The sequence below is a fragment of the Abramis brama genome (assembly GCF_963993115.1).
Source record: "Abramis brama genome assembly, chromosome: 25".
NCBI lineage: Eukaryota > Metazoa > Chordata > Actinopteri > Cypriniformes > Leuciscidae > Abramis > Abramis brama.
In genome coordinates this window covers 10,058,562-10,122,261 of record NC_139987.1, presented here as the reverse complement: position 1 = coordinate 10,122,261, position 63,700 = coordinate 10,058,562, and the positions used below count along the sequence as shown (strand labels likewise).

The 63,700-nt window shown below is 37.3% G+C and overlaps 2 protein-coding genes across 2 annotated transcripts; both read left to right on the top strand.

The window, feature by feature from the left end:
• Positions 1-6,149: 6,149 nt before the first annotated feature.
• On the top strand, positions 6,150-20,857 carry dok2l (docking protein 2-like). The gene is made up of 5 exons (XM_084104140.1): positions 6,150-6,407; positions 8,507-8,803; positions 8,928-9,030; positions 16,540-16,712; positions 18,842-20,857. Exons 1-5 carry the CDS (start codon positions 6,348-6,350, stop codon positions 19,733-19,735), a joined length of 1,527 nt encoding a protein of 508 aa, XP_083960266.1. The 5' UTR covers positions 6,150-6,347; the 3' UTR covers positions 19,736-20,857.
• A 25,694-nt stretch (positions 20,858-46,551) lies between these two features.
• Positions 46,552-50,643, top strand: LOC311075977 (uncharacterized protein). Its single transcript, XM_084103728.1, has 6 exons — positions 46,552-46,621; positions 47,390-47,701; positions 47,780-47,849; positions 48,294-48,468; positions 48,596-48,758; positions 50,509-50,643. Exons 1-5 carry the CDS (start codon positions 46,553-46,555, stop codon positions 48,756-48,758), a joined length of 789 nt encoding a protein of 262 aa, XP_083959854.1. The 5' UTR covers position 46,552; the 3' UTR covers positions 50,509-50,643.
• The last annotated feature ends 13,057 nt before the right edge of the window (positions 50,644-63,700 follow it).

Here is a 63,700-nt window from a genome sequence, read left to right as displayed (position 1 = left end):
AGGAGTCATGGGAGAAAGTCATGTGGTCAGATGAGACCAAAATAGAACTTTTTGGTCATAATTCCACTAAACGTGTTTGGAGGAAGAAGAATGATGAGTACCATCCCAAGAACACCATCATACTGTGAAGCATGGGGGTGGTAGCATCATGCTTTGGGGGTGTTTTTCTGCACATGGGACAGGGCGACTGCACTGTATTAAGGAGAGGATGACCGGGGCCATGTATTGCGAGATTTTGGGGAACAACCTCCTTCCCTCAGTTAGAGCATTGAAGATGGGTCGAGGCTGGGTCTTCCAACATGACAATGACCCGAAGCACACAGCCAGGATAACCAAGGAGTGGCTCTGTAAGAAGCATATCAAGGTTCTGGCGTGGCCTAGCCAGTCTCCAGACCTAAACCCAATAGAGAATCTTTGGAGGGAGCTCAAACTCCGTGTTTCTCAGCGACAGCCCAGAAACCTGACTGATCTAGAGAAGATCTGTGTGGAGGAGTGGGCCAAAATCCCTCCTGCAGTGTGTGCAAACCTGGTGAAAAACTACAGGAAACGTTTGACCTCTGTAATTGCAAACAAAGGCTACTGTACCAAATATTAACATTGATTTTCTCAGGTGTTCAAATACTTATTTGCAGCTGTATCATACAAATAAATAGTTAAAAAATCATACATTGTGATTTCTGGATTTTTTTTTTTTAGATTATGTCTCTCACAGTGGACATGCACCTACGATGACAATTTCAGACCCCTCCATGATTTCCAAGTGGGAGAACTTGCAAAATAGCAGGGTGTTCAAATACTTATTTTCCTCACTGTATATTGCAGATATTCATACAACAAAATTTCCTGGGGGCAATGAAATTAAAAGGTTAAAACGGTGTTAAAACAAACTATTAAAAACCTTTTGTTGTAACTGAAATAAAGCTAAAATAAAATGAAATATAAATAAAAACTTAAATGAAAAAATCTTAAAATGAAAATGAGACATTCTGCCTTGGCAACTTGCTGAAACAAATACATTTAAGTTGAAGTACTAAAATTACTATGACTAAAATTGAAATGTCAATAAAGGTACACAAATATTTTTAAAAAGACTAAAATGACAAAAGCACAGGAAATTAAAATTAAAAGCTAAAAAATATCAAAATAAAGGCTAATTAAAATTATTATTAAACTATAAATTGTATATAAATAATAACACTGGTTTAAAATCATCTTAGAGTTTAGTGTCACACCAGTGTTAGTTTAGTATCACTGAAATACTATTTTAGTTTTTATGTTTTTCATTTTTCATATTGTAGTTAAAGTTTTAGTCAATTTATTGCGCTTATGTTATTTTTATTAGTTAATTTTTTTTATTTATAAATATGTCTTTTTTTTAATCAATTTTTATTTCAGTTTAGTTCTACTTGGTACTCCAATTTAGTACTTCAAGTGATGAGAATCAAGAAACGTTGCCTTGCCAACCGAATTTACACACACACACACACACACACACACACACACACACACACACACACACACACACAGAGAGAGTTTTAGTCAACTATAATAACCCTGTCACACCTCATGAAATGTTTCTCATAAGTATTTTATATGGAACGCCGTTGGGGACAATACTTATTATATGCAACGCGTGAAATTTGGACGCATTAACACGCACAGTTTGTACGCGTAAATACGAAGTATATGTTCGGGTGTCGCGTCAGACCGCACAACAGCCAATAGCGTTGCTCTATTTAGGATTTCATTTGCATTTGTGATGCGATGGCACGTTGCTGTATACATATATAAACATCAGACGACATTTCTTTCCCTGAGGGATGATGTGCTGTTAGGTAAGCAAATACCTATGCAAACGTCACACGTAACATTTGTTCGTGAATGAGATCGTAATTTTACGTTGGCATGTACATAGGCAAGCGTAAAACTTTAGAGTCAATGATGCATTTATACGTTGGCTGTGATGTCAGTGCTGTGTCATGTACTCATGTACTCATGCAGGTTTTTTGTCTCCGGTAACGTGGAAAAGTGGATTGCTCTCTACGATGGCTCTTAGAAATTTTTTATTAAACTGTCAAAGAACTTTTACAGACTGCATTCAGTTTGCATCCTCTTATAACAGGCTATATACACATGTACAGTGCTTAATTTGTAAAGTGGGAGGTCCCGGAGCGCAGATCCGGCGACTCAAAACGGGGGTTGGAGGTAACGGAACAAAAAAAAAAATAAAAAAATAAATAAATAAAAATTACACTGCCTACGTAGCTTCTCTGCAGGGACAGCGCCAGAGAATTTTTAACGCATGTGCTGAGTGGGTGCTAGATTTGACGGAGAGCCGCGCAAAACTTGGCCACTAAATATTTAATATTCAGTTATGTTAATGATCACAATTAAAGTTTTATTTTTATTAAATTGAACAAGGGCAACTTTCAGTATTCAATCAAATAGGCCTATTCTAAAAGATGTAGGCTATTATTAATAATAATGTTATTTCAACACAATATCTCGTTATTTCGAAATAATATGTGTGCGTGCATCTGTAAATCCGGTGATGCGTGTATTGATTTTTATTAATAAACAAGTGTTTTCTCTAAAAGTGTCGACTCGGCTGCAAAGATGAAGTTGACGATCGCCATCTCCGTTAACGCGCTTATAGAGAGAAATGCACATAAATAAGACTAATGGATTACATAATCAGAGAGTAGCCTTTTTCTTTTTTCGTTTTGAATTATTTCGTTTAAAGACATTTCAAGCTTTGTGTATTTGATGTATTTGTCATGTCTGTGTGAGGCATACACTGAGTTTCGTTAAGTTAGGGTGTGCTCTAGTTCACGTGCAATGGAAGTGAGCGCGCGGGCGCCTCCGTTATATTTGTTTCGTAGGCCTATACAGGCAATTGGTTGATGAAAAATTGATTAAAATTAAGATACAATTTATACAAAACGAAATTCACTTTAAAGAAAGGCTTTCTACAAAACAACTTCAACTTCAGCGGTCAAAATCATGTCTGACTCGCTCCATGTCTCATATTGCGCATCCTATCTTACTCGGTCGTGCTGTTCACTTTTCATAAATCAACATAAATGGAAAAAAAAATAACATTATAATATTTTAACAAATATGAAACTAAATGCGCTTTTTTAATGGCTAAAACAGTATAGTAGGCCTACATACTTTCTATTTGTACAAATTTCTGCACATTAATTTAATTCTGAATTTTGCACACACAAGTTGAAAGGCATTTGTTCAAATCAAGTTCACGGATAATTGTGCGTGCATTTATTAATCATTATGATACTAAAATCCTAACAAATAGGCTATGCTATGTAGGCCTACAAAAATCAGAAAAGCCCAAATCAGAAAAACAAATCAAATGAGCCCAGAATATGAACGCAATTACACGTTAAGCATTTTCTTCCCATAGAAACCCATTATAAGAACGCTTAATGTGGCTTAATGCAGATTAGAATGTCCCCTTATTATGTCGAAATAACGAGATATTATGTCGATACTAGGCTACTGTGACCACCGTGGTCTCCTTTTTGATCAGCGGAAACGATTTTTGCTTGTTTGGGATCTGACTGTCCAGCGTATTTGAAAAAGTTAAGCAAACTTTCCTGTCTTTTTGACATTTTTCCCCTGCGTGAAACGATCGAGGCTAACAGCAATCTCAACTCGTACAACAAGCGCGCAAGTCATGTGTCACAAACATTGAACACTACACAAACAGTATTTATTTATTTATTTTTCATTTAGGCAATTAATTTTAGTGACACAGTAGGTGCCGGATCCAATAAAAAAGGTGCCGGATCCAATGTCGGAGGTGACGGAACATGTTCCGGCGTGTTCAGGCTCAAATTAAGCCCTGTGTATAACATATGTTAACATATGTAGCCTATACAACATACAACACTGGATACGGCCATAGCCAGGGTTTAATAATTAGTGAGGTCCAAGGTGGGGTGTCAATAATTATACACAATAGTGCCAATAAATGCCATAAATCATTCAACTTTAATAAATACAATGAATAATAAAGTTAGCAAAGGCTAAATACTAAATACTGTGGCTATTGTTTTTTCAAAATGACTGGAGTAATCTCCGAGTGGGCCAGCATCAATCTGGTATGAGAGACTCTGGAATGCTCCTTGAAGTCGGGATGTCAGTTTGACTGGAAATAATTAATACACATATACTGTATGTATACTGTATATGTCAGATAAAAATAATCTAATAACAACAATATATTGTAACAATCACAAATTTAACAATTATATTATAACAATAAGGCAAATACAAAAGCAGAAAACAAAGCACCAGTAGCCTATGACAATTTACAAATCTTTATTCAACATTTAAACACAGACACAATCATACGACACATAAACATTACAGAATCACTACAGCAGGCGGACCACGTAAACTGTGGGGCAGCCAGTCCAGGAGACAGTTAGATGCTATTTACTTATAAATAGTGACAGATAACGTTACTATTTGCTCATCAGTATTGTTGTGCATTAAACATCCTGCAATTTAACTGACAGTAGATTATTAGATTTATAAAACAATATTAAAATCATGGCAACTTATTGAGATATTAAAGACTAGAGCTACCCCTAACCTTACCCTAAATGTAACTTTTATGAATTAAAATGAATTTTAAGTCAAATCATTTTTATTGAAAACAATTTTGCGTTTAATAACTGTAAAGTTATAAAAAAAAAAAGCGCTGTCAGTGGGAATAGAACCCCGGTCTCCCTTTACACGTTACGCCACAGAAACCGCTGACTAAAGAGGTGACTTTTTCCACATATAGGGTAGACTGGCCTAGTGTAATTAGTTCTGCCAACAAGTAGGCTATTTGCAGTGGTCCAAATAGACACCTCGAATGCATTAACCAGAGGGGAAATAGGCTATGGTCGTTGGATCACAGAGACCACTCACTTTTCCTACAGGACAAATTCCTTTAACGTTACAAAAGAATATAATGTTAATTCATGCAGTCATTGAATGTATTTAATCATTGACTCTAAATTATCACCAGTTTAACTAAAACAGAAAAATTTGTATGTCGCACATCAAATAAGACTCAGAAATATTACACGTTCAAAAATGTCATGTTTACACGACGAAAACGTTCGTATAGAAACACGTAACAAAAAATACACGGCCAAAAATGTTGCGTTAAGGCGATACAAACGATCGTGTCTTTAAATAACATGACAAAAAACTTCGCGTTTAGACGTACAAAACGTTCGCGTTTACACGGACCAAAAAGACACGTACAAACTGTGCGTGTTAATGCGTCCAAATTTCACGCGTTGCATATAATAGGTATTGTCCCCAACGGCGTTCCATAATTTTATGTCAACTACCCAACCTCTCAAAAGGTATGACTATGCAAAGCTGCTGCTGATTGGCCAGATGACACACAGCACGATGTCACATGGCCAAATATGGCGTTTGCACAGCTTGGTGTTTTCAGCTGGAAACATGACCTTTTGACCGACCCTTTTCAAAACGCACTGTAGTTCTGATACTAAACAAATGTACATTTCTTAGTGGTTATTGAAAGACTAAGAAACTAGTTAGAGTTTCTAAACAGTAGCGTTTAAGCAGCAGCAGCAGCAGCTCTTCAGTGTTTGTGATGTAATGTTTGTGAATGTGCTGTAATAGCTCATATTGGTCACAGAGGGGCGCTCTAGATACACGATCAGACTGTAGGCCTAAAGTCTTGTGTTCATTTGACATCCCCTGGTTAGTTTCCTGAATGTTATTTTCACATGACTTGAGGTGACAAAAGTACATATGCACAATTTGATTTGCATACATTTATTTTTAAATTCCTAGAAAATTATATTTAAAAAATCTTGCAGATCATGTTGATCTATTTGGACTGACATTGTTGGAATTGTAATGAAGAACTTTGCATTACATTTACTGTTAGAGCACCAGTGAAAGATTTGAGGAAAAGCGAACCTTTCCAGGGATCCTGTGATTGATTCTGATGTGGCAGCTGTAGGATGTTGTTGAACTTGTTCACACTTTTCACAGTAGATACACAGTCTCCTGCCCTAAATAGTGTCAAACAGGAAGAATCATATGAGTAGGAAACCAACCCTACCACAGACATACAGACACACGCCCACTCATCTGACTTCTCCAAGTGACTGATTTAGACATCTTAGACAGGAAGTAAGTCTGACAATGTACCTAAGGTCAGTCCGACATTCACAGCAATGCATCTCATAGTCTTTCAAACAGTTTAAAAGCAAAGGGGAATCAAGGGAACCTAAAGAAAGTGAGAGGGAGGAGAGAAAAACAAGATAAAGGCCAGCTGAAGAACCATGGAGGAGGACATCAGGAGAAAAGGGACGCTTTACTTACATCAGCAACGCTTCGGCAAGGTTAGACTCAATGTCCTTTTCAGAGCTGTAAAATATTGTGATTATTTTCACCAGTTTTTTTCACAAGGTAAACTAAAGACAAAATCATATTCACACTCTTGAATGGCTGTGGATTCAGCGTGCATCGGCAGACTAAAGAGTGCGAAGAACTGTGGCCATACTGGCATAGAGTCCAAGTGCGCAAAACTGATCCCATTAACCAATATATAAATATAATAAAGATTACAATAAAACATAAATGCGGTTTCCACAAAAATATTAAGCAGCACATTGTTTTCAACATTGATAATAATAAGAAATATTTCTTTAGTAAATTAGAATGATTTCTCAATGATCATGTGACTGAAGACTGGAGTAATGTTGCTGAAAATTAAGGTTTATCATCACAGGAATAAATTACATTTTAATAGACATTAAAATAGAAAACAGTTATTTTAAATTGTAATAATATTCACAATATTAGACCTACTGTTTTAATGTATTTTTGACCAAATAAATGCAGCCTTGGTCACCGTAAGAAACATTACGGTTTACTGAACGTAAATTTATGTTTTATTGTTCAAATATTTTATCCACTCTAGTTCATCCTAATAGCTAATCATCGCTAAAGTCAAAGACTTTTTGTCTTCATTTTGATGAGTACATCTTTCTCAACCTTTATCCACACACGGTCTCCTATCTGTAGGTTCAGTATCACCTTCCCTTTTAGAAATGTTTTGCTTGAAAGAGATTGCATGCATTATTTCTTTAAAATAAATACTTCTTGGTTTGATATTTGTAATGCAGTAACATAAATTATGACTTTAGTGCTGTGTTTCTCAACTGGGGTCTTTATAAAAATTTAAAAAAGTTTTCCTATGCGAGACTTTTATTTTGAAAGACGAGACGTGAGTGAAACTCTTCTGTCAGACGAAGTTTAAGTAAATAGTGCGTAAGAAAAACGTTTAAAAAACGAAAAAAATATTGTCAGTCTATATGTTAGTGTCATTAGTCTAACATTATTTTCGTAACTAGGCTAAATAACTAAATTACAGAATAAAAAGTATCTCACTCACTAACCATGAATGCAAATGCAATTTCTAACCTTTACCCAAAATACCAGTATATTTTCACTTTGTGCTACTTTCTATGGCTCAAACCAGCAACTAATGTAGCTAATAAAAAAAAACTAGTTTGGAACTGCTAATACCTTATGTTGTTTATTCATCAGTGTTAGTGATATTCTTACAATGTATGTGTATGATAAGTAAAGTGTGTGTGTGTGTTAACCATTTTTGAGAAATACATTTGCTTGGGTTATGCTTAAAGGACAAATCCAGTGAAAAATGAACCTAGGGGTAATTAACACATGGTTACCGAGTCGATCGTTCCCTGCGATGCGTTTTCATGAAAATCGAATGTATAGAGTTTTATCTTCTTATTAAACTGTCTGTACACTTACAAAGTTCTCAATGCTTCGGTTTGCACGTAGGGACCCTTATTATGCTACTGTGTTAGTGTGAGGCTATTTTGAGCCTTGTTAGTGGTATTAACTAGCGATTTACTTTTACTTACTCTGTGCCCCATATACTAGTGTTATGAGCTAATCTGTTTTTCTGTTTCTGTTTCATATATTTATTGATTTGCACACAAAAAACAAAGTAAAGGCACTTGGATAACAATAACAAACATATTTGTATACAACTTTTTTCAAATTGTCTTTTTTTTTTTTTTTTTAATAAAAATAAAATAAAAAATAATAAAAAATATATATTTATACATTTATTACAATAAAAAAATAAAAATAATAATAATAAAAAAAATAAAAATAAAAAAAAATTAAAGGGGGAGTGCGTGTTATGAGCTAATCTGTTTTTAAAGATAAAACTCTATACATTCGATTTTCATGAAAACGCATCGCAGGGAACGATCGACTCGGTAACCATGTGTTAATTACCCCTAGGTTCATTTTTCACTGGATTTGTCCTTTAATGACTTGTGGGTCCAATGGCCAAACCATTTGAAAAACACAGCTTGAGTGTATATAGGCTACATATATTGTTTTCAAATGGCACCAACCGAGTGGCTAACAGACTATAATGTGCGTGTGTCCTCTTCAGCGATGGAGGAAGGTGTGGTGTGTGGTGGTGGCGGAGGGCAGGCGCAACGTCGCACGACTAGAGCTGTACGAGCACAAACACTCCTCCATCAAACAGGGCCACACCAAACGCAAACCCGACTACAAACAGGTGATCCGGCTGCGAGAATGCATCCGCATATCAGAGAGCGAGATGGCGGACCGCCCCAAAGACTGCGCCGCCTTTCTTCTCGAGACCTCAGATAAACTTTACGTCTTCGCTTCCCACCTTTCAGAGGTGAAGGACTGGATCAGGAGTCTGTGCGAGCAGGCGTTCCCTGTAGGTTGAATGGCATCAAATCACAGCACATAATGATGATGAGCGTTTTGCTAATTGCTTGTAACACATAATGGACACATTCAGCTACAGATGTCACACTTTAAAACCACTTAATGCTTTTCAGAACATCGAGGCTGAACAAAGATTACAGAGAGAGAGTTGCATCTATGATCCTGTTACTGCCAGAGAAATGCAGGAAAACTCTCTCTATGACACGGCAGAGAGCGGTAAGCCAGTTCATGTCACGCTAACAACCGTCATATACGTTATAAATGATTATAAAATCACCCTTTCTTTACAATTCATCTACCTTTAACATTGTAAATAAGGTTGCACAAGCATGTGATGACCTTAAGATACTGCAAACCCAAGGGTAAACTTTCTCAGCTTAACCCTTTCATGCAAGTTTTCAACATATTACAAAAATTAAACAATACAAATATAAAAAAATGTGACATTGAAAATTGTATAAATCACTGTCCAACAGCTACACCAGCAGGTAAAGTTACAGTAGAGTCCACGTCTCTGGTGCCTCCCCTGAGCCCTTTGACTTTTAACAGACCCCCTAAAGCGTGCGCTGGGTTTAGTGGGGGGTAATGGAGAATGAATGGGGGAAAATCACTTGAGAGGAGGCAATGCTTCCATCGCGCTATGATTGGTTATGATTGGATATGATTGGTTCTTGCGATAAATACCGCCTCATTTTCGTGCGTGTTTTGCATTCGCAAATCGCTCTGAATGAACTACATTATGGCATCAATGGGAATATATATAAACTGTAGGGCTTTGCCTCCTCATTTCAGAAAACCACTGCACGCCACTGGTTTCAATGCATACAAGTTCAAAAACACTTTAATTTTCTCATAATATGCACTGCAGCATTACCTCTTTTCTCACAGTGTCTGAAACAGTTCGATCAAGGATTCTCTCTAAACCCCCCCTTTCTTGAGAGTTTACTCTGCTCTGATTGGTCAGATGGCCCAGTCTGTTGTGATTGGTCTACTCTTCTCTGATTGGACAGATGGCCCAGTCTGTTGTGATTGGTCTACTCTGCTCTGATTGGTCAGATGGCCCAGTCTGTTGTGATTGGTCTACTCTGCTCTGATTGGTCAGATGGCCCAGTCTGTTGTGATTGGTCTACTCTTCTCTGATTGGACAGATGGCCCAGTCTGTTGTGATTGGTCTACTCTGCTCTGATTGGTCAGATGGCCCAGTCTGTTGTGATTGGTCTACTCTGCTCTGATTGGACAGATGGCCCAGTCTGTTGTGATTGGTCTACTCTGCTCTGATTGGTCAGATGGCCCAGTCTGTTGTGATTGGTCTACTCCTTACAGTGCGTGTCAGAACCAAAGGTGCATTCACTCCATGTCGTAATTACCAGATTCCAATTTGTAGGAAGTGAGACTGGGGATTACTGATGACTCGTTTCAGGCAGTTCAGAATCAGTTCTTTCTTTCGGGAGACAATAACTTAATTACTTTACAATAACTTACTTTAACCTGCACTTTGATCTTTGAAACTTTGCAGACCTTTTACATTCACAAAGACACTATATGAAAACTAACATCTGACAAAACATAATAGGGCAGTAAGGGCACTTTAAAATCTTTTTATTTATTTTTTCAGGTTTTACATATTTAAAGAGAATTGTGTTCTCTAAAAACAATGTTAATAACAATATTAATATCTTAGTCTATTAGCTATTTTTCATATATCTGGATACTGCTTTAATGCAGCTCACCCTAACATAATATTAGTGATTTTGGAGGGACAGAGAAGAGAGAGAGAAGCTATTTTAGTTTGTCCTGTTGCAAGGACAAACAGCCTCTTTTTCAAGCGAAACCTCAGGCCTGAGTCAAATTGCCCATTTGGGCCACAGGTGGCCAACCTTGATTCCATTAAAGGACAGGAAAGAGGGGACACTGTTTTCAGGTGTATGTATAGAGAGAGCTCATTCAGGGGAGACGACAAATGAAATGAAGCAGAGGGATGCAAGCTGTCCTCAAATTCACCCAAGGCGACTTCTTATTGACTTCCTGCTTCTTCCTTTTCATCTAGTTCAAGATTTCTATTGGTCCTTGAGTATCATTGACAACAGGGCACTTCTTTTGTGGCGCTTGCTAAGGCAAGCATCACTAGCACTAATACTAAGTTTTTGGTGCGTAACTTATCCCAGACATAACTGAAAAGCAATGAAAAAGAGTTGTGATTTTCCCCTGGTGGACAGTAAAACAGCCCAAACATCCAATAGAGTTACCTTGAATGAGGGTCCTGGGCCATATCTGAATCTGAATCGGTAAACAATTAGCTAGCGAAACACAAGCGGCAACATTCTAATCTAAAAAATGAAGCCTACCCGGAAGTGCGAAAAACTGCAATACATCGAAAATCCGTTAGAGGGAGGTCCCAAAAGGGAGCAAATGTCCATAGACCCCACGTTAAAATGTCCGTTTTCACAGCATAAATTCATGTTTTTACAGGTTGGTCCCATGGACTTTTATTGTATTTTTCGATAGGTTCCGAGTGCCTGACAACTGTGAGGGGGGGGGGAATTTTTTTCTAACTCGTTAGTTTAGATCGTATTTAGATATAAAATGTATGACAAATAAGGGCGTGGTTAACTTTGATTGACAGCTTGATTGACAGCTGATAACGAGCATAGGCTGCGCCAATCAGAATGACAACATAAGAAGCGCCATTTTTTAACACAGTTGAAATATAATACTACTGTTTCTGTATCATGAAATGTAGTTTTAAGGAGTTTTTCAGGCGAGAATGTAGTTGTTTAAAGCTCAAATCTGTGGTTTATTTATAAAGATTTATGAAAATTTTATCCAGGTTGTGAGATCCAGCGATGACCGGGCGCTCTGTGTTCATGTACCCCGCCTGGAACAGCCTTTCGGCTAGTCGGTCTGACGTTTGCCGCTGACTCTGGCGTCTCTGAGATATAATTCGTCTTGTGTATATCTAACGGGTGATTTTTGGTCTCTTGAATCTATAATTTGTTCCCTGGCCAATCGTTTTGGCTGAGGGGAAGTTTCATAACTTTATAAGCTATTTAACTTTACCGTTGTATGGTTAGACTAGAGCGCTGACTTTATGTTTGACTGAATTGTTTGCTTTATTTGTATAGCTTCTTGTACCTTTTACTTATACTTTTATAATGGCTAATATTGATAAAACTGAAATTTAACAAAAAGAGACTGGGCTGAGTTTTGTCATTTTAAATTTTAATACAACGAAGATGATCTGTAATGTTGTTTACTGCAACATCTGTTATTTAGTACAAACGCACATATTGCCTGGACCATATTAAAATGTTTCATATTTTTATATTATATTTAAAACGAAAAGAGGCAGGTTTGTGTTTTATATTTCGTTTTGCTATAAATAGGCAAACATTATATGCAGTGAATATAATCAATACGCGTTGCCTGAACCACATTTGTGTGGCTATAATGTTTAAGATTTCTTTAAATGAAAACGAAAAGAGTTAGTATGGTGTTTTATAACATATTTCGTTGCCTAAAATATACAGAGATAACCGGAGTAGCAGAGCGAGCTGAGTGACGCGCGCTGTGTCCTTTACCCATATATGGATTGGCCAGACGGTGGGCGGGGTTAGGATTTCCCAAGATTTTCCAAGATGGCGCCGCCCATACCCCCCATAAACGGCTTCAAAACCGTTTTTCAGAAAGTCTATGGATGACGTCACAGACGCTTTGTCCATATTTTTTAGTCTATGGCGAAACATCAACAGCAACTTACGATTTAGCTAGCAAAACATCAACATTAACTGTAACCACTAGCATTGTGCTAGCATTGTTGCTGTGACTTTTGCATGGGCAATTTGTGTGTGTGTGTGTGTGTGTGTGTTAAAATTAAAACCATTAGCTTTAAATTATGTTGTTTAAGTGTCACCTTGGGCCAGAAGAGCAGCCGGCAAATATAGTTCTATCTTCTTTTTTTCACTTGAGGTAAAAAATCTTCCTGCAAGTTTTTAGCAGCACATACAGACAGAATTACATGCAGAGGAGAGAGAGAGAGAGAGAGAGAGAGAGAGAGAGAGAGAGAGAGAGAGAAAATGGGGAAGGGAGGTGGATGAAACTTGTTTGACAGTAAATCAGCCCTTCATGAACTTCAAAATGTTTCTATTTTTGTCTGAGGAGGGGTGACGCATCACATCCTCATCTTTTTTTCCGTACGCCATGCCATCACATATATATTGACTTCTCCCTTGACAAATAAGTACATGATTTAAAATTAAAATATATTTTTTAAATATATATATATTTATTACATGGCTTGGTTGAATTCTAATGTAGAATGCGGCCTGTTATTTCTTGATAACAGACCGCTCCTAAGTATAACACACACCGTTGCCATGAAAAACAGAGCGTTGCTATGGACGCAGGATTCATCTATCTATCTATCTATCTATCTATCTATCTGTCTGTCCCTCCGTCACCGGTCAAAAGCATGATTTAAAAAAAAAAACTTTTATTCAGCAATGATGCATTAACTTTCTCAAAAGTAACAGTAAAAGCATGTATTATGTCACTATATATATTATATACTACACATTATATAACATTACAGTATATAACTATAACATTATATACTATATTAATAACAAATATTTGCATAGATATTTCCTAAATGAAAACTTACTATGAGAGACAGTATATAAATAACATACTGTATATTATATTAAATTATATAAACAGTATAAAATCATTTTTTTTAACATTTTGACAAAAATTCTGAAGCTTCCACTTCATTTGACACCCTGAAAAATGTCAGATGCATTGCGTTGTGGGATACAGTCTTCCATGTTATGTGCTCTGTCAAATACTACATATTTAAGAAAGTAAGAGTTCCATACATACAAAATGAAATGTCAGATGAAAATAGATTTCTAAAGACAAACAGAGTGTTTTGGGACAGCAAAGCTAGAATTGCAGTTCCTGTTGTATATTTTTAGTCGATAGATGCAACACCCATGGGCCAGATAAGAAGGAAGTGGTATTTTTTTTCTCTGATCTATACTTTGAGAGTCAAGTATCAGCAGCTCGCAGCTGGAATCGTATTTTCGTGCCTTTCCTTCCCGAGAAGCCCCCGACTCATCTACTGAATCCGCTGCACATGCAGTCTCTGAATCTTATTTATGCAGGTGTTACAGTTTAACATTGAGGTGAACTTCACAATGGCCTTGTGGTGGTCTCTAATAATACCCCGGTGCTGCTGTGGTTTGACTGTGCCTTTGATACCGCTGTGGGTTTAAAAATGTTTTTGATCACGCATTGTTTGCGATGTTTGAAATTGGCACTTAAGAAGACTGAAAGAAGACACTTAAGACATGTAAAAATAACTATACACATATGCACAATTAAATTGATGGCTAATTAATGTATAGTTTCTTCTGATTTGCGTAATATGCTGATGAACTGGTTCTGTTAAGACTCTTTTTAATCAGTGACCCAACAATCAGAGGCTGATTATCACTTGGCAGATCTCATCAGACACCCTTGAAATCAAGATGGGCACCGGGAGTCAGTTTAACATAAATGAACACATTAAAGTAATTGTCAAGTCCTGCTTTGCACCAAAGCACGACTCAGGAAAACATGATAAAAACAGAATGTTTGCACGATTTTTTCACCCCTCCAAATTGACAACTTAGTCACCTAAACAAAACTCCTTGTCAACAGCTCTATTAAAAATCAAGGGAATGATGCGTTCAAGTGAATGATGGTGGCGTACAATTAAAAGACAATAGCTCTATTTCAAGACCTAGTGTGCTCCGTTGCTGCCTACATAGACACTTAAATGTAATGGAACCTCATTAGTGACAGATTCTAAACGCCCTACATATGTGCATTGTACAAATTGTGCTTATCGCCCAAGCAAAATAGTTATTTTCTATCAGACTTAACTATTTTATATCCAAATGGGTCTTGAATAAATTATATTGATAATCAACATTTATCTCAGTTTGTCACCATTTTGGATGTAAAAACTGGCATTATGGGATTGCCTTCTCTATGCAATGCTGAATTTGGCCAAAATGAGGTATTTTATATTTTGGAACATTGTGTGTGTGTGTGCGTGTCAGAAACACAGCTTAAATGTATTTAAATGCTGTCTATGTAGTCAGCTCACTAGGTTTTTAAACAGAGCCAATGAATTTCATTTTCTACTATTGGTGCATTCAATTCTTCCTGAAAAGTAATGAGTTGGGAAGTTGTAATTTTAACATCAGGTGACATAATTTACCCACCCTCAAGCCATCCTTGGTGTATATGACTTTCAGCCAAACACCATTGGAGTTATATTAAAAATTACCTGGCTCTTCCAAGCTTTATAATGGGAGTGAATAGTAACTGAGATTTTGAAGCCCAAAAAAGTTCATCCATCCATCATAAAAGTAATCCATACTGCCCCAGTGGGTTAATAAAGGCCTTCTGAAGCGAATCAATGTGTTTTTGTCAGAAAAAGATCCATATTTAAAACTTTATAAACTAGAATTGCAAAATGTACTTAATTGAGGTTTGGCAATAAGTTCTTGCTTATTTTTTTTTCTAAATTTATGCTTTAAGTAACTCGAATATCAATAACATTACAAAAGGAGTAAAAACAAATGTATGTGTGCATACACTAGAATGATTGTTAATCCAGTGGAAGAACATTGTTTGCACAGATAAGAATAATTGCGCACGATTACTGGTGAATAACACCTGCTAATGCATCTAATCTTTCACTACTGTGTTAGTGTTAAAACATCAAAATAAAGGACAAAATAAAATGATTCTTGTTCATCATCCAGTTAAATCTGAAGCTTAAAATCTGACACTAACTACAGCATGTGTCCAGTCAGTCATTAAGGAGTCGTGCTTGACACATGTGCCACCTGTATCTCCAGATATGAGAACTGTGTACTGCTGGCTGCATGTAACATTCTCCCTTAGCGGCACTGCGAACGAGAGCGAACAGAGAAAACAAGTACATTTGACATTCACAGTCACGGGTGAGGCCTCACAGGGCAACAAGCCAACAGTCTGAGAGCTTGTTTCATCCTGGAAGATGTAGAGCGAGGAGGAAGAGGCTCAGAAAATGACAGCTGTGAACATCAACCGAAGGAACAAAGGCTGAAGTTAGACGTGTCTGCCTTCTCTGGCTTCTGCCTGCTCCTGTGGACATCCAATTTTGAATTTCAAAGCTTTCTCCAGAGGAAAAGCAATGGGTTGTGTTCCCTGCTGACTTCGGGTGCAATACCTTTCAGTGACTTGTGATTCAGCTATATTGTACTTGCACCCATGAAAGTTCATAAGTTGAAATTGTGGGAGTGGATGGAAATGTTTATTAAAGGAACAGCTCATCCTAAATGGTGCTTTAAACTCCTATGACTTTCTTTCTTCTGTTGAATACAAAATAATTTTTTTTTACATGTAATAAAGTAGTTGGTGATTTTATACTGAAAGCTTCAAATAGAGCAGTTAGCCACATGACACGCAAACACCAAAGGCTTTTTGGCTGTTTGGCATAAATTACATCAAACTGCAATTAAGTGTAAAAAAAAAAAAGGAAAAAAAGGGTGAACAAATATTTTGTACAGTTCCTTATTTTATTGTGTTTTAGGGGCTGTTCAAACTGCACACGACAAGATATTCACATGTTGTTTTTTTCTTCTTGATTTCATTTTGTGCGAACACTCACAAGTTTCTTTTGTCTTGCAGTTCGAGATTTTCTGGTTATAGCAGTGGGCACAGAGGCTGCCATTCGCTGCAATCTGTATGGGGACTATATCCTTACTCCCCTGCATGACTGCTTAATCCTGAAGGACGTCAAAACTAAGGAAGTGCTTTTCAAATGGCCGTACTGTTACGTAAGGAAGTTTGGACAAGACACGGTAAGCTGGTGTCACTTTAAATTTGTTAATGACATGCATGGTGCTATTTTTTCATATCTTCTATTTTATATATATATAGGGTGTAATATTCACAATGATGACGATACCTTGTACCTCCTCACAGTCACGGTTCTGAATGTTTTTGGTATAGAAGGGGGAAAAACAATTAATTAAAACGTTTTTTTTTAATAAACAGTGGCTTAATGAACAAACTGTCTGTAATTACATTTTAAATAGTCTGTCAATATTGGCAGCAACACACTGCAGTTTATAGTGTTTATAGTATAAGTGTTTACTCTTTTGGAAGTGAAAAATGTTAGCAAAATATTTTAAAATAAGGTTAGAATTATTGCGCTCCCATTCTTAAACGCTCTATCTGACGTGCACACACACGCTGGCACTCGTTCATTGAAAGTACGTTTAAGTCTAAGTTGAAAATATACTTGCTGTCAGGATAATCCTGTATGTGAAAATGGAAATTGCAGGAATTTGTAACATTTACAGTTAAGTATACAACAAGAATATTTTCACAGAAATATTAGGCAGCACAACTGTTTAACATTAATAATAAAAACATTTCTTGAGCATGAAGTCCACATATTAGAATGATTTTTGAAGAATCATGTGACACTGAAGTAATGGCTACTGAAAATTCAACTTTGTCACAGGTATAAATTAGTATAAAGTAGAAAACAGTTATTTTAAATTACAATAATATTTCACAATATTACCATTTTTACTATATGTATTACAGTAAATTTAAAATGAACAACTTTCACATGTGGTGCAAGCAACATGCAGAAAAAAAAATCCTTAACAGGAAATGCCACCATTGTCACGGTGTGGTGCAGAAGACAAAGACGAGTCAGAAGTTCTTGCAATATAAATCATAAAGGTACATCGAAGGCGGGCAGAACAGAAGGTTCACACACTTAATACGACGTAGATCAGACAATGAACAAGGCAACACACAGGACTTAAATACATAGGGAAACAGATCAGGGATACGAGACACCGCTGACAAGACTAACGAGGAAACAGATGTGACAGATGAACTAATGAAGGTTACTGAGGAAACAAATGAGTGGCGGGAAAACAGAACAAAGGAAGACATATGACTAATGAAAACAAGACCGAGGCCCTGTTTACACGAGAGCGCTCGCGGGTGAAAACGTAAAAATATTTTATCAGATGTGCCTTTCGTTTAGACGGCGACGACGTTTTTGGGGCTTAAAAATGCAAAAAAGTGAAACTTGGAAATCTTAAAAGCGCTTCACTGTCGCGTTCCCGTCTAAAGGGTAAAAACCTATTTTTAGCGCAATTTTCCAACGGACAAAATTGCGATTGTTAACTCACGATTTCTGTCTCCTCCTCAACCAGACCACCTAGAGACTTCGGGTTTTCGGCATTATGTTAAGGAAGGTCTAATCTCGGGAACGCACAAAAAAAAAAAAAAAAAAAAAAAAAAAAAAAAACATAAAAAGATTTACTATCTCTTAGTGTTGTGATCCCATGACGTCAGAAAATTGCGCTAAAACACTCACTGAGTTTTTATTACTTGTTTTACAGTCTATGGTAAAAACGCAAAAGACAGTGCTAGACAGTGAAGGCACCGATCTGCTCACGATCTGCTTCACATTGCCACCTAGCCGTCTTGAGTGCATACTACATCGAATTTCACACACTTTTGCGTCACCATATGCAATATTTTGTGCATACATGTATAAAGATGAAAGGAAAATGTTTTTACTTGGTTAGGCCTACACATTTTTTAAATGAATGTTTCTTGAAAATGGTATAAAAAGTTTTTTTTAAACTGAAACCAACATGAATACAAATATTCCATTGTAATGTTTCCTTTCCTTTATCTTGTCATTGATCCATTGATGTAAATGTGTCATTTTTCTTCACTCTTTAATTTCAAAAGAGCGTTAGTGTTGTCAATGTGCAGGTGTGAGATTTTTTTTTTTGAAAACAATTTCTTCATTTAAACATATTGAATTTAATTTGCATGCCTTTTCTCATGGGAAACAAACAGCCTTTCTTTATTAACGCCCGAGTGATTGTGGACAAACATCTCTGGTCTGAAATAGATTTCATAACTTTCCCTTCTCTTTTCTTTCCCTCAGCTGTCTTTTTCCTTTGAGGCTGGTCGCAGATGTGAGTCCGGCGAGGGGAATTTCGAGTTTGCAACCCATCAGGGTGAAAGACTGTTCAATGTTGTCAGTGCATCCATCCAGAATCTGCCAAGACCCTCCACAGCCAAGCCGAACAGCCTTGACCGTGCAGAACAAAGTAGAGTTCAAGAAACCGTGGCCACGGATGAAACGTACAACTACCCCATAGAAACTCAAAACTCAGACTTTTTACCTGAGGGCAAGATGCAGAGAGCGGTTCAGCGTCCATCAAAAATGCTCAACCCTGCTTGGAGGAGCTTTTCTTTGAATGCAATAGAGCTACAAAGCGAAAGTCAAGTGATTGACACCGACCTCGAGAATAAGGAAGCTGTCTACGCCACGGTGTCAAAAGCTCAGCCAAAAGCCACTTCCCCTACAGACCCTAAAATGCACTGGCAAAACCTGAGAAAAGCTCTCCAGCAGTCTGCTTCTTTCCAAGACACTTTCAAGACCAACGCTGACATTTCGCAGTCGCCTGATTTCGAGATCTCCCGGGAAGAGGGTGCACGTGAAGAGACGAGGGCCACGGAAGATTTGACTGACTTGTTGGGTGATTCCATCCAGCAATTAGCAATTAATAGCGCATTACAGGACATCAGTGTGGAGCCAATTTATGCAGATCCACAGGATTTCCAAGCCAGAGCTGAGTGGGTTGTCAGTGCTGTGTGTGAATCAGAGGAGGTCATCGAGGCTAATCGAAGAGCTCATGATGGGGCAGACCACCTAGCTGAGCATGACTTCTTCTACAGCCCACAGGCCATGGCTGCCCCCTCCAACCACATGCAAAGTCCAGATGATACGTATTCAACTTATGACAATTTGATGTTGACGGGGAGGCGCATATAATGGCATTTCTCATTCAAAATCAAGGGAGGTAATTAATAAGAATTGTACCTGTTTGAATGTACACTATATGGACAACATGATTGGAACAGGTTAATTATTGAATTCAGGTGTTTCAATCAGACCCATTGCCAATGTATAAAATCAAGCTCCTATCCATGCAGTCTGCATTTACAAAAAAACATCAGTACCTGAACCTCACAAATGCTCAAAAAAATTCCCACATTCTCATGTGTCCCAATACTTCTGTCCATAAAGTGTATATAAAGGGTGTAATGGTACACATATTCGTACAGATCTTTTGTGTACCAAATGAATACAGCGTTGTTTTAACCACTGCATGTGCAGAACTTGTGTGTGTGTGGAATGTAGTTTCAAACTCTTGAGTTTGCCCCCTACTAGGATGGGATAGTATAGTTTATGTCGATATACTTTGATGAATCTAAAACATATCTGAATTGTCTTAAACAGAGACATTCTTTGTTAAGTGCTTCAAACTCATTCATAAGCGTACATTGCTTTTCCTATACTGTCAGATACGTGTGTTGTTTTCCCTTCATTACCATTTCTAACTATTAACTAATTTAATAACTTTTAAACTAGTGATTGAACAATGCAGCAATAGTTTTACTTTACATTATTAACATTATTTACTGAGAAAATATGCTTTCTTTTTATATGCCGTGTCTTCGGCTAAGAGTCTGGATGGGGGTCATTGTTGGGTTTGCGCTTGGTGAAAAACAACAAAACCTCTCCTGTCACTTCATGTATCATGTTTTTCCACTTAATACCCTCTTCCAGGAAATCTTTGATTGCTAGCTGGAGAAATGTTCATGAAATCCGCTCGACTGTAATGGAACAGTAACAGTTGGTGGGACATGCATTGGCTGCGGTCTGTCTCTTGCAGACTGATTTAATTAACTGTGCGAAGGGACCTGCGGCTCCAAGCTGATTGGGATCCCGACCCGCCTGAGTATGAAGATGTCACAGCGCTTCATTCATCTCGTGCTGTCTGTCACATCTCTCCACTGAGATGACGCCTGCTGGATCAGACTGATGTGGAGTGTGCAGAATGATGCCGTTTGGAGGGCTTTAATTTAATAAATTTCATACTCTACTGAAAAAGTGTGTGTTCATTTAATCATCGGATGGTTAATAAAAGCAATTGTAAAAAATAAAAGTAATCATCTATTATTAAATAACGTACACACCAGGATTTGTAGACACATTTTTATTTTGCTATGACTGATAATTATAAAAATGAAAAAAACATTTTTTTCTTTTTAATATATGCTTTTTGCAGTTATTATGAAGATGTGAAAATACATTTGGAGATGTTTTCTTTTTAGCTCTATCAGGGGTGCAACGATACCCTCATTCGATACATATCACGATACTGAACTCATGATACAATATTATTGCGATACTCCAAAACATATGATAAAAGGTTAACAAAATTTTTTACTGTTGATTCAAATGCTAAATTTGATATTACATTGGGGGTGTAAATGAATAGGCTTGGACTTGGTACTGGTAACCCAATGCACAGGACAATGGTGACACCAGAATAAAAATATTCATGATTCTGAAGCTGAAAATACAGAATTATTTGAGACTAATATGCTTGCACTCTGTCACTGACTGGACTAGATATTTAAAATAATGTAGGCCACTTTTTACTGCTAACATACTGTAAGACATTTGGCGTTATCAGGACCCACAAATATATATTCCTCCCCCATTGCATTATTTATTATACATAATATTCAGTGTTTAATGTAGCACTGAAACACAGTCTCTCACAGTAATCTATCTATCTCAGACAGATAGATGGATAAATAGTCAGTCAGATAGTCATCATGAACATGTATCGTACATACAGATATTCATGTTCACATTATATATTTTGACAAGACAAGGAAAAACAGCATTTTTAGCACCAATATTTAATTCCCTAATCTGCAACACAAATATTATAGATGTGCTTCGTATTTCTGAATTTTAATATTGGAATTCAAATGAAGAACAAGTTTTACCCACCTTTTAATGTCCACTTTGATGGACTGGCACTAGGGGGCAGTCTCTCTCTCCCAACACATAATGACTGATATTTTGCAGAATACTATTTTGCAGATGTAAAATATGAAATGATCAATTTGATATGAGTCTCCAGAGAAACCAATGAGATATGTTGCTCTGATGTGATTTTGCATTCGGAGACATTGCAATGAAAACTAGTCTTTCTTGAAGTTTGATATTCTATTTTCCCCTGACAGGGTTCGGTCAGGCGAAAATACAGCTGCATAACTGCAAAAAGAATCTGTGAGGTTAGTCTGCACCTGTGAAATCCTATGAAATGAACAAACCATATTAACCATATGAACATTCCTTCCCAAATGAAAAGCCAAAATGCTTTTGTATCATGTATACTTCGACCAAAACTAGTGAATTCCAGTGCCTTAATTAGACAAATGGCAATACCACAAGTGTAAATGAGAGCAGACTGTGGAAGAACAGCCCAAAGGCAAACGCAACACATTATCTTCAGAGGAGCGCTTTCACGGGCCAGAGGATGTTCAGTGACACCGTTTGCTTCAGCGGCTGACCTTCGAGCTCAGGCCATCAAATGCCTCCTGTTAAGAAACACAGCAAACCCTCATCAGACTTGCTGTAAACATGATACCAACTTAAGGTAACTCATTTCACTTCGTCATCCTGCACGAAAAATATTAGACCTGGTTATATTATATCCTGTAGACATCATTAATCTTCAGAGAGTTATTTCTATGGGTGACCTTGGTAATCTACAACAGGTCTGAGAACTCTTGCTTATGATGTTGTTGGAATAAATCATGATACAAATGATATATATAACATTTTTGTTTTATTGTAATCAAATAAATGTAGCTTTGGTGAACATAAGGGACTTCTTACTATTTTTAAAAATATATATTTTGTTAAGAGGATTGATTACAATATTTTAGCATATAATATCACCTTTTAAAAGTCTTATTGTTTTCAGTGCCATTTTTTCAATGCGCATGAATATACATCATATAAATCCTTCTTTCAACACAAGGTGATGTAATACGTTGTAATTATGAGATTACCTGATAATGAGCTCCATTCTGGGAATCTAGTATCTTCTTTTAAACTTGGCATATTCTGGAGCGTGCGCTTTGTGTTTTTTGCACTCTCTGCATACTCTCTCTCCATCTAGGGACAAATGTGGCATGTCCTACGTACCTCGGGGTCTGTCAGTACAATTCACCATGTGCTCTCACACTGAACATTCATCTCTACTTTAAAGTAACAGTTCACCCAAAAAATGACATTTCTGTCATTTACTCACCCCCACATCATTTCAAACCCATATTAATCTGTTTTTAAGGTAGGACCCAAGAATATCCTTAGAAAAATGTCCTAAAAAATCGCTCTTGAACTGAAGATTTAACTCAAAAGAATGATTAGTGCATCATATGCTGCTACTTTTCTCATTAATGCACCAGGATGAGAATATCATCTTAAAATGCATTATATTTGTTACAAAACTATCACATGACTTCAAAAGACTTCGAATATAGTGTATGAATCATATAAACCACTAACTGTATTCTGATTATGAGTATTTCAAATAAAACATTTTAAGAAATATACTCTAAGTAGAAGTATTTCATTTTTGGAATCTGATAATGTAATCCAGATTACATAATTATAATCAGTAACTACCCAGCACTGTGTATGTATATATATATATATATATAGTGCTGTCAAATCGATTCATTATGACTAATCGCATCTAACATAAAAATGTGTAAAGTACACACACACACACACACACACACGCACACACACACACACACGCACACACGCACACGCACACGCACACACACTTTTGCTTTTTGACCTTTTGGAGCTTGGACAATTCATTTCCATTAAAAAAAAAGAGTGGTCAAAATATTGCTAGAAAATTTACATTTAATGTTCCACAGAAGAAAGAAAGTCATTCAGGTTTGCAAAGACAGGAGGATGAGAGATATTACAGAATTTTCATGTTTAGTTGAGCTATCCCTTTAAAGTCCCCCCCCCAAAAAAGTCTCCTTCCTGCTTGGAGGTGGCCGTAATTAGAAGTCAGATCTATAGGAGCTCCTCCACCCCTGTCATCCGACAGCTTCAGAAGGATCTCGCTGATAAAACCAGCTAGAAGTTTAATGAGCCTTTTCTCTTGCTTTCCCTGGATGTGAATGTCGCACTGAGACTCCACGCAGGCTTTCACAGCACTTGCTAAAAGCGTGTATAACCCCCCCTCCCTTCGCTCAAGTTTTCAGTGGGAAAGTGCTAAGGCGTCCCGGTCGCTTTCTTACACTGCTGTAGTCTGTGGGTTGGTAATCTGATTAGCCAAAGTGTTCACCCTCGCCCTATTCCTTTACACCAGGGGGAGAGGAGATGATGGATGTTTTTTATCGCTTTTGTTGGAAACATACCAGAGGAGAGTCAAGTACATAAACGTGCGCACACACTATGTATTTACTTGGCAGAGCGGATTGTAGTGGGATTACTTAAACGGATATGCAAATGAACTACAAGTTGAATTAATGACTTAATCTTAGATTTACATTATGTGCATAATGTAAAAATCACTTTGTTAATCAGTAATCCAGAAATCCACAATCTTATCCACCCACAGAAGGGCAAATTTACATTTATCATTTACAGTAGCCTATAGCAAATTTAAAGTAGTTTCGCCACTTTTATTGGTGGCGTTTTAGAGCTAAAACCTGCCTCTTATTTATTAAAGCTACACTGTGTAAGATTTTCTCTCATCTAGCGGTGAAATTGTATATGACTACCAACTGAATATTACTTTCTAGCACCTCCCATTCCGAGAGCGTTTTAACTCCTACGGTGGCCGTATTATTCCAAGATTAACATGGCTTCCAGTTCGACTTCTTCCATGAGTGTTCCTTCAAGTGATGAGGTTACTTTAGAAAACTATTAACTAAAATTTACAGTGCCCTTTGAAATAGCCTACAAATGGCGCCAGTAAAACTATTCATCGCCTGTGATCCGTCGCAGCACACAGATTTGTGTTACAAGGTAAACAATCCTTTTTCATCATTTGACGTGAGGAAAAGTATCCTGGACGTCGTTCTAGCGTTATGCACAACCATGCTATGGTTAGCCAAGCAACTATAAAACTTCGAATTTACACAAATAGGCTGAATTTCGGCGTCCCTTTTAAAATCCTTGCTTCTCCATCTTGGAAAAGCCACTCCAATATTGACTTTGGTCTTGTTGATTTGCCTGTCGCGTTGTCGTTTTAATTCTCTCTTTCGCTTCCTTGGCGACTCTGCTACATGTCCTCGAGAATAGGCGTGATCCTCCATCTTCAGCAGGCTTTCAAATCTGCAGGCAGTCACGAGTAATCTCTCCCTCGCATTCGTCACGGTGCCACTAAGTGTAAAAGCGCGAAAGGCGAAGCTTGAATTTCCAGGTATGTCCCTCTTTGGCGAATGTATTTTCAAGATGGAGGCGCAACATGGCTGCCGCCATTTGAGCGACTCGCTCGTCTGTATTCTGAATGGCAGATTCTACGCTTACGAGAATACTTGATTAGTTGGTGGAAGTAATTACACATGAATGAACACATAATTTTGAAAGAACAAAGTGTTTTTTCAAAAAATCACACAGTGTAGCTTTAACCACCCTACATTAGACAGTGGATCTCAATGTAAACATCATACTATTGCTAAACTGACAAATGACTTTGATTTTACTTGTAATTTATTTAGTTGCAATGAAATTAATAGTGACAGATCTTTTCTTCCATATAGTGACGTACAGCTGAGTGAAACAGATTATTAAAAAGGAAATAATAAGAAGGGTGGAGACTTCGTTTTATGTATGCGAGTTAGTGGTCAATTGTGAGAAAGGGGAGAAGTCCGTTGTTTCATCAGTAGACTGAGTTATGACATTTAGATTAAGAATTATGTGGTCAAAACAAAAAAAGAAACATGGAAAATATATAGGGGGAATATTAATTTCATGCTGACTTTAAAGTTTTCTTGAAATTAGACAATTTTGCTCACAAAATGTTTGATTCTGTTCAAAACCAATTGTACATTGTAAATAACTTAAATATGTTTTGAATCATTTTGTTGTTGCTGCTTTATTATCATTTACAGCTGATTGAGAGAGGAATTAAAGCTGTATATTTTTGTTTTTCTGCAACATATTCCAGGTCTGAACGGGTTAAATTAAGCCACTGCATTATTTTCAGCACAGAATGTGCTTTTGCAGTCGGAGTATTTGATAAACATATAATTTGACAGTAAACATTATTTACAGTAAACACGACTTCTTTCTATGCAAATTTTGGTTGTTATAGAATGCACATTATTTAAATAACTGCCATTAAAGGGATAGTTAACCCAAAAATGAAAATTCTGTCACCATTTACTCACCCTCATATCGTTCTGAACCCATATGACTTTATTTCTTCCATTGTACATAAGACATCATAGAAGATATTCAGAGAAATGTCTTTTTGAGAAATTGTTTACAATGGAAAACCATTGATAGTCCACTTTAGACTAACTAACTAACTAACTAACTAACTATTTTCAACACTGATAATAATAAGAACTGTTTCTTGAGTATCAAATCAGCGTATTAGAATGATTTCCGAAGGATCATGTGACACTGAAAACTGTATTAATGATGCTGAAAATCCAGCTTTTTACATAGAAAAAGAGAAAGCTATTTTAATTTGTAATAATATTTCGCAATATTACTGGTTTTACTGTATTTTTGATTAAATAAATGCAGACTTGGTGAGCATAAGAGACTCAAAAACATTGAAAAAAAAGGCTGTCAATTAGAATTGCATTATTCATATACTTTATTGTCAATAAATACCTTGAGATGGCTTGAAAAATACACATAAACCATATAGGCTATTGTCGCATTTGTGTATTTATTGTCTTCACGTTCCATCAATAAAAACGTTTCTGCTTTTTATTCAGCTGCTGCTACAGAACATAGATATCATATAATAAAGGCTAGATGTCTCATCCGCGCTGCTGGCCAATGGAGGTCGACGTCCGCACACGGCGGCCATCTTGCCACAGGGAGCTCGCTCACTCGTAACATTGTGTTTTAATGGTGCATGTACTTTTAAATAACCATAACTTGCTCAATTTTCTACCGATTTTCAAACGGTTTGGTTTGTTATAAACGTCAGAGATGTAGTTATGACACTGCATACATATGAATAATCTGCAATTTCAACATGTTCCAGCATTCAGAATTATAGCCACGTTAATAACGTTTGTAAGAAACCAAACCGTTTGTAAATCCGTCAAGATTTCAGCGAGATAAGAGGATTTGTGTTCGTGCTGATCACTCACCTTACTTCAGATACCACAGAGCTCGCCAGAAAGCTTCCCTGTGACAAGATGGCTGCCGGTGATGCCGTTCGAGACTCCGCCTTAAAGGAACACTCCACCGTTTTTTGAAATAGGGCTTATTCACATTCTTTCATACATTTAGATAGGTGGGTAAATACATTTTTGTCTCAGTGCATGCATTGTTTTAGTTTGACAGGGTCGGCGCTAGCTTAGCTTAGCACAATGAATGGAATCCTTTGTTGCCAGCTAGCATGTCCTGAGTAAAAGTGATCAAAAAAAACAAAAAAACCCCCACGTAATTACTTCCTGTGGCCTGCGTATTCACAACGAGTACAAATAGCGATGCAGATTAACACTAGGCGATTTCCTAGGCAGATATTGACTTGGGACTATATTGGGGGAAGCACAGGCGAAGCACTGCTGCTTAGGCGAAGCACTGCTACTTGGGCGCAGAGATATCACGCAACACATGAAATCCCACGACTTCTGTCAACATACCGGTGTGCATTGCAACGAGTCAAAACACAGAAGAAGAAGAACAACACGCGTGACCTGCACCGAGTGTCTTCGCTTTTGGATTGTTTATTTTGAGAAGTTACAGCTATAGTTACAGCAAACATGGTAATTACCTGCGTAGCAAAAGGTTGTGAGAACAAGCAAAGGACATACACGAATGTAATGTTTCACAGAATTCCATCGAATGTGGAACTGAGAAATAAATGGCTAGCTGCTCTGGATATCTGTACTTCAACGCCTCTCTACAAAATTAAACAGTATCGTGTTTGCGTAGAGCATTTTGCACCAGAGGACTAAGTTACTTTGAAAAAATGGAATATGGGCTCAGAAAGACGGTACTAAGTTACGTCTGAAACATACGGCTGTCCCATCCCATCTATTTTCAAAGCACAGGCAGAGCAAAGTGCACATGTAAGTTGTCTTTTATTACTCTTCCTTATGTTAATCTGTGTCTTTATTCAGTTGTAAGATAGATGCTGAGAAGCTGTATATAGACTACGGTTCAAATAACGTTAGCCTCCTCTAGTATAACCTCATGTTGAATTCAACCTGTTTAGCATGAACAACCAAACTAAAATAAAAATCGCTGTTATCGTTACCTGTAAAATGAAATGACAGAGGGCTAAGTTAGCTATTCTCTCACCGAGTTAACGTTAGCCTGGTTCTTTTGACTCAGGAGTTTTAGTACAACTACTATGAGGAGAAGGCTACAAGCAGTTTACTATACATGTGTCATGTTTAAAATAATCACTTACTCTGTGGACAGCTGTCCATTTGGTCTATTCGGCGTGGAGCGTTTTTTCCAGTTCACTTTATCACACCGGAAAAAAAATCGAGTGCTGCCGGATGGATCAGCGCCGTGAAATCCTCAGTAGCTGTTACACAACTGCGGGCACGCTCATCTTGATCTGACGCGTTGAGCCTGGTCATCGACGGCAGTAACTTGTCCCACTCGCCACAGCACAGACACTATTTCAGTCGGCATATTCCCCCACATTCACACCACCAGTTCGTGTTGGCTCTCATCCTCACGTCCTCGGGCTGTTGAGCGACCGCAACCTCCGCCTGTCGTTCTATTTCCACTCATTTTCTGTAAACTCTTGTACATATAGGTATGGTTCTGGCTCACACAAAATCAGCCATGTTCATTGCCATTCATGTACTGTAGGAAAAATAGCCAGCTACTATTCACACCGGTATGTTGACGGAAGTCGTGGGATTTCATGTGTTGCGTGATATCTCTGCACCCAAGTAGCTGTGCTTCGCCTAAGTAGCCGTGCTTCACCTGTGCTTCCCCATAATATAGTCCCAAGTCAATATCTGCCTAGGAAATCGCCTAGTGTTAATCTGCATCGCTATTTGTACTCGTTGTGAATACGCAGGCCACAAGAAGTAATTACGTGTTTAAAAAAAAAAAAATGTATCACTTTTACTCAGGCCATGCTAGCTGGCAACAAAGGATTCCATTCATTGTGCTAAGCTAAGCTAGCGCCGACCCTGTCAAACTAAAACAATGCATGCACTGAGACAAAAATGCATTTACCCACCTATCTAAATGTATGAAAGAATGTGAATAAGCCCTATTTCAAAAAACGGTGGAGTGTTCCTTTAAGACATCTAGCCTTATATGGATGTCTATGCTACAGAATAGCTGGATGCCTTTTTCCATATAAGGGATTTCCTGGAACATCATAAATTATTACTTCTACGAATCCGTTTTGGACTTTATGTGAGAGAGCGCCCTCTGGCTTCGAGAATGAATGAAACGCATTACACAAGAGTGTTAGCTCTTCATAATGTTCTGATCGCCTCATTTTGGATAAAAATAATTCGGCATGTCATGAATAGACTATCTTGTCTCTTTGAATTTAAATCTAGGTTTATTCACATTTCCCTTCATGTGAACACACTTGCCCGAAAAAAGTGTGTGGGACGAATTTACGTTTTATTAAAAGTGTAACTACACCACTGCAACTACATGTCAACTAACTCACATTAGAGTATTAGATTGATGCTTTACACTCCAATAAAGCACACCAGATCACTGTCATTTTCTACATCCTTGATCATTTATTAGTCTAAACTGAGCTGTAAGATTTGCGCGGTGCAACATGCATGTGGGCACATCTGCTTTGTTATGCTCAAATCATTGTATCTACAAACTGGATCTAGGCCTTGCTTGACATACACATACTTAACTTCCTCCTCTGTGCTGCTCAGATGTAGTCTGACTTCAATTTCCTCAGAACTAGTTTACAAATGAAGGTGTGAAATATATTTTAAGGTGTGAAAATCGAAGATAAAACCAAACAACATATTCTCTTCTGACACACTGTAGCCTACATTGATTTTCACTGCAGGATAGATATAAGATTCTGATGATTGCGTTGCATCAACACCTGGAATTCAAAATGAATGATATTGTCTGGTGAATGTATTCATGTTTTATGCATATGTCTGGGTTGTTTCATTTGCTTTCTTTAAATGCACCTAAATATTCACAGATAATATTGATCATTTCAGAGGTATTGTGTACATACAACGGCAACCACAAGGGTTTATCTAAGAGTTGTGTTAAATGACCACAATGGTGTGAAATCTCTGTAAGAGCTCTATAAAATCTGTAGTTTGAACTTGATGTTTCTGGTCTTCCACCCTCTGTCTGAAATAACTCTCCCAACTATACACCTCCAGAGGAATGCTGCCAGTTTAACCTTCAGTAAGTGAGGGAGGACACAAAACTACAGCCACGTGATTTAAAGGGAGGTCATAAGGGACAATAGATGCTGAGTTTGGCAGGTGGCCCGTGAAAAAGAAAAGACCCTTCGCCCGCACTTGCTGCTCTGTAGCATATGTTGGCATAATATGGTATAGTCAGTGACGGTACAGTGAAATTCCAGCAAAAGAAAAGAAAATATGTAAAAGTATCCTTTCATATATGCAGAATACAGACAAAACTGCATAGAATTGTTTTAAAATGTATGTTCAATTTAGAAATAGTGTTCCATAGGATGTATCTTTTGGAAAGTATGTGCAAATTAGAGAGAATTATATTGTGATGAACAATTTCAAAAGAGTTCCACTGGACCCTTTGATGTGTTTAGAATTTAGAAATAATTCTGTGATCCTTTGATGTATGTTTAATTTAAAAGCAATTGTATTCTTTGATGTACAATTTATAGGATTTGTTGATACATATAGAATTGATAATTAATTCTATAGGATCATTCGATGTATGCACAATTTAAAATCAATTGTATTCTTTGATGTATGCACAATTTAAAAGCAATTATACCTATAGGATCCTGTAGATCCCTACTGGATTCTTTGATGACATTTTTATAGGATCCTTTGATATATGTAGAATTTAGAAATAGTTCTATATGATTATTTGATGTATGTACAATTTAAAATCAATTGTATCCTCGGATGTGTTTACAATTTAGAAACAATTGCATATGATACTTTGATGTATACACAATTTAAAAACAGTAATATAGGATCTTTTGATGTATGTAGAATTGAGAATGAATAGGGTTCTTTGATGTGTGAATAATTTAAAATCACTTGTATTCTTTGATGTATGTACAATTTAGAAACAATTAGGATCCTTTGATGCATGCACAATTTTCTATAGGGTCAACTGATGCACATTTAATTTTATATTGTGTACATTCAATTTTCCAAAGGATGCTTTGATGTATATAGAATTAGCATTCCACTCCCTGCAAATATTATGCTAATATTTTCCTTTGCATGTGAAGTTAAGTTAAGGCTTTGATTGGTCGTGATCTGACCTGATCTAGAGGATGGGTGGTGAGGAGTGTGAATTGTTTAATGTGCTTTGCCGAGATGCCACTGAACGGCACGTCAGCTCTGCTCTGTGTCAACTTGTGAGGACCAGGATCCGCTGAGGCTTTATCACTTGTGGCCAGGCCAGGGGAGAGCTGACAGTGAACCAAAGTGACGACTTCATCGAGGGCCACATGACAGTGGCAGGCCCGTAACTGATGAGCCGTTGAATCGTTCCTGACAGCGACTTGTGGAGTGGGGCGCAGGGGCTAAACAGGAGCGCTTTAATAGAATTCTGTCCATCTTTAAAACAAGACATCTCAGAACACATCTAAACCTCAACACAAATGACAAATGAAGGTTTCTGAGGTTAACAAAAAGGATCATTCGCAACTACCAATCACTTGAAGCCACATTTCCACCGGCTGTTTAGCGAAGACAGAATGGTTAGACATAGAGCTGTCACTACAATGTTTGTTTTAATGCTGATTTATTATGTTGTGAACCCTTAGATTTGTACAAAACTGTTTTTAGTTCAGCAATATTTTTGAATGGATGCTGTGAATGGCCCTCTTGAGGTCTTGCCAAAGCATCTCGATCCGATTGAGGTCAAGACTCTGACTGGGGCACTCCAGAAAGCACATTTTCTTCTGCTAAAGCCATTTTGTTGTTCATTTAATTCACTGCTTTGGGTTGTTGTGTGGTTGCATCACCAAAACTTCTGCTGAACTTCAATTGGTGGACAAATGGGCAGAAAAATGTCCTGACAATCTTGAGAACCTTTTTCCCACTCTGATGCTTCATTGTTTGTGTGTGTCTGTGTATTATTGTAAGTTTTTTAATAAATACACATAGCATACTTTTTCCTATCAGCCAAATAAAAGCCACAATGTGGGGCAACATCAAAGATGTTAGTTTTGGTCTTAATTTCTATGGTAACAGGGCTCGATGCTGTATTCTTATGTGTATTTTAATGAGCATATTTTTAAAATGTAAGTCATGCACGTCGGCCCTGAATGAGCAGCACAGTGATAATCAGATTAAGAGATAGTGCAGTGAATCTGTAAACTAGAATTATCCTAATCCATTTTGCAATCTGCCTGTAACCCTGAATCAGGACAGCAAAGATATATCCATCCTTGGAATCACATCTCTCTGCCTGCATACAAGATGTGTTATTAAAATCAAGGTTCAAGCACAAGTTTGGCTGCAATTTTTATGCTTGATAATCGAATTATACCATACCTCATCTTAAGGAAAGGTTATACTATGTGTTTCAGAAAAGAGTCAATGTTTGAATTTCTAAGGAGCCAGCATGCAGAAATCTATTCATGACTTTATTTCGGTTTATGCAAAAAATAAGAAAATAAGTGCAAATTTAAAATTTTCACTAGGGATGGGTCAGGTGAATTAATCTTGAAATATCTTTACTTCTGATAAACCTCGTGACAGAGGTTGTCTTGTGATGATTGAAGTTTATAAAAAATGTAGTGTTAAATACCAACACATATTTTTCCATTCACCCTGTAATGAAATGCATATCAAAAGCTTCAATGTGAAAAAAATTTATAATCATTTTAACACTTCACTCATGCTCATCTTAACACCTCTGGATGCAAAATCAGTCATAACAGCCAAGCTAAATGTGACATTTAGGCTCTGTGTCATTTTGACATAAGCAGCTGTTCTGGAGTAGGCTGGTAAACTTGCTCCGTCTCTCACTTGGCACAGCACTTGTCCCTTCAAGCACGAGTAATGATAAAAGAGCTGAAAGACCTGTTAAAGTAAGCTAAAATGGCATTGTTACTTCAGCAAATGCTTTTTAAAATCTCACATTTGTTTTATCGGTAGCACTTTATTTTACAGTCCTGTTTTGCATGCACATACTATGTACTTTGTAGTAATGCCACCAACTGGGTAATAACTACATTAGGTACAAATCCCGCAACCGTTTCATCTTAAAATGAGCACGCTTTATGCACAACTCGCTGGATTCTCCGAAAGTGTCATGAAATGTGCAAGAAGCAACATATTTTTTAGAAATGTCGCCACAGGCACAGTTTTTCCAATAAAGCTGGGTTGGATATTATTGGGACTCTCTAATTAGCCTAAAATAAGACACAATATTTGTTTTGTTTTTTTTAAACTAAATTATCTTGAATTTATTTTTCACTGAGCTCATTCACAGCAATGCATTCTGGGTTGTTGCTGTCAGTCATGGTCTAATGGTTAGAGAGTCAGAGTGGTAACCTGCAGGTTCGATTCTCAATATCTGCAGGAAATGACTGAGGTGTCCTTGAGCGAGGCACTGAACCCCAAATTGCTTCCCAGGCGCAACAGTAAAAATGTTCAGGACTCACTACTCCTAATGTGTGTGCACTAACTTGGATGGGTTAAACACAGAGGACAAATTCTGAGTATGGGTCACCATACCTGGCCTTCACCCTTTCACTTTACCCTTTTTTATCTCACAATTTTGAACATTCTTTCTTACAGTTTGGACTTTATAACTATAAATTCAAGTTTATTTTGAGAAAAAGAGTAAGAATTACGAATTATAAACACGGAATTGCGAGAAAAAAGTCAGAATTGATAATCTATAACTTGCAATTTTGACTTTTTTTCCTCATAATTGTGAAAAGAGTAAGAATTATGAATTATAAACTTGGAATTGCAAGAAAAAAAGTCAGAATTGATAGTTTATATCTCGCAATTTTGACTTTTTTCCTCATAATTGTGAAAAGAGTAAGAATTATGAATTATAAACTTGGAATTGCAAGAAAAAAAGTCAGAATTGATAGTTTATATCTCGCAATTTTGACTTTTTTCCTCATAATTGTGAAAAGAGTCAGAATTACGAATTATAAACTTGGAATTGCAGGAAAAAAAGTCAGAATTTATAGTTTATATCTCACAATTTTGAATTTTTCTAAGAATTGTTAAATGAGTACAAATTATGGATTAAGATGGAATTGCGAAAAAAAAGTCAGAATTGATAAGTCTATAACTTGCAATTTTGACTTTTTTTCCTCATAATTGTGAAAAGAGTAAGAACTCTCTTTTTTCTTAGAATTGTATATCAGAATAGTGAAATAAAGTTGCAATAACCTTTTTTTTATCCCGTGCATGGTGAAAACAAGCTTCCATTGAAATATACATGTGATGCTGTCTTAAAACTTGTCTTTAATCAACTTTTGCAATGACAATAGACCTGTTTTTGCTCGACTTGGTTTAGCAATGCGTCGGGCGAATTCAGATGGTGTCTGACCACAAACACATTTATGCTTGCAAAAGCCTCTACAACTCATAAGATGCTTGTGTGTGTGTGTTTCCTCGGTTATCAAAGGCTTCTTTCACACAGAATCTCAGGGCTTTAGGATACAACAAAATACTCGCAAGACCAGAGCTGAATGTCAGAATAAGGCATATCGTGGTGTGCATCAGGCTCATTGACAAAGGACAGAAAACTGCCTGTGCCTGAGGCTTCACGATAACCCTGCTGCACTCCAGGGCAATGTGGAGGCTGCTAAAACTCTCCTCACCACACACAAACACACCACAGACAGCATACAAGGGTGTATTACAGCTGTGGTTTCTTCCTACTAGAATACCAAGAGAGGGATGAATGTTGTTTGTTGAGGTAGATAAATGGTTCATCCTTATAGGCTGGGAAATCCGCTGCTGACTGAGATGTTTTCATTGTTACCGTGTTTGTTTGCTGTGATGCTATTGGAATGGGAGTTATTTTTCCTCACCAAATATATGTAGGAGTTGAAAGTTATATAGTAAAATCCCTAGAACACCATTCTGCACTTTGAATATAGATGTCACAGCCATATATATATATTCGTATTCTGGCATCTGTACATGGAAACGCAAATAGCAGAACGTGTAGATGAATAAAAAGACGTATTTAAAGAAGCGAGCAGAAGAACATTATAATAGAGTTGGGAAATTCATCTCTCATAGGTGGATTTAAATATGAGAATATAAAATCCAAGTGTTATAAGCAAAAAGAGTATGCTGTAATTAAATATAAAAATATGAAATAATGTGGAATGTGGACTACTATTTTGAAGAGGAAGTCTGAACTGTTGAAGTGTCGTGTAATGACGTAATGTGTATAAATAAGAGAAGTGATGTGTAAACATGATGGATAAAGTTCGCTCCTGTCTCGTGTGTTCGCTGTTTAATAACTCCTGACAGATGCCACGCACAGATGCTGCAGAAAAAGAGCATTAATATTATATACTGGAGGCAAAAAAATAAATACCTTTATATTACTTTTTACTTAAAAACGAAGTAAAAAGTTATTTTGTTCAAATTTAAGTATTTTGCGTTATACATCTTCCCATGCATTGCAATAAAAAATAGTCATTAATATTTTAGAAGTATAGCTGCCAAATAAACATTATGTAGATTTTATATTTTCATTTATATAAATACATTTATTTTTTTGGAATATTCCATGGACATTTTAAAAGGATAGTTCACTCATTTCTTTCTTCTTAATTCAAACAAACATCTTTTGAACTGAAGATCTGGAGTACGTTTTACAAGAAAATATTTTAGATTTTTTTCTACTTAAAAATTTCATGTTTAACTGCCATTTCTGTGCAATTATCTGAAAAATATACTAGAAATGTTATTTCTAGAAATACAATTTTTGCAAGTAGCCTAAATCTACACCAAATTTATTCCAGCAAGTTGACAGAATCTTTAAATACTTAAGATCAGGATACTGTGCCACAACAGTATCTTGATTTAAAGTATTATGCCACAATTAGTAAAATTATTATTTTTTAAAATTATTAAAGTGCCTCTATTATGCTATTTTAAAGGTTCCTTATTTTGTTTTGGATGTGTCCTACAATAGTTCTACATGCATCCAAGGTAAAAAAACACTTTAATTTTCTCATAATAACTGCACCATCACCTAAAGTCTGAAAACGGTTCATTCGAAGATTCAGTCTCCTTTCCTTTAAACCCCTCCTTTCCAAACAACTACATTGTTTGAGGGCGGGTCTAAGTAGACGTTGTTCTCCGGCAGCCAACGAAGAGCATAGGTTGATATTATGCAAATTTGTTACATTGTTACGTAGGTATCAGGAAGAGAGACAGGGATTGCCGACGACAAAGGTAAAATGTGACCCTGGATCACAAATAAGTCGCACGGGTACATTTGTGGCAATAGCCAACAATACATTGTATGGGTCAAAATTATCGATTTTTCTTTTATGCCAAAAATCATTAGGATATTAAGTAAAGATCATGTTCCATGAAGATATTTTGTACATTTCCTACTGTAAATATATAAAACGTTTATTTTTGTGAGTTAATGAAGCACAATCGCGAACATAAATGAACTTTAAAGGGGATTTCCTCAATGTTTCGATTTTTTTGCACCCTCAGATTCCAGATTTTCAAATAGTTGTATCTCGACCATATATTGTCCTATCCTAACAATGGAATGGAAAAGCTTATTTATTCAGCTTACATATTATGTATAAATCTCAATATAAAAAAATGTACCCATGTGACTGGTTTTGTGGTCCAGGGTCACATATTTGAAAAAGCACAATACAAAGGCACTTTCATTTAATGTTTTATTGTACAACCTTGTAATAGTTTCATAGATAATTAAGTCACCAGATTTCCTGTGTTTATCATGATATACCGATTACAAAATAAACCATAAAATCATATGATTTTTTTTTTTTTTTGGAATGTTGTTTAATGCTTTTTAAAAAAAAAGGAGATTCCTCACATTCTTCTATGATCAGTGATATGAACACCAAAATAACAATGAAAGCTCAATCAGAGCGTCCCAGTGATCATCATTGTGTTGAGCACAAGCTGTCTGTTTCTTCCCAAAAGAGCAAATAAATCCTTGAGTCATGGTACTCTTTACCTAGCTACCGTTTTAGAGCAGATCGAAAGCCATTTCCGCTGTGCCCACCCTCCCCACATAAGACATCAGTAATAACAGAGCCAATGTGACTCAGGCCAGTCAAGTTTTACCAGCCTAAAGTTCCAGGTGACACTTTATCAGCTGCACCATTCTGGACCACATGACCCCAGTCCATTAGGGAAAGGGCTTGGAAATAGCATTACTAATGACATTCAAATCTAAATGGACAAAATGGATTTGAATGAAATATGAAACATAAAGTATAAGTAAAATGCATTAAAGGTGCACTATTAACATAGAATAGGCTTTCGTGGTGACATTTACATGAAAATAATGCAATTTACGGGTTGAGACATTTAAATATAACATGTCGGTGGGCTAGAAACATTTGCTGTTATATTTTTTATGTAAAGATTCAGCAGTCGCACTGCTGTCAGAAAGACGCTGCCACTCCGTTATGTCAATCTAAGTCTTGTTGGTCTGCTATCAATGCAAATCAATAATCAGCATTTAAATGTGTGATACAGTGTTTCTTGTGATTGTGATTCCTGTGTAAATATATTTAGGCCACTTTGATCTGTCTTTTTATGTGGAGTAAAACCGTTCTACATGGGCTCTGAAAGCCGTAACACAGCCCCCATATGTACTTTATGTTTTTCCATATGAATTACAGCCTCTACAGCCAGAGAACCATGAAACCTATGATAAAACACAATATAATTCATTTCAAAGCACAAATAATAGATAAATGGTATCTAAAAGTCAACATCTTTCTTCACAAGCTGCAAAAAATTTTGTCTGCAGAATTTACAACATCTGTGGATCTTTGCAAAATAAGGGGTGGGAGTGATAATAATAATAATGATAACAATAATGATATAATAATATTAAACATTCAAATATTAGCATAGCATTTTACAAAACCATCTCTAAAGTGCTGTGAGGCAGACTAAAATGAGTGGTGGGAAGTATAATAAGTAGCCTTGGAAAACAAGCATAAATGCAAAAAGAAAAGTGGCCAATATAATTACATTATGTGCAATCTCATTTAAAATATAACCAAGAGGAAGAAAAAATGCTCAAAAACAGTCTGTAAGATTCTTTTAAAAACTTGGAGATCATAAAAAACATGATCAGACGCAGTAAAATATCTCTAGAATGCAGAGGAGAATGTAAAGACGACATTGTGAATTGGTTAGTCTGTAAAGGGGAATGAAATTACAGCCATGAGATGTTATATAATAATTTTTTTAGAATACATTTTTGAAATATCTAGTCAATGACTTACTTATCTGCAATAATATCTTGTAATTATCGTCATTTGGGAGCTTTTCCCAACAATATTGATTATCTGCAAATAATTAATCAGCATTTCCTATAATTCACAATTAAATAAATGTAATCAATTGACAGCCCTAAATTACCACAATCTATGAATAAATTACATAAATGGTCCATTTTGGTGTAAGATGCGTATAGGATGTCTTGAAAACTTATGCCAAACCAAAGCCTTTGTTCTGAGTTTGAGCCACCAAATCTATTTACTGTCAATTTTCACTATTCACATGATAGCACAATTAAAATTTTCTAAGACATTCTCTTGCCCGTAGAGAAGAAATGATGATGATTGCTCTAGATTTGTTTATATGAGCCTGAAACAATTCACTAGGAAGCGTTCTCAATTCCCTTCACATTCCTTTATCATTGGTCATCAAAAGCATCAATATGATTGCAATCTCTTTCTGGGGAAGAAAAGTGTCTTGAGACATGGATAAACAATTCAAAAGAGCATCACACCATCTGACTACACTCACCAATCCTCTGGTAATTAGGCTCGCTCAGAGCGCTAGTCAACGTGCTTCACTCAAACACTCTGGTGAGGCATGAGGCTTCTCTCAGCTCTAGATTACCAGTTATCTTCAGATCCAGCAGAAATAACTGCTTTTGGCTTCAGCAAGTCAGTGACAGATAGACATCTTTCTACTGCAACCTTTTGAGACAATTGAGCAAGACTCCCTGTTTCGTGTGAACCACACATTCCGCTAATGGCTACAGCACAGACTCGGTTGAACTGTCAGCTTCTCTGCTCGAGTCTACAGTTGTCTGGCAATACAATAAACAGGCATGAACTGAAGCCAAGCTGCCATTTTGTGAGAGAAAGTAAAAAAACATGTCAAATTTTTAAAGTGTTTTTACCTGCAACATCTCTGTGTACTTTTTTCCCTCAGATATCAAAGGTGTAAGAAGGAAGTGGGCTAAAAGCCCATTTCAAGCCCCAAAACACACATATTTTAACATCTAATTCTTTGTTCAATTTGTTTACGTTCACTAGACATAATAGGCTAGACTGTTTACATTAATATCCCAACAGAAACAGACTCATTGGATCATGCTAGTAACATGCTTCTCAATCGGAAGGCTGTGTCCTAAGGCTGTGTATGTTGGCTGCAACATCATCAAGCACTGCCGAAGGTCATCTCAGTTTAAAGGATCCTTAAAGGCAGCATTCGTTTCCTGTCCTTTATTCAACTAATTTTGAAGGATGCATCTCCTTCAATCACCCACAATCCTTTGCACACATTCCAACTAAACGAGACAGCACTGAGCTTGTCTGAGTTCATTATGAAATGTAGGACAAAAATAATGTTTTTGGACATTAAGGCATGTTATCTTTTGTTTTGCTGTAAATTGACTCGCTTAATTTAGTCGCTTTGGACAAAAGCGTCTGTTAAATGACTAAATGTAAATGTAAATGTAAATGAATCACCAAATTAAACACTAAACTGCCAATAATGTAAGCCACTGGGAGACCACAGTCATTTACTGTCATTCACTGTTTTGCAGAAGGACTGGACTAGGAAGGACACAACCTCACTAGGATGCAGCCTTCCGTTTGAGAAGCACCTATAGACAGTCATGCACTTGGACACTTGTTTATTCACACAGTTTCATTTCTTTCATGAAAGAAATCATGTAAGGATGTGTAGGTCACCAGATACAAACACATTTAAAAAAGGTTGTGCGCCATTCAGATCGGAATGCCTTTTAAATACCAATTCAGTTGCCGAATTTGAATTGTGCTAGCAAACAAGATGCAGAATTGCAATTCTATTTTGAATGTCAGACAAGTAGAATTAAAATTACAGCTACAAATTGAATTTACTAAAAAAAACTAAAATAAAAAAAAGTTTGGATCTCTTGTATTACCAGATGTGGATTCCAGATTGCATTACCAGGGGAAAAATATTCATTTCATGCTTTAAAGAATCCTCTTACAAAAAAGACAAAACAATCACTGTATAAACATCCACTGTCATACAATTAAATACGTATGATTTTTACAACCTGATCTCATGGGAAAACGTAACTATTTTACAAGGTGGCGATTTCGTATGAATTCATATGATTTGAATTGTACAAAAACGTGTGATTTTTTAAAAAGAAACTCATTATGAAGGACCACCCCTAAACTTACCCGTCACTGGGGTTTAAGATCGTACGAAAACATACGAGTAAGATCGTATGAATTTCTACGAATTAGCCACCTTAAAATAGTTACGAATTGCTGTGAGATTGTGTTGGATTTGTAATATGGCCATCAATGAACAAATATGCTTTGTGCTACCAGATGATATTGTATCACCCCTGTGTGCTAACTGGACCATGTTAACAAGCCAAACCCTGACCCCTTGGTATTAACATGCATGCAACAAAATGCGACCTGTGCCAGATGCCTCTGAAAAAGTCACAAATGGTTGATAGTGCGACCAGAAAAGCTATCTGAGAACATGACAGTGGGTGGAGAGCTGTATTGTTTGTTTATTGGCGGAACATGACTCAATTAAACTGTACTTGGAGCCCCAAGCGTATTTGCATTTCACAGTCCTCCGCCAGAGTACTATGAGTTTCTCAAATTATTTCCTCAAGATAAGAGAGTGGAAATCAAAAGGCTTTGGTGCAACTAAAAGTGCATCTTTTCCAGTGGTCTTTCCACCCTCCTCTACAAATGTTTATCCCGAGCAAAGGTGGAGCCTGTGATTTTTACTGCTGGGGGAATTTATTTGGCAGGAGAACAGCATCTGGATCTCATAAAGTTGTTTAAAATTTCATGGGTCTTTCGCCTTGAGTTACAGCGCTCTGCAAAGTAATGAGGTCGTATGGGAGGCCTCTATTGATTCACGCCTTTACTGCCAGACACTCATCCCTGCCTTAAAGCCAACTATGCAATGAGGACACTGCACCGGCAGATGGCTGCCCTCAACTTACAAAGCTAATAAGCTCTAAATGTGAACTTCTAAATCAAATTGGAGTCACGTCTATTTGACCGGCCAACTTCTCTATCCAACCGAGGGGTCCGAACATGACAGAATCTAGTCTCCTGATTGTGGAGTCATGCAAGAAACCAAATGAGGATTTCTCATCCACCTTATCCTAGCAGCGATCATCCATGCATGATAGAGGACAGTAATGAGGTGGCAAATAAGGCAAGAGGCTAGCTGGAGGAGGACCAGTGTCAGCAACTCCTAAGCCATAATGAGCCATGACGTGGCCCAGGCTGTTCCTCTGGGTTTTCCCCCACTCCCTGTGGGACCCTGATGTGTGACAGAGAGCAAAATGTCTCCTCGTCCTTATCCGCAGGCGATGGAATGCTGAACGCAGTGTTCCGATGCTTCGGTGTGCATTCATACTGTTGGGATTCTAATCTGATTGCCAATGAGGCATTGAGCTGCTCCCTGGAAACTCGGATAAACCTTACAGCATGCAATATGAAACCACTTAAACTGAGATTGAGGGAATAGTCCCCCCAGGCCAACGAGATCTTTGTGGAAGACTAAAACGATGCTTTAACCAACCCCGAGGCAAGTGGTCTCAAAGCTTTGTCTCATAAATATATATTTCTTAAAACCAATTCATTTGTCAACCTAGTGACTGCACATGCTCCTGTAACTTCCCTGCTAGTACCTTTGGGCCTATTTGGGCCCAGTAGACCATATTTGTGGAGATGAGTGTTGTAGTAGTTCTATGAATCTGGCTAATGGGAGCTATAATACGCTATCATACCTTTATTTTTATTTTTTTTAACCATTTTGGGAGAAGTAATATTCACATATGTTGCTTTAACAACCAGATGCATTGGATTGCAATCAGTTTCAAATGAGTTCTGAGGGGCTTTACACATCGGATCAAAGAAAACACATGCTGTGTCCAAGTGCAAATAGGCCCTTTGTCAATGTTTCTACCAATTGAAGGGAAAAATAAAGAAATTGCATGAAGGAAACTTGCCAGTGTATTGTTCTCAAACCTCCGAACAACCTGCTCCCCTTCAGGCTTGGCAAAAGCGCCTTTTCCCTCCCTGTAGTTTCAGTTCTTTTTAGATGTCAGCTCTGGCAGATAACAAACTGTTATCAGCTGGGGTATGGGCCCTTTTGTAATTGCCTTTCACTCACCGGCAGGACCTGCCGGTGACGTGAGCCCCATGTTTGGCCTTCGTTTTCTCATCCCTATCGGCCCACGCCCCCGCCGCCCACCCCGCCAGCAACCGCAAACACAGCTGATGCCTGATGCCATGCCTCACGGGGGTCATGATTGGATGTGTGATTGCAGTACACCACTGCCTGGCTGGTGCCTTTCTTCTGCGGCCTGCATCAAACACACAAACAGAGTCACAAAAACACAAATTTTGAGAAGTACGACTCGCATACAGCTACAGTATGTACACAAGCTGCCCACAAATGCATCTGCATTGGAACTGATATCCATAACCACTCTCTCTCTGTCTTTCAGAGTGTCACATGTATCTGCGTATCACATTTAATCTAACTGCATGGTTGACTTGCAAACGATTACTCCTATAATTATCAATGGTAAGCGAAACCATGAGTGTTGTAATTGATTTGGACCCAGCAGGTGCATTCTTCAAACAATGATCTCACTCCCTCTCATCCAGGCACATCTTCATACAGAGGCTTCTTTATGTAAAGTGACTAAGCAGTGACTCTCAAGGTTAAAGATAACAATGTGTTACAAAGTCTGTTCCTTTGAGGTGAAGATGAACTTGCTCATTTGGACAATTAAGTTTGAATCTGGCCTGTGTGATTTCCACATGCTGTTTTTACCCATCATTTCCTCTCTCACTTTATACCTGTTGTTAAACTTCACACTCTATTTCTCATATCTACAAACACATACTTAATGCTGAATTATCAGGATAATACTGTTGTTGAGTACTGATTAATGACCAAAAAAATTTTATAAACAAAATTCGATAATACTTTTCAAACATCCACCATGAAAAATTTGACTACGTATGTCAAGAGAACCCAACTAATAAAATAAAAATAAATTCAATACACTTTCATATTCTGAGCAGTTTACTAGTACATATGTTACCGGCAAAGTGTGAAATCCCGGTATTGTATAGAATGCCTAGGCAATGTATAGAATTCCTGATGTTTTTTGCAAAAAATACATTACCTAATTCTATACATTACCTAAGCATTCTATAGAATGCCGGATAACACACTTTGCCGGTAACATATATATTAATATACTCAAACATTATACACATTCTATCCATTTCAGTCAATAGTCTATTTCGATTTGTTTCATTTTATGTTTAAAATGTCAAATTCATCCAAGCAGAAACAATATATTGGACAACAGTCACATTTCTGAAAAGTTTATGCTTTAAGGTTGATAGCTAATCTTAACAGAACATAATGTTAAAGGTGGTAAAACTAAATATCAAAAAAGAAACACAGACAAATGTATGAAATGATGGTCAGATATATATCTAGAGCTGTGATGTGTATGTGTGGTGAAGGAGTGATATTACAAAGACTCATACATCACAAAGCTTTAAAAATTGTGCCCAAAGGCACTGGCTCACAAACAGCCAGATTTATTATTCATTCTTAGAAAAAGGGTGAATTAAATGTCTGTTATTATGCACACAAAACCACTGACATCTAAATCCATATCCTGTTTCACTGGGGTGGCAAGAGCCTCTCTCTCCCTCTTTTTATTCATTTCATCATTGTCATCCTGCCACTATGAGGGGCCGCTCGTGTCCTTTTCAGAAGCTATCCATCCTACACATCCATCATCCAAACTCATTGTGCCATGCTTGTTATTTTCCAATTTTCAGCTGGTGAAAGAAATTATTTACTCATAATCGAGGCCCACACTCTAAATTAAATGGCACACATTGGAAAACAATGTCATTTTCAGTGACTATTTTGTGAGAAGCCGATCCAAATAATTCACAACGCCACTGCATGCCAGTTACGGCATGCGAAATGCCACTGTATGATAATGCGACGCAGACTCGAGTGCTCCCTACAGGAGATAAACTAAATTAACGAAGTGCACTATCTTGTCATGTTTCAAACTAGGGCAGCGTTAACAGATGCTGGAAACGTATCATCTAAATCAAAACTCTGAGAAGGAGCCATGCAGAATAAAAACACAATCCTACTGTATATCTGCAGGATTCATCAAACATCAATACTTCTGCAATGTGAGACGCAGCGTCAGGGAAGCTACTTTGAAACTGTAGCTTGTCAAACTACAAGCTCCTCATAATTTTGAAGCTACTAATTTGAAAAAAAAAAAAGTACACATTTTTATTTTGCAAAACTTACAGGGGAGAAACACTACAGTTCGTATTCATCATTTACAAACTTACTGTTTTCATATTTAATTTAAATTTTGTTGTACAAATTTTGTTATACTGGTCAGAGTTTTCAAAAACACAGTCATATATATTTTTTATTAAATCAAAACATTATTTTCACTAAATAATATAAAATATACACTTAAATCACACATTAAATTGGTCATAAGGGGCAGTAAAGATATTTATAATGTTACAAAAGATTTCTATGATAAATGCTGTTCTTTTGAGAAAAAGGATCTGTGTTTTGTGTTTCCACAAAATGTTTAAGCAGCATGACTTTTTTTTTAATCAACATTGATAATAATATTAAGAAATGTTTCTTGAACAGCAAAACAGCATATTAGAATGATTTCTGAAGGATCATGTGACACTGAAGACTGGAGTAATGATGCTGAAAATTCAGCTTTGACATCACAGGAATAAATAAAAATTTAAAGTATATTAAAATATAATTTTTTTTCACAATACTACTGTTTTTACTGTATTTTTTTTTTTTTTATCAAACACATGCAGCCTTGGTGAGCATAAGAGACTTCTTTCAAAAACATTAAAAACTCTTACCGACAAACTATTGAATGGTATGAAATACTACATAGCCTATATTTTGTCATTGTCACTGTAACGATGGACAAAACATGATAAAAACTTGCAGCTCGGGAGTGTCATCACGTCACTTGACGACATATGATGTCACTTTAGGCCAATCGGCAGCTAGCATTACACTGGTTCCCTCATCAAAAACCCAATAGGTTTTTCCCATATGCTTTTGGATTATCTCTAAAAACAAGCTCTGTGATCAACAAAAACGTTTTTTCCATCAAGATAATTTTCACAGATTAACATAACTTTAATGAGTTTTGAAGCATAAATGCAGTCGGCAGAAGTAAAAAGCTAAAGGTAGGCCATAAACGAACTACAACACGGTCCCACGGCCCTCGGCCTCGTCCTGCTCGCCACAGTCACCCTCACTAAGCTTCCGACAACTCAGTTTTTATCTAAAAACATTTTCCCAGAACGCTTGAGTTACAATAATTTATAAGAGCACAATTATAAGCATAACAAGGCTGTAAAAGTGGACTGAGTTTATCTGTTCGCCGTGATGACGTTTAATCTCCTCGACTGCCTCTGTAGTCCCATTTAGACACTTGTCAGCAACCGCCTTTTTTAAAGACACGTAACAGCTTCAAACAAATCACGAGTGGGGTAATACTGATGTATTTTATGTTGTAGAATAAAATGTGAAAGTGTCTTGAGCTTGTGTTCACCACAGATCTTGTTTCAGCCATTTAACCAAAACCCCATACAAAAAACCCATTGGCTTTGGGAAGTGCTAAAATGCTAACTCGCTTCTGCGTTTTGGCCTACAAAATGATGTCATCACTGTAAAAAAATGCTGTAAATTTACAGCAGAAATTTACAGTACTGACCCGTTTTCTAAAATTACAGTTTCTTACCATTAATTAGCACGTGATCTGTGGGGAAGGGAATGAACCGCGAACGAAGCACATTGGCAGATGGCAAGAGTGACTGACACACGTCTTTCTCGGTGGAAGCACAGCTTTCATGTTGAAACTCATTTACAGGTACCAGACCACGGGTGAATCTAAAATAATTCTGTTCACTGTTAATCTTATTAATTTCGTGCTTTAAGACAGTGGATGTAGCTACATTTATTGTTCCTCAAAGTTAAACGCGCGTGTGTGTCTGTGTGTGTGTCCGTCTCCGAGCTCGCGCGTGCTTGCAGCTTTGCATATTTGTGTTCTTTCATTGTACAAGTTACCCTAATATAGAGGGAAATGTAAAATAAGTGCGTTCGTTGGATTATTGTATTAAGTAACGTTAGGTTTTTTAATTTACCGCCTTTCGCCAGTATGTTTTTTTTACGCTGTGGGGGATGGTGGAACAGCTAACGTTAGGTTCTTAGCACACATCTGTCTCATTGGAAGTTATATGAACTTATTAAATGTCAGTGTTATTATTTTGGCTTTTTTTACAGTATATGAGCACAATAATTTTAACAGCATACTTTTGCACTCGATACATTTGCTCCAACTAACGTTAAATACATTAAGTCGTCGTCGATATAACAGAGGAAATTCACTTAAGTTTAATTTTAACTTGTTTCTCAAAGTTAAAACACACATGTGTGTTTTTATAGCTGGATTGTGCTCTTCCATAGTGTAAAATGTTTACTTGCAAACTTTGTTCACACACATGCAGTACTTTACCTGCATTTGTGAGACACATGCGCATTCATATTCATGTCGCGAATGTCAGGTTTAATTGTGCATTACCTGCTTGTAATAACAGTTTCAAAAAGTTTTCAGACTACATTCTGTCTTTTGCGACAGAAACTAAATTCCATACCAGCACCTTCAGTAGAAGACATTAGGAGCCAGTGGCCATACCTCTTCCATCAGAAGTCTATTTGTGCCCACTTCAAGTTGCTAACTGACATTGATGTGATGAAAGCCTTTGACATGTCCATGAAAGAATGCGGAAAGGCTATCGTTGAGTACTTCAAGAGCAAATCAAAGAATGAAAAGGTGAAGGATGTCCTGTCCCACTCCCAGCCTGAAAACACAGAGATGGCACACCTGCATATCAAGCTTCTAATGTCCCATTTTCAGGAACATGAAGATGGACTGGTGTTGCATGCAGATGTGAGTATTTAGTTTTCTTCTTTTTTAATTTATTAAGTGATGATATGTATTCTGATTTGTGTATTGTGTCCTCTTCAGGTTGCTGCATCTGCAGCTGATGTTGAGAAGAAACTTATTCTACCTGGAAGTCCTCGTCTTATTTTACTGGGTTAGTATGTTAAGAAGAAACATTGACAAATGGGGAAGATAAAATAAAATAAAATAAAACATTTCTATTGTATACAGTTGTTAAAGAATAGTTCACCCAAAAATGAAAATTGTCATCGTTTACTTAACCACATGTTGTTCCAAACCTGTATAAATTTATTTGCTCTTGAATACTCCACACTGTTGTATTTTTTTCCTACTATGGAAAGCAATGGTGCCTCACAACTGTTGGGTTACAAACATGCTTCCAAATATATTCGTTTGTGTTCAGCAGTAAATTAAGACAGAATAACATTTTTGGGTGAACTATCCATATCCATTTACAATGAAGTCTTCTCAAAGGCAGATATTTAAATGAGTTGCACCAATGTTTTCGTTATTGTTGTTATATATTTATGGTTGGTTTATTTATTTTGTTTGTTTGTTTTTGCTGTTTTTATTTTAGGTATGGGAGAGCAGACAAATGCTGTCCGATGGATGATAAGCCTAGAAGGCCGTGTTATTTGTGAGTGTGTCCAGTCATCATTTTTGACTGCACTTTCAACACTGTTTGCCGTGTACTACATCTTCAACCTGCAGTATCAAGAGGAGGCTTGTTGCACATTGGAGTTTCTTCAAAGGTATGACACTTAAGTCCTTATTGCTTTGTTTTTTGGTGGGGTTTTTTACCTTTCAGAATCATCTTCATAAGAATTTTGATGCATCATTCTTGCATTCAATGGTAATTTGTTATATAACTGTCTTTAGACGCTTCGTCGGAATAAACCCAGATAGAGGCTCAAAGACCTGCAGAGGCAAGGTGGTCTCCAAGAAGACGGGCAAGGTGGTGAATAAAAAGTCTTCCACAGTTAATCCAAAGGTTGCCTCCCTACTGAGAAATCTTGCGGATTTCGAGTGGGATTTCATCTAGGTAAGTAAATTTGCACATACACACTAATTTATGTACCTGCTTCCCATTAAAGTTATTACAGTATACCAGCTTTTTTGTAGAACAGTTTACAATACACTACTAAAAGCTCTTTTCATTTTAATTTCAGATGTGCTTTACAATGTATTACTAAAGTGTGTGTCTTTCCAAACCCGTAAGACTTGTTCATCTTCAGAACTCAAATGAAGATCTTTTTAATGAAATCTTTCTGTCTACACAGCCTACAAAACTACTACTTTTAGGGCCGGTTTCACAGACAGGGCTTAGATTAAGTCAGGATTAGGCCTTAGTTCAATTAGGGTATTTAAGTAGCTTTTATAAACATGCCTTAGATAAAAACATTTACTGGTGTGTAAGGGTGTCACGAATTTTCTCTCTTTTCATATTCCTCTTTAACCAGAACTTGAAACTGCAAAAAAAAGTGAACTTGTTTTTTTTTTTGTGAACTTGAATGTCATCATGTTACAATAGAGAAATTAGATGGCAGGTTATTTTGTTTAAGTTTCCAATTGACTGAAGATATATTGTTACATTATGTTGTTAATAAACGTGTTAAATTTGACAATGTAGTGTGTGGTACATTGCAAACAAAGGTCAGATATTATTATATTGCTTAAAAGTCTAAAAATGGCATAGCTTGTGCTTTAAAAAAAAATTTAAATCAAGAATCGAATCGAACCGTGACTTTAGAATCGAAAATGTAATTGAATCGAGGATTTGGAGAATCGTGACACCCTTACTGGTGTGCATCTTGAGACAAAACAATGGCTCTGACATATTTTAAGAAATTTCAGTGCAAGTTTCTTTCAGTTAAAACAGCTCAAACATGCATTTTAGTCTGGGAATAACTTAAGGCTTGTCTGTGAAACCGGGGGTTAAGGTCTTTAAAGTAATCCAGGAGACTCCAGCGGTTTAACTTCAGTTTGATGAAGAAACGCAAGTGCTTTTTGTGTGCAGGGGAAAAAAAATTAACACTTGCGCCATGATGCATGCGTGTTAAACATACTGTGTTGGCTTTTTCGCTTCAGAAAATTGAGGTTAAACCCTGGAGTCACATGGAGTATTTTAATGATGCCTTTACTACCTTTCTGATGCTTGAAAGTGCTGTGAAGGCTGTCCGTGGAGTGACAGAAAGTTCTCAGATTTCATTAAAAGATATTCATTTGTTTTCCTAAGATAAACAAAAGTGTTACGAGTTTGGAAAGTCATGAGGATGAGTAATTAATGACAGTTTCCATTATTTGGGTAAACTAGCCATTTAACCCTGGGCCTTTTCTAAACCCCAGATAAACAGCATCCTATGTTATATTGATTAATGTTTAGCATTGCTCATAATATACCCAGGGTTTATTTGCATATTTGTCATTGCCATTGATTTTTGAATGCTGCTCATGACCCAAAGGCTATGATATTGCGGATTCTTAAGTTTACCTGAGTAAAAATAGGGTTTAGAAAGAACAATAACCCAGAGTTAAGTAAAGCCCTTTTTTTGTGACGGGCATCATTGTACCATGCTGCTGCTAATAAAAAAAAGCCAGTCGCCTATTCTTCAAGCTCAAACTGTCTCCCCATTTACTCTCTCTAAGTTAATCTAAATTCTTCTTAGTCATTATTTTTGTAGTGTAGCATTATGTTGCTTTTTGACATGTTCTTCTGACACTTTATTTTCAAGCAAACAACATACAAATTTATTTGAAGTTTTTTCCCCCCATTTTTTTTTTTTATCTTTCAGACTACACCTGCATCAGTTTGAAGATTACGGCATATTCCTGGCCTCTCCCTGGCCTGTTCCTGTTTCAAATATTTGCCAGGTTTTGACTTCGATTGACTGACTGTTATTAAACTAAATTCAAGTTTAAAAATGTTCACACCATTTACTATTTCTTAAAGGCTGTTTTAGGGGAATGGGCACCCCAAGCACATTCTTGGCCTGTTCCTGTACCAAATACAGGTTTTGACTTTTATTAAACTAAAATAAATTTGCACCGTTTACTATTTCTTAAAGGCTGCTTTTAAAACACAAAAAGACTGCTTATTCTATTGGACGTGGTTCAGTTGTTATGATTTGTTTTGTTTTTTTCTTAGCATTCAGATTATTTGTCACTAAACTGTCAATAAATTGTGTGCTATAAGAAATACCCTCTTGAGCTGTTTTTTTTTTCTTGGGAAAATCTTCTAAATGAAATATTACAAGTATACAAATTACATTTGTACAAGTATAGATATTAAAGTTAATAAAGAATATGTATCTTAGAATACAGTAATGAAACTGCAGGATTACGGTACAAAGCTGCAAACCCTGCTGCCAGTATTTTACTATTAAATTATAGAAAAGCTGTAATTTAGATTACGGTAATAAAAAATGTAAAATTACGGTACACAGCTGGAAACCCTGCTGCCAGTATTTTACCGTTAATTTACATGTACAATTTTTTACAGTGTGCACCACTCTATTGAAAGCCGGCACAACGTCATTCAATTCAATTCGCGTCTTCCGATTGGTTTCTGTGGACTTGAAACGAACTGGTATTTTTGAATGGGCTGACGCTGGAATTTTGCGGATTTAAAGCGAAAGCATTTGATGAACTTATATTATGTGCAGAGAGCATTCGCTCAATATCATTATCTTATTTTTGACGGAGGTGGCGTTTAGCGGCTTTCTGAACTCTTCGTATATTAATTTTGTATTACACTGCTTCTGGTTGGAAAAAAAGTTACTTGGTACTAAAAACAGTCGAGTTAACTGTCATGCCACTGAAAATTTAGTTAAGTTAGTGGTGTTGGTATTTTTATTCAGGGACTCTGCATTTACTCCGCAACTGGAAGCAAAGGAAATTGAAGCCCTAGCATGAATGTAGCTGCCAACAGCGGGATATCTCAATAATGCTTAAAGTATATTCACTCAGCTAGCACAAACCTCAGCATATACACAAGCAGCCAACAGCGAGCCAGCAAGAGCGCACTATAGATGTGAGGAAGAAAATACACATCATCATTAGCTCTCTCAACTTCCTCTCTGCTTGACTGCGGTGCGGAGCAGCCTCTGGTTGATCTACAATATTCTGTCAGCTAGAGTCGTCCTGGAGGGGGGCGCACAGCAGAGCTGACAGACAGCATACTTCGCTTACTGATGTTAAGAAGTATACTAACTGTAAACTGGAGGGAGAAATCACAGCATGGAGAGATCCAAAAATATCCGTTAAGTTCAAGTCGGGGCTCGGTGTACTACTTCAAACACAATAAATGTGAATATTGCATAATTTGGACATAAAAAAAGTAGGTTTTGAGTCAAGACCTGAACCAAATCTCAAATGTATTTTATTTAACAAATATGCCATAAAGGTCACACCAAGGATACTATAACTAACAATGACTAAAAGGTTTTAATAATTGCTCTAATTCTTTGAGAATAGGGATATCTACGTTATAACGATAATGACACAAATGATAATGGTGGAATCATTTTCAGAATGATTTTGTTTTTTTACCAGCTGATGAGTGATCCAGAATCTTCCTTTGTGTTAAAGTGCCCCTACCATGCTTTTTCCAAAATCACCTTTTAATACAGGAAAAGTTTGGTTTGTGTTGTGTACATTTCGAGTAGACGCTGTTTTCTCCGCGGCCATCTGACCAATCAGATCTGAGGAAACTCTCGGAAAGGAGGGCTTTAGAGAGACCGAATCTTTTAGCGAACCGTTTCAGACATTGTGAGAATAGAGCTGGTGTGCAATGTATATTTTAAGAAAATTAAAGTGTTTTTTGAACTTGGATGCATGTAAAACTATTGTAGGAGACAAAATTAGGAATGTTTAGCATAATAGAGGAACTTTAACAGCTCTCTAGAGTAGTTTGATTCCTTTTTGTGACGCATTGAATCAGGGTTTTAAATTGACTCACTTATTGAGTCAATGGTTTAAGTCAATTCAAAACTCAGTGATAGATTTATTTGTGACATCCCTCAAAAATGTTCATGGAAGTCCTTGTGTGGCACTTCACGCATATTAAAATGTTTTAGTACAAATATATGCAAATATGGCTGATTATTGTTATTGGTCTAAATATTTTAAAACATGTATAAAATATTCAAAATTATAATTATTCATGATTATATATTGGAAAACTACACCTTGATTATTTTTTAACAACTGTATTTCTGTCATGATAACTCTTGGAGTGTTTGACATGGAAATGGATATGACAGTGTTGTTATGTTTGGTCTTGGCGGAATAGATCTGGGGCCTGTTTCAGAAAGGAGGTATGTCAAACCCGAGAAAGCAGTAAGTCAAGCTCGTTTCTGAAAGAGAGGTAACTTATACTCACAACTTACTCTGTGAACCTAACCTGGTCGGGAGCAGGTTTTCTTAGATAAACCCAGAGTTTTTCTTATGTAGTAAATGCATCTTGATTTAAGAATGTTTAGATATTTTGACTGGAAACAACAAGACAAAAAGGCTAAGTAAGAAAAGCATTTTTTTGCAGTGCAGTACATTCATTTATTGTGCATTTTTCTATATAACATTGGAGATGCAGAGCACATTAGGAAGGCCACTGTATCAGAGCGGGAAGGAAAGTGTGCCTCGCTCTCACGCTCTTTCTGAGAGTTTTTGTGTTGTTTCCTGGACACAAACCCGTGAGATCCATCAAAGAGGAGATTCACAGGATTGCAGGTCAGTGATGGAGAAATCGGTTTAAATGAGGCTATGATGTTCACTTGATAACATCTTGCTGTGACCTCTGAAAGTAACCGAATTATTAGAATTTCCTTTATGATTTCCAGTGTGGTTGGATGTATTGATGACACACATAATACCATCATCGCACCTTCCGAAAATGAACCAGATTACTGTATGGAATGGGAGGATGCCAGATGGAAGGGTAGAGATATATGCCTTAACCACCACAGCTGTTAAGTAATTATTCACAATTTATTTGGTCATCTTTTTTTTCCTTCAAATACAGAAGCAACAGTAATTATTTTTCCTGTTGGATTTGAATATTCTTCCAGTATTGTGTATCTCCTCTTCATCTATCAGTGGTTGTGCAGGTCCAGCCTCTGTTGGTGGAGTAGAAGTCAAATGTTAATTTCATTAGCCTAATTAAAAAATGTAACAGGTTGGATTAGAGAACATTTAATTATGTGAAAAGAGCATTATACTACATGGAAACGTGTGGCACATTGAAATAGACACTGAATTGTATTTATTTAATATGTCAAATGTTTGTAAAGTAATGTAGCCTACAGCCATGAACCTTTTATGCTTAAAGATTTAACTGATTGAATTATGGTTTTAATGTTCATTTTTAATTGCCGTCACATTCTTTATTTTTATTTTTATGTGGGATACCATGAAAATGAGTATTAGTTCAATAACTTGCCTTTCTGTCAGTTTTCACCTGATAATGTAACAGTGATTGAGAATTATACCTGTGTATTGACTCGGAAGTATGCAGACGTCTTTTTGTCGGGTGCTGTTGCCATGGTGAATCATCATTTCGGAGCTCCATTGATCACGGCTTTTCATAGTCATGGTGCACGCACTTAACTCAGAGTCAACCTACTCAGAGTAGATTAAACTAACTCAATTCAGATGTTCTGAAACCGAAAACTCAGAGTTTCCCAACTCAGGGTAAATCAACTCAGAGTTCAAGTTTTAACTCAGAGTTGGTTGAACCTCCTTATTGAAACAGGCCCCTGCTACGCTGCTGCTGTTATTGCTGCTGCTGCAGAGCAAATACAGGACTTGCTACTACCATTCACGACACGCTGCTGTTAGACATGCCGCTGCTGTACAATATAGCATAGATGAATTACCCGTAGCAGATCTATACAGGTGGAGCTGGGGAAGGTGGAGGGTTTCTGAAAGCATGCTGAAACTGCTACAGCAAATGCTGACCAAGTATTTGAAGATTGAGCAGCGAGCTCATTGGCTGCTGATACAGCAGGAACCAATCATCTGTGCCCTATAGAGAATGATGTGATTACGAGCAAAAAGAGTTTCATGACAGAACTTTGTATTTTATTTATTGCAATAAACATTTTAAACTTGGCAACAATAACGTTGGTTGAAATGAGAGTTCCCTTAATGAAAAAAAGTCCTGTAATGAAATCTTTTGATTTTATTTTGGAACAAATATGTTAATATTTAAATATATATTGAATATTATCAACAGGTAAAAAAAAAATATGTATGTACATTTCGAAGGACATGTAATATTAATGAAAAAATATATTTTTTATTTTTTTCAAGAAAAAAAAAAAATTTGTTAGAGTGATTCAAGTGTGCATGTGGTTTACTTCTCCCCTAGTGGGTTAATACCACCCAGCCACCATGCATGTTCCCGACAGCTGATAACGGCACATTGAGAGCATTCTATGTCTTATATATGGCTAGATGATCAAGTTTAATAGCAGATATAATTTGATTCAATCAATACTAATTTCTACTCAGCATTTAAGTGTTTATTGTGGTTCTGATGTGCTTATCAGAGTGGCAGTGCAATTAGTTCGGCGAGAGCAGCAGGGTCAAAGCATTCATCAGGGTCAGCCAATCATTCTTTGAGTGCAACAATCAGGCCATGAGAAAAACATTCTGTTCAATTACAGAAGGACATGATAGTAATGGCACACAGGTTATTTCCTATAATATGGATTTTATTTGTTATAATTCCAAGTATTATTTTCAATCTTGAAGGGCTAAATACACAGAATTGTAGTATTTATTTACACTCTAAAAAATGCTGGGCTGTTTCAACCCATGCTAGGGTCAAATATGGACAAACTCAGCCATTAAGAGTTTAAATCAATGGTTGGGTTTGTCCATATTCGATCCAAACATGGGTTGAAACATCCCAACATTTTTTAGAGTGTATGTATTTCAAGAAAATGAAGATATTACAAAGGTTATGTCTACCTTTTAAGTGCTGCAGGAAATGAGCTAGTCAAAAACAGCTACAGTCTATTCTACATAAAGGTTTAAGTAAGGGATAGTGTCACATTAAATGTTCTGACCGCGTTTGTGCAGGACAAAGCTCTGGGGACATCATAAGTTACAGGGACTGATGGCAGCTGTACAAAGTACACAGGCTACACCATAATTAATATTTTAATGGACAGTAAAACAAAGGCATAACACCGTACAATCTGATAGGCAGTTGGCAAAAAGTGGGTATGCGCTATATACGGCGTAGAGGGGCGCAGCACCATGGGGGCGCCAAAGCAGTGGTAAAAAAATAAAAATAAAAAATACTTTTTTTTGGTAATTTTTATATGTAGCTGCTGTTGTGCGTTTCTAAATCATTTATGCATTTCCCCAATGTTATATAACATTTTAGAGGACTAACAGGCTAGAGCAGGCGCCCTCATAAGATTCTATCATGATAATAATTTTGAAATGTAATTGATTGACAGCACTAATATATATATATATATATATATATATATATATATATATATACATATATATACACACTTGGAAATCATGGAGGGGTCTGAAATTGTCATCGTAGGTGCATGTCCACTGTGAGAGACATAATCTAAAAAATCCAGAAATCACAATATATGATTTTTTAACTATTTATTTGTATGATACAGCTGCAAATAAGTATTTGAACACCTGTCTATCAGCTAGAATTCTGACCCTCAAAGACCTGTTAGTCTGCCTTTAAAATGTCCACCTCCACTCCATTTATTATCCTAAATTAGATACACCTGTTTGAGGTCGTTAGCTGCATAAAGACACCTGTCCACCACATACAATTAGTAAGAATCCAACTACTAACATGGCCAAGACCAAAGAGCTGTCCAAAGACACTAGAGACAAAATTGTACACCTCCACAAGGCTGGAAAGGGCTACGGGGAAATTGCCAAGCAGCTTGGTGAAAAAAGGTCCACTGTTGGAGCAATCATTAGAAAATGGAAGAAGCTAAACATGACTGTCAATCTCCCTCGGACTGGGGCTCCATGCAAGATCTCACCTCGTGGGGTCTCAATGATCCTAAGAAAGGTGAGAAATCAGCCCAGAACTACACGGGAGGAGCTGGTCAATGACCTGAAAAGAGCTGGGACCACCGTTTCCAAGGTTACTGTTGGTAATACACTAAGACGTCATGGTTTGAAATCATGCATGGCACGGAAGGTTCCCCTGCTTAAACCAGCACATGTCAAGGCCCGTCTTAAGTTTGCCAATGACCATTTGGATGATCCAGAGGAATCATGGGAGAAAGTCATGTGGTCAGATGAGACCAAAATAGAACTTTTTGGTCATAATTCCACTAAACATGTTTGGAGGAAGAAGAATGATGAGTACCATCCCAAGAACACCATCCCTACTGTGAAGCATGGGGGTGGTAGCATCATGCTTTGGGGGTGTTTTTCTGCACATGGGACAGGGCGACTGCACTGTATTAAGGAGAGGATGACCGGGGCCATGTATTGCGAGATTTTGGGGAACAACCTCCTTCCCTCAGTTAGAGCATTGAAGATGGGTCGAGGCTGGGTCTTCCAACATGACAATGACCCGAAGCACACAGCCAGGATAACCAAGGAGTGGCTCTGTAAGAAGCATATCAAGGTTCTGGCGTGGCCTAGCCAGTCTCCAGACCTAAACCCAATAGAGAATCTTTGGAGGGAGCTCAAACTCCGTGTTTCTCAGCGACAGCCCAGAAACCTGACTGATCTAGAGAAGATCTGTGTGGAGGAGTGGGCCAAAATCCCTCCTGCAGTGTGTGCAAACCTGGTGAAAAACTACAGGAAACGTTTGACCTCTGTAATTGCAAACAAAGGCTACTGTACCAAATATTAACATTGATTTTCTCAGGTGTTCAAATACTTATTTGCAGCTGTATCATACAAATAAATAGTTAAAAAATCATACATTGTGATTTCTGGATTTTTTTTTTTAGATTATGTCTCTCACAGTGGACATGCACCTACGATGACAATTTCAGACCCCTCCATGATTTCTAAGTGGGAGAACTTGCAAAATAGCAGGGTGTTCAAATACTTATTTTCCTCACTGTATATATATATATATATATATATATATATATATATATATATATATATGCACACAATGTGTGTGTGTGTGTGTGTGTGTGTGTGTGTGTGTGCGTGCTTGCATCTGGATCATTTTGACAACATTGTCGTCTGTACGCGAACAATGTAATATCATGTAAACTAGTAGTCAACAAACTAAAAGTCCATGAAAGTAAACGAAAGTAAAACACAGACGATTGAGACAATACCGAGCAAACACAAAGAACAGCCCAGCATAGATGGCAACTTTGGCACAAACAGATACCACAAAACATAATTTAGTTCTAATAGTTGAAGCTATACAGGTGAGCTCTTGTTGCTTTTCATCTTAGAAGCATTAAAAAAATACGGAGAAGCCTTGCAATCCCAAATCTATAAAAAACTGAAATAAGCTTTCATGTGTGTTGTTACTATGAGCCTTCCCAGGGAAAAGCAATTTGGTATGTGTGTGTGTGTGTGTGTATCAGAAGTATAAAAGAAGAAAGCGTGTGTATGTGTGCCTGTGCGTATGTAGCTCTCTTCCTTGCCTCCATCCTTTTATGGCTTATCTCTTATCTTGACCAATACCTCAGTATCATCTCTTTGCAGCTGCACACATCAGTTGAAGCTCTTGTCATCCATAAACAGCCCCATACAGTTTCATTAACCTCAGGCGGTAACAACGCAATTAATTTTTTTTCCATCTTCTCAAGTCTCACTCAAACCTGTCCTCAGTATGTAAAGGGCAGGGGGAAAAGACTCAATCCTAGTTGAAATTACACCTAAATAAATGTGTTTCTGGAATAAAAGCGAGGAATCTTTGCGCTGTGGGTGTGGGTCACATGGAAAGGGATTTAAAGGGATGGGTCCCCAAAAATAAAATTCTGACATAATTTACTAACTCTCATGTGATTCCAAACCTGTAAGATATTTTTTCTTCTTAAGTAGATATTCCCTTTTGATATGGCTCACTGCATTGCGTTAGTTCACTAATGCTTATGGGGAAAACTCAGTTTTCTCCGAATCCTGAAGCCTGATTGGTGTGCTAGTGCACAGACAAATGGCATTTAAGCCAGCCGAAAGGGGTGGGGTTGGCTGCCTATATAAGTCATGCAGAAATGCCCAATCATCAGAATCTTTCTCCTTTAGTGCGAAGTTCATCTCGCTGCTCCGTAGAAGGCTGAAGCCTCACTCTCCTCGCCTCTTCTCACCATTGAACAAGCCTCTGCAAGAAAGCCGATTCAACGTGCTCTGCAAGCAAGTTGACTCAGTGATCTCCCCTGCGGCCATCCGACATTAACAAAAGAGCAAATTTAAGAGTAAATTTCACAGCGATGTTGATGCAAATGTCATGGCATGCCGTGGATGCAACCAGTGCAGGGCTTACCTGCCCACTCTAGATGAGCATCCCGAGTATGTCACCTGCCTGGGCCGCACACATGCCAAGGCGGCTCTTCTGGACTCCAGCTGCCCGCACTATAAGAAGCTGAACCTTGTGACGCTGTGCGCCTGGATCGCGCTCTTCAGCGAACAGGCCACTCCCTCATCTTCTTCCCTTCTCGAGCCGAGGCGAAGAAGAAGCGGAGCCGCCAGGCAATACATAGAAATGTACAAGTCCGTCGACTTGATGTGCCCCCTAGGGGTTAGCCAACTCCACTAGAAGTATGGCCTCCTCATGGGCATGGTCCAGCGAAATCTCTATCGCAGATATCTGTGTGGTCCACTTTCATCAGATTTTACAACCTGGACATCCCTGCTCTGCAAGCACGGGTGTTGTCAGACTAAATGCAGCGAGTCATGCTAGCCGCTCCTCAGTCGAAAGATTCTGCATGGCTTATACAGGCAGCCAACCCTGCCCCTTTCGGCAGGCTGAAATGCCATTTGTCTGTGCATGCCATTTGTCTGTGCACTTGAACAGATGTGAACCAATCAGGCTTCTGGATTCAGAGAAAATTCAGAGTTTTCCCTATAAGCGTGAACTAGTGCAATGCTCGTTCTCGTTATCTCAGGGAATCAGGGCTATATGAGGAACCATAAACGTTTTGAAGTACTATATTGGTCCACATAATTAAAGTCAACTGGGTCCAATGTTATGTTTTTTGGACTCCATTGACTTTCATTATGTGGACCAAAATAGTACTTTAAAAACGTTTATGGTTACTCACATAACCCTGGTTTATGTGACTTTCATTATTCATAAAAACAAACAAAAAAAAACATTGAGAAATTTGTCTAAATATCTTCTTTTGTGTTTGACAGGTTTGGAAAGACCAAGGGTGAGTAGGAAAATCCAAACAGGGGATTTTTCATTGGATTTTAGATTATTGCAGAAAGTATAAGCTCTGTGACCAACAAAAGTTTTGTTCATCATGATCATCTTCACAAATGAACATAAATTAACAGCTTTTATACATTTTATACATTTTGCAGCCTAATTATAATTGGCAGAATAAAAAGCTAAACATAGGCTATAAATGAATTACACCACGTTAGCATGACTTCAATGTCACCATCACTAAGCTTCCGATAACTCTTTCAGTCTTTATTTCGTAAAACATTTTCCCTGAGAGTTTGATCAGTTTGCAAGAGAGCTATACACAACAAGGCTGTAAACTTAGCACTTTTTTAGCAACCACCTTTTTCAAGACAAGTAAAAGCTATAAAAAAAATCACAAGTATTACTGATGTATTTTATGTCATAGAAAAAAAAAACATAAAAAAATATCTTGAACTTGTGTTCACCACATATTTCAGGCATTTAACAAAAAAACAAAAGACTCATTAAAAGAATTAATTGAACCACAACCAGAAGTACTAAAATTGAAGTACTTTTTGGCCTACAATATCCTCCCAGCAACACTGTATTTTCATTTCTGGGTGAACTATCCCTTTAAGACCACGGTGTTTCCTGCAATAAGCATCTTGTTTGAAACCTAAAAAACCTCCTGCTTTTTTTAAATATTCAACAAATCAATACTCCTCATGGCCGAGAACTCATCCGACTGGTGCATTTGTAACTAAAACATACCGGTTTTCTGAGACTTACCTTGAATTCTCCATGTTTAAGGATGCTAAATGAAGTTATATCCAAGCTGAGTGTCTGACAAGCCATAGCAGATGCAAAGGCTATAGGGTTGCTGGTCAGTCCAAACATGAATCCTCAGCTCAGGCAAAGGAAACGGGAGTGATGTGGTGCCATGAGCCGTCTGTCTGATCTATGAAAGAGGGGAAATTAGCTTAGATCTCCCTGATATTCATGCCCATCTGGAAAATGAAGACGGGTGCCCTGGTTCTACTTTCCTGCTCCATCTTTATGAGAAAAATGTTGATTTGTGACCCAAAGAAAACACTCATCTATTTACTCTATTTAACCACATTGTTTCTGAGCACCCATCTTCTACTGTAATTTATGCACCTGTTTTTTTCCCCATTCAGGATATAGCAGTGAGATGTGCTGTGTCATTTAGCAATTTACCATTGGTCTTTTTCAATACATGGGAAACCGCAAATGGGGAGGAACGTATGCGCAAAAATAACGTTCCTCTCTATTATGGCCATGAATTATGCAAATTACCTGCTCTGTTCCCTTCACATTGCATGATTGGGCTGAATATGTGCATGTCTTCACTAATTTCCACTACAATAATCCTCTCACTTTGTGCTCTCCGTAATTACAATCATCTGCTGCATAATTACAATTTTAAAGTATTGTATTGGGGAGCATCAGTGTGACAGAAGAATAATGGAGAGGAGAAAACTGATATCTGGTTATTTCGGGCAGTATGTGAGATATAGAAAGGGAAAGGCCAGTCAGCAGCTGTGCTGAGTGGGAGTGGAGTGGGCAGATGTTGGGCTAGCACTGCTATTGAACACGTCGACAAACTTCACCTCACATTAATCCTTTATTTATATGATGTAACCACAGATTAAAAATGTCTGAAAGGGGGCTTCGTTTGGGGTTACATCATGAGAACAAGATGTGCGCTCAGAAAGCCTGGTGTAATGTTTTGTAACATGAATGCTATCCATTAGCATTCCAATTTAGCTGCTCAGCTAGTGCAAGAACTCTAGAGCGTATTTAAAACATAAATCTGAATTTTTTTTTAATGCCCGTACAAAGTAATTTTAGAACCAGAGTGTGTAGCTAGAGTATCTACCAGCAGTGGCTAATGATGCAATGCTAACTAGCTAATCCTAATGAATTCTCAAATATGAATACGTTTATTTGTTGGTCAGAATTCGTCACAACACCGGCACTTCTATATTTTAATCTGTAGTTAAAACAACAGCAGCAGCAGCAGCAACAGCAGCAATAACCAGCAGCAATAACCAACAGCAGCAGCAATAACCAGCAGCAGCAGCAGCAGCAGCAGCGTAGCAGACATACCAAACATATCAACATTGGCATATCCATTGTCACCTTGCCAAACACTCAGAGTTAAAATAATTTAAAGTTGCTTTGAAGTACTGTAATTGCAAAAGATTATCACAAAATCATTGTCTTGCATCATTTGCTTGCAAATGGTTTGATATTTTGTTGATCTATAAAATAAAATTACCTCAATTTAAAGTGTTCAAAAACTTTTTTGAGGGGTGGGAGGGTCTTGATAAAACAGACTATCTATGGCAAGTTACTCTATAAGAGCAATGCAATGTCAGATGAAGGAAGCAGATCGGATGTGCTTTGTAGATAAATATGCAATTACAATTATTAACAATCAGCATATTTCCACAGTTACACGGTCAACACATCAATATATGGTTTGTTTTGCCATTTATCATTTTCAGTCATTACCGCACTGAGAAACCACCATTAATCAAACACTACACCATGTGTAGCCATCTGCAGTGGATGACAACATTCAACACGCCATAAAAGAAGTTTACCAACCATCAAAAGGCATAATAAACCAGAGGGAATATAAACTGAGAAAAAACAACATTTTATAGAGATGCGTAAAAGAATAGATAAAACACATTAGCTATGCAATCAACATTTCGATGCAATTTCAGGCTCACCCTCCCTGCAGTGCTAAGCCTTGATCCTGATAGCTCACGACAGGACGTAACATCAGGCAGCACATGAGAGCGTCCTGCCACATAAGAGTAGCAGCTAATGCACCCCACAGGGTTTCTGGAGACACTATACGGAAAGCCACTGGGAACAAACACTACAGATTCATCTTGAACTGCCCCAACACCAATACATTATGAAATGCACTTGACGCTGTTGAGCTGATGGTCAGTTTCAGAGTTGCTATCAGCACTAACAGATGGCCTTGAGATGGCCAACCTTTCTTCGAAATCAAAAAAACCTTTATCTAACTCACATTCGGCAGCAACGGAGGGTATACATCAAGGTAATGGCCTTCCAAAAGCTAAATTCATCCTACACAGAGAGTTCGTGGAAATCCATCACATGATTTTATCAAGGTTTCAACAGAACACTTACAACACACAAATAGTGTTAGTCAATAGGAATATTAGCTCTGGCAGCTTTTATCTGTGCTATTTCGGTTCCAATTTATGAGCAAAACCTGAAATCTAAACGGCAAATGAAATCATCCCAGTCCAACTGATATGAGGAGTTACTCAAGCATATCCTCAGTAAATGTTCCCATCAAGTCCGTAATATTGGAGCAATTCGGCGGCTAATTCAACGCCACTCAATTGCTGTGCTGGTGTTAATGGTGACTATCAAAAATGTAACAATGTGAAACATTAGCATGTGGAATCTGGAATATTTGAGAGCAAATTCATTTACACAACAAATAGATCTGACTGATTGCACTTTCTGTGCAATTCATCCTCTTAAATGAAAAATTATCATATGAAATTTACAGAGAGTGACTCCCAGGGCTATAATGTGTTGTGTTATCAGCATCAAGGGCTTTTCTATGGCTGGGTCCT

Excerpts from the sequence above, each read along its gene's own strand:
- dok2l (XM_084104140.1), top strand. The coding sequence starts at position 6,348 with ATGGAGGAGGACATCAGGAGAAAAGGGACGCTTTACTTACATCAGCAA. Across the intron at positions 8,804-8,927 it reads TGTGCGAGCAGGCGTTCCCT|AACATCGAGGCTGAACAAAG; the intron begins GTAGGTTGAATG and ends AATGCTTTTCAG. Across the intron at positions 9,031-16,539 it reads CTATGACACGGCAGAGAGCG|TTCGAGATTTTCTGGTTATA; the intron begins GTAAGCCAGTTC and ends TTTGTCTTGCAG.
- LOC311075977 (XM_084103728.1), top strand. The coding sequence starts at position 46,553 with ATGGCAAGAGTGACTGACACACGTCTTTCTCGGTGGAAGCACAGCTTT. Across the intron at positions 46,622-47,389 it reads ATGTTGAAACTCATTTACAG|AAACTAAATTCCATACCAGC; the intron begins GTACCAGACCAC and ends CTTTTGCGACAG. Across the intron at positions 47,850-48,293 it reads TCCTCGTCTTATTTTACTGG|GTATGGGAGAGCAGACAAAT; the intron begins GTTAGTATGTTA and ends TTTTTATTTTAG.